Source organism: Silene latifolia, chromosome 9 (genome assembly GCF_048544455.1).
Source record: "Silene latifolia isolate original U9 population chromosome 9, ASM4854445v1, whole genome shotgun sequence".
Classification (NCBI taxonomy): domain Eukaryota; kingdom Viridiplantae; phylum Streptophyta; class Magnoliopsida; order Caryophyllales; family Caryophyllaceae; genus Silene; species Silene latifolia.
Genome location: NC_133534.1, coordinates 48281560 through 48353648, shown reverse-complemented (window position 1 = coordinate 48353648; position 72089 = coordinate 48281560). Strand labels below are relative to the sequence as shown.

The 72089-nt window shown below is 40.5% G+C and overlaps 2 protein-coding genes and 1 long non-coding RNA gene across 9 annotated transcripts; 2 read left to right on the top strand and 1 right to left on the bottom strand.

Moving 5' to 3' along the window:
• The first annotated feature begins 12158 nt into the window (after positions 1-12158).
• On the top strand, positions 12159-15667 carry LOC141601008 (uncharacterized). Its single transcript, XM_074421268.1, has 3 exons — positions 12159-12324; positions 14762-14960; positions 15148-15667. The coding sequence occupies exons 1-3, from the start codon at positions 12159-12161 to the stop codon at positions 15665-15667; spliced, it is 885 nt and encodes a 294-aa protein (XP_074277369.1).
• Positions 15668-39714: 24047 nt separating this feature from the next.
• Positions 39715-42943, top strand: LOC141599715 (uncharacterized). Of its 7 annotated transcripts, none has more exons than XM_074419817.1 (6): positions 39715-39921; positions 40021-40106; positions 40881-41134; positions 41472-41562; positions 42368-42434; positions 42539-42943. In XM_074419817.1, exons 2-6 carry the CDS (start codon positions 40102-40104, stop codon positions 42590-42592), a joined length of 471 nt encoding a protein of 156 aa, XP_074275918.1. In that variant the 5' UTR covers positions 39715-39921; positions 40021-40101; the 3' UTR covers positions 42593-42943. The 7 variants fall into 7 exon arrangements, with proteins under 7 accessions (XP_074275918.1, XP_074275921.1, XP_074275919.1 ...); XM_074419820.1 differs by having other exon boundaries at positions 39716-39921; positions 40876-41134; XM_074419818.1 differs by having other exon boundaries at positions 39716-39921; positions 40876-41134; positions 42326-42434.
• Positions 42944-43612: 669 nt separating this feature from the next.
• Positions 43613-44758, bottom strand: LOC141602666 (uncharacterized). The gene is made up of 2 exons (XR_012524592.1): positions 44338-44758; positions 43613-44124 (listed from the first exon to the last, which is right to left on the bottom strand). It is a non-coding gene; the product is annotated as an uncharacterized LOC141602666 (long non-coding RNA).
• Between the last annotated feature and the right edge of the window lie 27331 nt (positions 44759-72089).

Below are 72089 nucleotides of genomic sequence, written 5' to 3'. Positions count from 1 at the left end.
CCTCATTGAGGCAGCATGACGTCACCTAGCCATTACAAAAGGAATTTTCTACGACGATAACAAAAAAATGTCAAAGTCACCTCCCTCCCCCACTCGTCATCTCCTTCTCCCTCTGCTTCTTCTTTTGATCTGATAATCCATACTATAAACTTAAAATGGAGAAAGTGACTTACACATCTTTGGCTACAATCCCGAAGACTAAAAAAGTAAAACATGTCCCCTTGTGAGCATAAATTAGAATGAAATAATAGAACTAAACAGAAGCACCAAAAACGCGAAATAATAACAATTGGCGAAAACGGAGAACGTCAATAGACCTAACCGGGCTTACTTTTACGGAGTTATCATATTAAAAGAAATGCAAAGCAAATAATAAATTCCTAGTATGGCCTTCCTAAAAATAGAAAATCAAATAATCTATTACAAATTCGGAAACCAACTCCTTTGGCTCCTTGAATCTTCAAGTGGCACGCCTCCCAAGAACATCGTCTTTGTCGGAACGCCTTTCCGAATGGCACCGTCTTGAAGGAACTCCGGAATTAGAAATAATAATAAAATACATAGCTATTCCTATTATACATTTGTAATATGAAAAACTAGTAAAAATTAAAAGTGATACGAAATCACATTAAATTACAACTGAATCAATATCCCCTTACATTACGGGAAATATCGATTAAAACTAAGGTCAAACTAAGATAAAATTACATAATTCAAAATTACATAAATAAAATATGACATTCATCAATGAAATATGCAGCATTATAATATGTATCTATCATGCCAAGTTATGTGCCAAATCGCCCTATTTAAACATATATCGTACATATAACCCGGTTTTATGAAAATTCACGATTTTTAACTTATTAAAATCGCAAAATAATACTAAAATCTAATTATAGCCCAAGTTAATTATCCTAACTGTCTTAGGACTCAAAAATTAGTCATCACTCAATTTTTTACAATAATTCAACTTAATATAATATTTATGCTCATATTTGACCCTAAAATCATAACTTTTATGAAATAAATCCAAATTAAATTACAATAATTTCAAAATTTGAATTTTAAATTTTTGAGCATTTTGGAATATATCCATGACACTCATAATATCAAAAATCAGGTTAAAATGTTTGAATTTATTTCACGAAAAATATAGTTGCGATTTATCAATTTTATCAAATAAAACATCTAAAGCATATGAAAATTAAACTAATAAATGTTCCAGTTTTAGATATGATAAGTGAGATATAAATACAACCTAAAATCATTTTCTCATGCCATGTAATTCCATTTAGCTATTTTTGCTAAAATAGTCACTATTTATGTCATTTTTAAACTAAAAATTCATAAATCATGCAAAATGAATCAAGTTCATCTTAAATTTTACACACAATGAGTAAAATGTGCATTTGACAACATATTAAAATTTCATGGCCTCTTTCAAAATTTAACTATTTTTAACTATTTTACCTCAATTTATTCCATTTTTATCTCATAAAAATCATAAATCATGCAAAATAAATCAAATTTATACAAAATTTTATATACAATAAGTAAAATATGCATGTGAGTTCATATAAAAATTTCAGGGTCAGAAACTAAGTCTAAATATTTTTAGTATTTTAAATACCATTTTACCCATTAAAATGTAATAAAATCACTAAAAATTATTAAAATAAGCAATAAAATACCATAGATTATCAAAATGACCTAAATACATTTTAGGACTAGAATATACAAGATGCAATATGATTTCGTGATATTATCTAATAAATCACAAATTTTTAGTTTTATTTAAGTTACTAATAACTCGAAAAAACTATAAATCAATTATGCATGCAATATCCTATGCTTTGATACCAATTGTTAGGTTCAAATACTTATTATTAGACATTTCTTATAGTGATATAATTAACATTTTAACTTAGTCATTGAAGATCTAGTGCATGCATAACAAAAGAATAAGAAAAACCGTTTCCTTACATTGAGAAAGGCACGAAATGGGCACAAGTAATGTCTCCTACCTTCACTTGTTCTTGAGCTATAATGCAAGTGGATGATCCTTCAACAAATCTCAATTGTAGAGATCCTCCTCAATGTTGCGCCCAAGACAAAAACCCCTTAATACTACTAATATAATTAACTAGATTATACTAGTAGTAATCCTTAAAATATATTCTATATTTTTATTACTACTTCTAGTAATATTGTATGTAATATATGAATGAACAAATTTTATGTCTAAAACAATTTTAGAGAGATGGAGGAGAAAAGAGTAAGTTGTAATTATGCATGAGATTAGATTGAAAAAATAAGAGCCAAGCTCTTATTTTTGGCCAAGGGAGGCCGGGTAGAGGAGAGGAAAAGGGGCCAATGCATGGCCTTTGTCTTATCCATAAAACTAGGTTTCCATGGCTAGTAATGTAGGGTAATCATGATGTTTATTTTATATTTAAAATAAACCATCCACTAACTCATTAATCCTCCCATTTTTTTCGGCCTCAATAGATAAAAATGGACTCTATTTTAAGTTTGTGTTTTGTCAAATGTAAATAGGTAGGTCATGTGTCACACACCATGCCCATATGTATTCAAATGCATATTTAACCCCTTAAATATCATTTTATAACAAATAAATTATATGTGACAATTTAACTAGTAATACATGATTACATGTATTTAAAATGGGTCATATAAATATAATTCACAACATTTTGTAATTATAATTAATCAATCATTCTTATTTTAATTATTTCATAAACAATAATCAATTTTAGTAATAAAACATTTAATTACTAAAATGAATCTTATTTAATCAAATTACAATAAGATACTTACTCTTACTCATAAAATAAATTGTTCAATTTTAAGGAATTAATTAATCTGTATCGTCATACAATTAATTAATTAATCTATTAAGGGAATGGTCCTACAGGTGTGATCTTAATGGATCAACTGATCACCACCGTCAAATGACAGTAATGTCAAACTTTAGTTAGCCAATCATTACTGATTAATGTTGATCAGTTGACAATATAATTTGAATCATCCCTTCCGTATTCTTATTATAAGATTTAATAATGTGATCGCACTATTGTTGAGGACACTTACTCCAACACTTATCAGCTACAAATTGTCCACCCAAGCCAATTTAATGCAACAACCAACAAAGTGGCAAATGGCAAGTGCAAACGAGTTAAATCAATGCTTTAAACTATTGAACCATCGGCCTTGCAAGACTCAAATATATCGGACTCTCACGGGTCGCTTATCGCACAAATTAAGCACAAGGTGAGTGTAATTGTATGAGATAGAAAGAAGTAGAGACGCTCACCGAACTCGACCTATAAGAACATGCATGCAGCTAACATGAAACCGATTTTCACTGACCGTACATATGCATTCCAACCAATCAGGACCAAGACACACGCCGAGGACTTACATATAATGTGAGGTGAGGCAATTGGGTAAGAAGGGGCAAAATATATTTGGATAAGTGGAGGTAAGCCAAGCTAGTACAACCAAAACCAAATAATCAACACATTCCGTTTCACTACTCAATACGAAATGCAAAACCGTGCCATTGTGCTAAATCATCACTCACATCAACAAAAGACTCCCCATCAGAAATCATGATAAGCATGGGAGTATTATTCAACGATCTTTTTCCATATGTTTTTTTTCTTTTTCTTTCTTTTTCATTCTTTCAATTTTTTTTTTTCATTTCTTTCTCATTTCACTTTTCTTCTTTTTCATTCACTACCAACTTCAAATCTTTCGAGGCAAACCAAATCTGACATGGGTAATAGCATACCCACAACAACCACGCAACTAGCTTGATAAGGCAGGCTAAATTTGGATGTAGTTAGGGGGTCAAAAGGCAAATACGGCTAATGTGAAGTTAATGGGTAGTAATGAAAGAAGGATTGTAAGTTACCTCTCCACGTGTGTCACCGCCGCACACCGAATGCAAACAGGTACCGAGAAAAGAACGTCATGCATGTGCAAATTAATGTTACATGTCCTATGGAGAGTACTACTCACATCCTAAATGAAACCGGTCATGAATGTCACTAGTTTATCAAGCTCTAAATCTTAGAAAGTATATGTAGCTTGCCAACAAGAGAGTTAAGACTATTCGTTTAGATAAGTTTAAACCAAAAACTCGTAGATTATGCACATTACTATGCCAACAAAAATGTTAAGAATGTGCAAGGCAAGGGTAAAAGAATCAAAGTAGCATAAAAGTTCCACCATTCCGACTCAGCCTAAATGCAAAAGTAAACGTGAAATTTTTCAAATTTTGAAATTTTTATAGCATTTTTGTAATTAAAGTATACAATGCATGCGAAAATAAACGTGCAGACTGAAATGCAATAAAAACAATATGTAGACACAGATATGGATGCATACCCTCCCCAAACCAAACCGTACAATGCCCTCATTGTACCAAAAATAGGGAAATGAAATGCAAACTGAAGAAAAAAGAAGAGTGTAAGCTCGGAAAACTTACAAGATGACACGAATTAACGACCTCCCCAAACCAGCCAGCCACATGGGAGGTCGTAAACAGCCATGTAATAACCTCACAAAACACGAGGCAAAGCAGCAGAACTCGATCGAGGAATAAGGCATTCGATCGAGTTGATTGGGCTTGAGAAAGTGCTCGATCGAAGAAGCGAGGCTCTCGATCGAGATTTCCCCTTTTTCTAGTACTCGATCGAAGAAGGGAGGTGTTCGATCGAGAAGAGTTGGCAGCAAAAGTGTTCGATCGTGAGCACAGAGTAGTCGATCGAAAAATCTTCATGAGAGTCCTGCAAAAACGCAGTAAACGTTCTACGGGACTAACAAAATAGCTCAAATGTTCAGCCTATTGTTTGCAAAAGACTAGTATCTAAAGCACACAAAAGACGAAAGAAATGTTTTAACAAAAGTACAACAAATTACAAGACGGGTTGCCTCCCGGATAGTGCAGGTTTAAGATGTCCCGCACGACCTTTTGACTTCAATTATCTGGTTCATCTGGATTGTCAAAGTAGAAAACTTCGACCTTGCCAACCAAGTCATTTTCTCCATAGTAATGCTTCACATATTGGCCATTCACTTTAAATCTTTCACCATCGGAATTTTCTAATTCAACGGACCCATATTTGGTGACAGCAGTCACTGTGTAGGGGCCACTCCAACTGGACTTCAGCTTACCAGGAAATAAGCGCAGTCGGGCATTAAACATCAACACCTTCTGTCCGACTTGGAATTCTCGAGGTATAATCCGTTTGTCGTGCCATATCTTCGTTTTCTCTTTGTAAATACGCGAGCTATCATAAGCATTTAGCCTAAACTCTTCCAGCTCATCTAGCTGCAACAAATGATTCTCACCACACAACTTAGTATTATAATTTAATTCACGAATGGCCCACCAAGCCTTACACTCTAGTTCAACACGTAAATGACAAGACTTCCCATAAACCAGCCGATATAGTGATGCACCAATCGGTGTTTTAAAGGCAGTCCGACATGCCCATAATGTGTCATCTAATTTAAAACTCCAATCCTTCCGTGATTTAGAGACAATTTTAGCTAAAATCTATTTAATTTCCCGATTATAGACATCAACCTGCCCACTAGTTTGGGGATGATACCCCAAACCGCGACGATGTTGGACACCGACTTTAGATAGTATAGCTGTAAGTTTCATTTCTTTAAAGTGCATTCTCCCATCACTAATGACGACGCTAGGGACACCAAATCGAGGAAAAATAATCTTTTTAAACATTTAAATCACGGTCTTGGCATCACAGTTAGGCGAAGCAATAGCCTCCACATATTTAGACACATAATCCACAGCTACCAATATATACCTGTTACCTTTACTAGATGGGAATGGTCCTTGGAAATCAACGCCCCAGATATCAAAAACCTCGACCTCTAGAATGCCGTTTTGAGGCATCTCATGTCTCTTAGAGATGTTTCCCGATTGCTGGCAAGCATCACAAGCGGCAACGAACATTTTAGCATCTGCAAACAAAGTAGGCCAGAAAAAACCAGATTGAAGTACCTTAGCCACGGTGCGCAACGGACCGTGGTGACCGCCATAAGAGGAAGAATGACATACTTCTAGGATTGCTTTGGTCTCCTACTGTGGAATACACCGTCTACACACTCCTTAAATAAATAAGGATCATCCCAGAAATATCGCTTTGCGTCATGAAGAAATCGCTTCCTCTGCTGATAAGACAGGTCGGGTGGCAGCTCACCAGTGACAACGTAGTTAGCCAAATATGCATACCATACATCATGGTTAGTGTTAGCAAAAACTGCAAATAATGAATCATCAGGGAAGGAATCATTAATAGGTAAAGGATCCTCTCCCTCCTGCTGCGTTAACCGCGACAGGTGATCAACTACTACATTCTCCGTGCCCGTTTTATCTTTGATCGTCAGATCAAATTCCTGGAGAAGGAGTATCCACCTCAACAAACATGGCTTAGCTTCCTTCTTAGCAAGAAGGTGTCTCAGTGCTGCATGGTCAGTAAAAACAGTAACTTCTGACCCTATCAAATAAGAGCGAAACTTCTCCAGCGCATAAACCACAGCTAACAGCTCCTTCTCAGTAGTAGTAGTAAACTTCACTTGAGCCTCATCCAGAGTTCGGCTTGCATAGTAAATCACATTCAAAGCTTTGTCTTTCTGCTGGCCTAACACTACTCCTAGTGCATAATCACTAGCATCACACATAATCTCAAATGGCAGCTCCCAGTTTGGAGGCTGGATAATCGGTGCTGAAATCAAGGACTGCTTCAACCTGTTAAAAGCAGAAAGACATTCATCAGTAAATACAAAGGGGGCATCCTTAAGTAACAACTGTGTAAGTGGTTTAGCAATTTTTGAAAAATCCTTGATGAACTGGCGATAAAAGCCAGCATGACCAAGGAAACTCCTCACTCCTTTAACATTAACAGGAGGAGACAATTGCTGAATCACTTGCACTTTTGCATTATCAACCTCAATGCCCCTATGAGAAACTAAGTACCCTAAGACAACTCCCTCGTTGACCATAAAGTGGCACTTCTCCCAGTTAAGCACAAGATTAACCTTAATGCAGCGCTGCAACACTTTATCAAGGTTAGACAAACAGTTATCAAAATCACTTCCATAGACACTAAAATCGTCCATAAAGACCTCCATAATAGACTCTATATACTCAGAAAATAACCCCATCATGCACCTTTGAAAGGTGGCATGGGCATTACACAAACCAAAAGGCATTCTACGATAAGCAAAAACACCTTGAGGACAAGTGAAAGTAGTCTTTTCCTGGTCATCCGGATGAATAGGGCTTTAAAAGAACCCTGGGTACCCATCTAAATAGCAGAAAAACTTATGAGAGGCTAACCTTTCTACCATATGATCAATGAAAGGAGGGGGAAAATGATCTTTCTTTGTGGTGGCATTCAGCTGTCTATAGTCTATGCACATCCGCCAACCAGTCACAACTCTAGTAGGTATCAATTTATTTTTATCATTATTAACCACAGTAGTTCCTCCTTTCTTAGGAACCACCTGAACTTGACTCACCCATTTAGAATGACCAACAGAGTAGATAATACTTGCATCAAGTAGCTTCATTACCTCAGCCATCACAACATACTGCATCTTCTGATTCAATCTACGCTGACCCTGCCTGCAAGGTTTGTGATCTTCTTCTAGCTCAATCCTATGCATACAAATATCGGGACTAATGCCCTTAATGTCATCCAATGAATAACCCATTGCTTTCCTGTTTTTCTTAAGAATAGCTAACAAAGCGGTTAGCTGCTTATCATCCAATTTAGCACTAACAATGACTAGATACTGCTCTGTATCATCTAGGAAAGCATATTTAAGATGAGAAGGAAGAGTCTTACGCTCAGGTACCTTTACCTCCATAGCGCAAAGAGTATTTACCAATTATTCTACCCTCTCTCCTTCAGTGTCGGTGAGTTCACGCTCATCTATTGTAGCTTCAAGCAAATCCAAAACAACGTCATTGTTTCCTGGGTTATCTGCATACTTGTCTAACAACATCAAAGCTTCCAGCGGATCCTTAATCAAGGAATCCGACCAGAACTCATAAACAGACTCATCATCGATATCAACTGAATACCAAGTATATATCCTCTATTATTGGTCGAGGAAGTGTACCAGGCAAACTGAAAGTGATAGCGTCATCCCCCACTGCAAGAGTCAAACACCCTTGTTTGACATCAATAATAGCCCCAACTGTACATAAGAATAGTCTTCCTAGTATAATTGGGGTCCGGGTATCCTCAGCTATGTCTAAGACAATGAAATCTACTGGTATAAAGAACTTGCCTACTTTAACATGCACGTCTTCTAGGATACCGAGGGGTCGTCTAACCGATCAATCAGCCATCTAGAGGGTGATATTAGTCATTTTGAGATGACCCATATTAAGTTTCTTGTAGATAGAGTAAGGCATGACGCTGACACTGGCTCCTAAGTCACAGAGAGCCTTATCTATCACTTCATTTCCTGTGGTACAGGTAATAGAGAAACTACCCGGGTCTTTCATTTTAGGTGGAGCTTTATTGAGAATCAAGTTACTAGACTCTTCCATAAATGCAACAGTCTCAAACTCACTCAGCTCTCTCTTACGCGTCAAAATATCTTTCACAAATTTTGCATAACAAGGTAACTGGGTAATTAGCTCGGTAAAAGGAACGATCACCTGAAGATTCTTGACCACATCCACGAATTTACCGTACTGTCGCTCGACCTTAGCATCTTTCAGACGTCCCGGATAAGGAATTCTAGTAACAATAAGTGGGTCTACGACTTTTTCTTTACCTTTGTCTAAACTTGGCATCTCCGCAGCAGGGGAAGATGACACAGTAACATGTTTAGACTTCAAAACAATATCCTCGCCCCTGCAGGTACTCGATCGAGGAGTATTAACACTCGACCAAGTGCTTTTCTCTTGTGATTGGCTCGATCGAGGAACAACACCCTCTCGATCGAGGTCTCCTATTTCGGCCTCTCTCGATTGAGTATGAGCTCCACTCGATCGAGAGCTTTTTTCATAGGAACCACTCGATTGAGGAACATTAACATCTCGATCGAGGTCATCGCTTTTGGCAATTTTTGATCGAGAACTATTATCATTCAATCGAAGAATCTGAACAACAGAAGTACTCGATCGAGTGTCTAACTCACTCAATCGAGGCCTTTGACGAGGATCAGCAGCGTCTTCGTCCATTTGCTCTTCTAAATCAGTTTTCTGACTTTTATCAACAGATAAATCAGCACTTTCCGGTATTTTTAGTCCATCATATGTAAGACCACTACGGAGATTAATTGCATTAATCATGTTGCAAGGAGGTGATCGACTCGCTTGATTTATTTGCTCAGATGCAAGTTGTGCGACTTGGTCTTTCAACTTCTCTATAGAATTCTCAGCTTTGTCCGAATTTCTCTCGAGTTGAAGTGCTAAAGATAGCACCAAGGATTTCAACTTTGCAATCTCTGTATTTGTATAAGATGAATTAACTTGTTGTGGCATTGGATTGGGAGGACTAGAGGTACTTGGCATGGTTAAATCTTCATAAAGTTTAGAGAACGGAACTCCTTGCTTATATTGTTGGTAAGCATGGACTCGCTCTACGTCCGCCATACAAGTAATAGGATCATGTCCCTCCGTACCACATCTACCACAGGTCACCTCTTGCTCAGTCATAGCATGGACCTGCTCATGTTCACCTGTAATTTTTAGAATCTCCGGATTGACACACCTCTCATTAGGAACTTCCATTTCAGCTACAAAAGATTCACCGGCTCTTTCATCCACTCGTCTACCTCCTCTGGGATTTTCATACTCAGCTACATCAATGGCCATATCTTCAATAATATGCCATCCTTTATCATCTTCCAACATTTTTCTGAAATCTCCCCTTAGCTGCATTATCCAATATGGCTCTTTGATCAGCATACAACCCATTGTAAATTTGGGTGCATAAGAACCACCGTTGGAAACCATGATGAGGTACAGAACGAACAAGCTTCTTGAACCTAGCCAAGCTCTATTTAGATCTTCGGTAGGCAATTGTGTGAATGTAGTGATTTGGCCTCTTAATGCATTAGTGCGCTGTGGTGGAAAATACCTTCTGTAAAAGGCCAAGGCTAGGAAATTCCAGTCAGTAACACCAGCAGCTTCCCTATCCAAATCTCTCAACCATTCCTGGGCGTCATCAGTCAAAGAAAAAGGAAAAATAACTCTCTTGACTCTATCCTGTGTCACTCCAGTAGCTAAGGGAATGGTGGAACAATACTCAGTAAACAACTCCATATGCTTACATGGATCCTCGCCAGCTACTCCCTTGAAGAGATTCCTCTCAACCAAATGAATGTAGGCTGGATGAATTCCAAAGGTGCCCGAATCTGTAGTAGGTAGCAAGAAACCTTTGGGCAGAGAATCTACCATAGGTTCTAAGTGACTGGCGATGTTCGGCATTTTAGTAAGCGAAGTTATAAGGAAAGAGAGCGGAGATGGCAAAATGTATGCTAAACTAAGTCTGTCTAAGTAACCGTTTCTTGGGGTTTTGATTGTTTTAGTTCTAAACTACGAAGTTATAAGGAAAGAGAGCGGAGAAGAGACAAGGATTAAACTTGAGAGAAATTGGCAGATAAAGAAAGATAGCCAGGACAGACGGTTCACCATGGTTTTCTAGGAATCCAATTTAGGGTCACAGGTCAGCATAAATTCGGTCTGCAGGGTGATGAAAAAGTCCTCTCGGTCCGTTATTCGCCTTAAAACATTACTAGCTTAGCTTTCACCCTCACTAGCATGCTCTAATGTTCATTGCAGATCTTACCCTTTCCAATCTCTCGATCTAGGTCAAGGTGTACCAATTCAATTAGTTAAATGCATCGACTCAAGTAACTAATCACTACTAAATGCAATGATTAACAACACAGACCTAAATTGCACCAAGCCCTAATCACCTATTCATAAATCCCCTAATTACCATGGCTCCCCTATGTCCTAGCATAGAAGAATTAGCTATGCATAATAATTAAGGAACTAACGATAACAAATAAGACAAACAAATTCAACATGATGATAGATTGCTAAACGAATCAAGGGAAAGAATAATAAAGAGAAACTAAAAAGAACAAGAATAAGAATTACAATAACGAATAATTGAAATAAAGATTAGAAATACCGAAAACAATAGAGATCCAAGCAATGGAGTATTTAAGTTTCAAGAGTAGAGTTCTAAGAGAAGGAATGAGAGAGAGACGAAGAATTCTATGACTGCCGTCCTTTTCCTATTTATTCTCAATTACAAATTAGGATATCCGCAAATTAACTAAGGATTGCATATCAGACTAAACCTCTCGATCGAGTAGAATCAAACTACTCGATCGAAGATAATAGATGGCAAACATCTCGATCGAGACAACTAGGTGCTCGATCGAGGAACTCAAAATATACCCATCTCGATCGAGTAAGCTAAGTACTCGATCGAGTTCTTTCTTCGTCCAAAGGAGTTCGATTGAATGGTTTAGGCAACCAATCTAGTAAATCGAGGGCAACAACACCATATAAGCATAGGTGCACTCGAAGCATCTTCCGTAACCACTTCACGCATCCCTAGGTAACAATATTCGGGCTCCGATTCTTCTTTCTCTGAAATGCATGCAAACGGGGCAAGTTTAGGCTCGATTATGCTCCTTCCGGCTCATTCCTGTAATTAACACGGTCTATACCAAAGTAGACTATTCGGGGAATATTTGTAGCTAGATGCCATAGAAATGCGTGTAAATATAGGGTAAATACCTTATATAAAATTCACGCATCAGGGATGCTATAAGAAGGTACTAAAATGCAGAGCTAGCCCCCAAACATAGCAATTACAGAAGCAGCACGTCTAGGACGAGGACATCGAGCCCCCAGCCGAGGAGCTGGATCAAATCAACTTGGACAGACTGCACCCGGAAAGAACAGTGCTAATAGGGGCAGAGTGCACAAGTGACCTCAGGCAGCACCTAATCAAGTTCTTGCAAGCCAACATGGATTGTTTCGCATGGTCCCATGACGACATGGTAGGGATAGTCCCGTCTATCATAACGCACAAGCTGAGTGTAGATCCAGGATGCAAGCCTATCCAGCACAGACGAAGAAAGTTCGCGGCCGAAAGAAACAAGGTAATCAACCAGGAGGTGGACAACCTGCTAGCATCAAACAAAATAAGAGAGGTAAAGTATTCATAGTGGCTGTCAAATGTAGTGGTAGTGCCCAAAAAGAATGGGAAGTGGAGAGTATGCGTGGACTTCACCGATCGCAACAAGGCATGCCCAAAAGATCCATTCCCGCTGCCGCATATTGATGCTATGGTTGACGCCACAGCTGGACACGAGATGCTAACATTCTTGGACGCCTGGATGGTTACAACCAAATCAAGATGGACCCAGCCGACCAAGAGAAGACAACATTCATGTGAGAGAGAGGGATATACTATTACAACGTTATGCCTTTCGGCCTGAAGAATGTAGGATCTACCTTTCAAAGGTTGGTTAATCGAATGTTCAAAGAGCACATAGGAGATACTATGAAAGTATATATCGATGATATGGTAGTAAAGTTAAGGAAAGTCGGGGATCATATGTAACATCTGGCAGAAACCTTCGACACACTCAGAGAGTAAAAAATGAAGCTGAACCGTTCCAAATATACTTTTGGAGTCTCATCCGGGAATTTTTTAGGCTACATAGTAATCCAAAGGGGAATAAAAGCCAACACAGAACATATAAAGGTGGTGCTATAGCTGGAGTCACCAGAAAAGCTAAAAAATGTGCTGCGACTAGCAGGAAAGATGGCAGCTCTCAGCAGGTTCATTTCGATATCGTCATACAGATGCAGGCTATTCTATGACATATTAAGGAAGAGTCAAAGATTCGAATGGACCAAAGAGCATGATACGAGTACGGATACGAGTCGATGCAGGGACGAATTCATTGAAAGTCGGAGATCAGTTTAATGCATTCCTGATGATTATTTGGGGATGTTGAATCTCGGGATGATTAATTGTATCTCGAGCTTTCGTTGAATTCGTTGGACTTATTCATGTGATGATCACGCTCGTTTAATCGGTCAACATGGTTCAACAACATGATTAATTTAGGAATAAATAGGGACTTAATGGAGCAATTAAATTAACTTTATTAGCTATCTTAATTGGTTCATTATGGCTATCATTATGTGTCATAATAACTATTTTTAATAGCTAGTCTTTTAACTTTCCCTTTACTATTTGTAAGGCTATATATAGCCATCCTAATCTCTTGTAGAAACACACAAGATTTTGAATAAAAAAAAGAAAACCCTAATGTTTTACAAGTTTGTAATTCATGATCGATGCGTTCGATCCAAAAATCGTTAGAGTTTGACGCGATCAAGCTTTAGCCGGAGTAATATTCAATAGGTCTTGAGTATTCTCACCCATTACTCGTGTTATAGGGCTAGCACCGAGTAAATATCCTATTGACTTGAATTCGACACATGAATTCAAGGCAAATATCCCTTTTGTTTTATTTTTCTAATATTCTGCTGCCATTTCGCATCATATGGTATCAGAGCTTCGACTCTTGATTTTACTAAATCTAGACGGTCCTACACGTGTCAAAGCCAACTTTTTAGTTGAATTTCCGATTGCGATTGGAGTTCAAAGGTTAAACTTGAACAGGTAGTTCGAGGGTTAATCGGTTTTGTATTTCGGGGGCGAGTTTCTAGTGATTTTACTTCAAGCGAAAAAAAAAAAATACTGTTCACGGGTGTGGTACTGTTCATCCGAAAAAAAAAATAAAAACAAAAAAAAATTGGTCCCTAACGGTGTTAAGGCGTGTCAAAGTCAAGATGTTGGTTGATTTTCCGATTGCGATTGGAATTCAAAGGTTAAACTCGAGCAAGGTAGTTCGAGGGTTGATCGGCTTTTCATAACCTATAGCAAAGGTTCAAGAATTGGGATGATTCTTTTTGAAGAAAAGGCGGATGATACGAGTACGGATACGAGTCAATGGAGGGACGAATTCATTGAAAGTCGGAGATCAGTGTAATGCATTCTCGATGATTATTTGGGGATGTTGAATCTCAGGATGATTAAATGTATCTCGAGCTTTCGTTGAATTCGTTGGACTGATTCATGTGATGATCACGCTCGTTTAATCGGTCAACATGGTTCAACAACATGATTAATTTAGGAATAAATAGGGGCTTAATTGAGCAATTAAATTAACTTTATTAGTTATCTTAATTGGTTCATTATGGCTATCATTATGTGTCATAATAACTATTTTTAATAGCTAGTCTTTTAGCTTTCCCTTTACTATTTTGTAAGGCTATCATCCTAATCTCTTGTAGAAACACACAAGATTTTGAATAAAAAAAGAAAACCCTAATGTTTTACAAGTTTGTAATTCATGATCGATGCGTTCGATCCAAAAATTGTTAGAGTTTGACGCGATCAAGCTTAAGCCCGAGTAATATTCAATAGGTCTTGAGTATTCTCACCCATTACTCGTGTTATAGGTCTAGCACCGAGTAAATATCACATTGGTTCGATTTCACATAATTCGAACCAAATATCCTTTATTTCTTGTTTCATTTACATATAAAAAAACACATAAAAACGGTATATTCGTAATTACTTCCAGTAAAACTGTTCAAATCAGGTCTTATTCTGTTGCCATTTCGCATCAGAGTACGAACAAGCGTTCAGGGAGCTGAAGCACTATCTCAGCACCCCATCGCTGCTATCAAAACCAGAGCAAGGAGAACCTTTGTTCCTGTATGTAGCCGTTACAGAGGTAGCAGTAAGCGCAAACCTAGTCAGGGAGCAGGATAAGGAGCAGCGACCAGTCTATTATGTAAGCAAGTCTCTGTTACCGGCAGAGACCAGGTACACATCCCTCGAAAATAGGCTTAGTACTTGCACTTATAATTGCATCCTACAAACTACGCCCTTATTTCGAACCACATGCCATACATGTTGTGACTAATTATCCCCTAAAGTCTGTGATGAGGAAGCCTGAATTATCAGGCAGAATGTCGAAATGGTCCGTACACCTTAGTGGATATGACATTAGGTATGAGCCAAGGACGGCGATAAAGTCACATGCATTGGAAGATTTCGTTTCAGACTTCAGCCTAGCTATCCAAAATCCGACTGATAAAGAGATCTTGACCCTTAAAGGGGACAAGGACATAAAAGTCTGGCAGATGCACATTGACGGCGCCTCCAATCAAAGGAGGGCAGGTGTAGGCCTAATCTTGCGATATCTACACGAGGATCTGATAGCACAAGCAGTCCGCTGTGAGTTTAAGGCTACTAACAATGAAACAGAATATGAAGCCTTAATACTGGGGATGCAGCTAGCTCTAGAGTTGGCAATCAGAAACCTACAGGTATACAGTGAGTCCTTGCTCATAGTTAATCATATAAATGATGAATATGTAGCCAAGGATTTAAAGATGATAGCCTACTTAAAAGTAGCAAATGAGCTAAAGCAAAAATTCAAAGACTGTAAGCTTAAGCAGGTTCCCAGAGACCAGAATGTGGAAGCAGATGCCCTGGAAACCCCAGGGGCAACCTTCAAACCAACATAGCTGGCCAACATACCCATCGCGCACGTGTTGGAACCATCAATCCAAAAGGCGGAGGAAATAGACAGAGGAGAGCTGGAAGACCAACAGGACGTGAAGAATGGAGAAGCAGTTCTGTCAAACACAGACAACCGGTCAGCTGATCCAGACTAGTGCACGCCTTACTTAGATTGGCTGAAGGATGGCAAACTACCAGCTGACAAAAAAGAGGTAAGGGGCTTCAAAATGAAAGCCACCAGATTTGTACTGATTGACGATGTGCTTTTCAGAAAATCACTGGCAGGACCTTACTTACGGTTCCTGAGTAAGCAAGAGGCACAAACTGTATTACATGCCCTCCATAGTGGCGAATGTGGAAACCATGCATGGGGCAGGAGTCTGTCAAACAAAGCTCTCAGGCAAGGTAACTTCTGGCCCACAATGAAGGCAGACTCAGTAGAATACGCTCGAAAGTGTGACGCCTGCTAGAGGTCAGCACCAATGATCCACCAGCTAGCAGAACCTTTGCACCTAATCATCTCTCCATGGCATTAATGACATGGGGAATGGACATCGTTGGCCCTATGCCTAGGGCACCGGGAAACAGACTATGAATGCTAGCAATGACAGACTATTTTTCTAAATGGATAGAGGTAGAAGCATTCACTGAAGTAAAAGATAAGCAAGTCATTTGTTTTATCAATCGTAACATCCTCTGCAGGTTTGGTATCCCATCAGAAATTATATGTAAACGGATCACAATTCGTGTCAAACGACGTGGAAAGATACTGTGCTAGGTGGAACATATCACTGAAAAAGTCAACGCCTAGCACTCCAAAGTCCAATGGGCAAGTTGAATCCAGCAATAAAATCATTATGGAATATTTGAGGAGGAGGTTTCAGGAGTTAGGAGGAAAGTGAGCAGTTGAATTGCCACTAGTACTGTGACACCAAAGACGGCGACAGGCCAAACACCCTTCAGTCTGGTGTTTGGAGCAGAGGCGGTGATTCCATCAGAGGTTCTAGCTCCAACTCATAGGTATGGATGCATGACAGGGGAACTGAACAGTGCAGAGATGATCAGGAACTTGGATACGATAGACAGCTGCGAGCAAGCACGAAGATACGTCCGGCTGCCTACAAGCAGTCAGTCGCCAAGAGCTATAACAAGAACGTAAATATCAGGCTCCTAGAGGTAGGAGACCTGGTTCTCCGTGAAGTATTCCAAAACACCAAAAACCACAAGGCAGACAAATTCGCCTATAAATGGGAAGGACCATACCAGGTTGAAGGCGTTGTTGGTCATGGGGCGTATAGATTAATGACTATGGATGGTCAATTAATACACAAACCATGGAACATACTTCACCTAAAGAGGTATCACTTTTGATAACAAGTAGAATTTAGTGTACAAAGTTTGTATTCAAGAAACCCTAAAAAAAAAAAGATAGTAGGCATACTATCTGTTTTCTATTGTACTTCTCTTTATTTACATTTCCTTAAGCTTGAAACCACTATTGGAGCTGTGTGGTCTGTAGCTTCCTTGGTCCATGGTTGCTCTGGAACCCCATGAGATAGCGCCAGGTACTTCATATTGCTTTGACAGATTTTTTGACTTTTTTTATTTTGGGTGCTTTGAAATACCACTTTACACTCTAACGTCTATGGTATGGTGAAAGTGTTGCCAGCAGGACTGTCAACTGTGAACGCGGGGTGACAAGGCACATGGCACTCCAACATACCTAACCTAATTCTCCAGTAAGAGCACCCTTGCCAGACGACTTGTGGAACATACGAAGGGGGCTTGGCCGACAGCTTAAAGCTCACGCAGCTACCTCAGATACTACCCCTAAAGGTAGCTATCGACACTGAGTACTCGACGTAGTCAAGGCCCCAGCATGCATGCAAAAACATTAGGAGCGCAGGGATTTCTAAGCAACCAAGATCCTGCAATGTTCCTTTTTTTTGGAAAAATGTAAGCTTCATTAAAATCATACGCCAAACATATAAACTTAAGGAATAACTACAATGCAGCTATTCCTTTGTGACACATAATACGGTCAATCCATGTTCCTACTCCTCTACTAGAACACTTTATAGTACAACTTTTGACTCTATTTCTTACATTAATTTGAACCCTCTTAAGTAAACTTTCAGGTTTAATCAGGAACTTGTCCACTATACTGGTATTGCGTGCTGCCCAAATGTGATAGATTAGTGCAGCCAAAACAATTCCCATGATCTTCTTCTTTGCCTGAGATCTGAATCTTTGTTTTGTCCACCAAATGCAACAATCTTGATCTGGTACCTGCTTATTACACCATTCTGAAACCAACTTACTACATTTGCAGCTATATTCACATCTGAAGTATAAGTGGGAATGCTCCTCAGGTTCTAGTCCACATAAGTAACAGGTATTAACTTGAACAATGTTCATCCTAAGTAATTTATCCTGCATCATCAAACGATGATGTCCAGACAACCAGCTTATGAACCCATGTTTGGGCACTAGCCAACTATTCATAATCCAGGGAGCCCAATCCATCTGCTCATAGTCAGGTTGCAACCAACAGTAGCCCTATCTTACAGTATAGCCACCCTACAAACCAGAACCAGACTGCAAAAGTGACAAAAATCTCTCTTTAACTTGACACAGTTTTCTCCAAGATCCTGCAATGTTCCACTGGTCCTAGAATGACGATAAACTTGCCTAAAGTACGCCCCTGTTGGCTTTAAACATGATAAACACACCTTGTGTCATGAACAAGGTTAAGTAGTCAAATGTGGCGTTAAGTCTAAATCAGCCCCCTGGGTTGACACGACACCTAGCTAAGTCTAAATCAGCCCCCTGGGTCAACCCATGTATTCTTTGTCATCCTGTAAGGGCTTATCGAACACGTTATCTTCATCAAAAATAACATCAATACTTTCTTCAGTATAAAGTGTTCTTTTATTGAAGACCTTGTAAGCCTTGCTATGATTCGAATACCCTATAAAAATAGTCTCATCACTTCTAGGGTCGAACTTACTTAACCTATTTTTACCATTGTTGTGAACAAAGCACTTACTTCCAAAGCAACAAATATGGGAGATATTAGGTTTGTGACCTCTTAGAAGTTCATAAGGGGTTTTCTTAAGGATATTTCTTATCATAGCACGATTATGGATGTAACATGAAGTACTAATAGCTTCAGCCCAAAAGTTACGAGGTAGACCACTACATAAAAGCATTGTACGAGCCATATCTTTTAGTGTTCTATTCATACGTTCAACGACACCGTTTTGTTGAGGAGTTCTTGGTGCATAAAAGTTATGTCCTACACCATTAACTCTACAATATTCTATAAAGGTTTGATTATCAAATTCAGTGTCATGATCCGTACGAATAGACACAAGGTTAGTCTTGTTTTTATTTTGAACAAGTTTCATAAGACAATCAAATTCATCAAAAGTCTCATTTTTTGAATGAAGAAAGATAGGCCATACATACCTTGAGTAGTCATCTACGAGGACAAAGACATGCCCTGGATCCTCCTCGACTTCTTACCTTCATAGGACCGCATAAGTCCATGTACAACAATTCCAACGCTTGATTCGTGCTTACCACTCTTTTAGGTTTGAACGATGATCTCACATGTTTGCACCTAGCACACGTGTCACACATCTTTTCTTGGTCGAACTTGATTTTAGGTAGTGCTTCAACCAAGTCCCAAATCTTGAGTTTGTTCAAGGTTAGTGAGCTAATGTGACCAAAACGTTTGTGCCATAGACAAGGATCATCAAGTGTAACTTTCATGCATGTAAAAGATTTAGTAGGCACAGCATTTAAATCTACCATATACACGTTCCTTTTCCTATGTCCTTCAAGAATAACATTGCTTATACCTTCAATTATAATGCGGCAACCATTAGTATGAAAAACAACCTTGTTACCTTTGTCGCATAATTGGGATATGGTAAGCAGATTGTGCTTGAGACCATCCACTAAATAAACATCACTGATTGCGTGTGATTTAGAAATTACAACTTTGCCCACACTAATCACTTTACCCTTCTTGTTGTCCCCAAATGTCACCTTTCCTCCATTGAAAGGTTTGCGTGAAAGAAACAAATTCTTATCTCCAGTCATGTGTCTTGAGCATCCACTGTCAAGATACCATTGATTGTTTTCTTTCAATTTGATCTCATTATCGTCGTCTTCATCTGATTCTCCTAGAAAGCAATAGTTTGATTGAGAGTTCGTGCTATCGTTATCGCTGCTAGAGATTAGGTCAAGACTGACGCAGCTGAGATAAAGATTGGCTACTTCATCATCTTCGGATCCTTCATCATCTTCTGAGTCAAGATCTCCCCAACACAAAGCCATCATTACTTGCTTGAACTCCTTCTTTGTCTTCTCGCGTTTTGCCTTGTCTTTAATCTTCTCCCATGTTGGACAATCCTTGATTATGTGATCAACTTCTCCACACTTGAAGCAACCTCTGTTAGCAAAAGAAGATTTTGATTCTGTTATTTTCTTGTTAAAGGACCTGTTGTTGTTAGAAGAATATTTTGCTTGCTTGTTTCGAAAGATTCTATTTTTAAAACGACGTGCAAACAAAATGGTTTCATCTTCTATGTCGGAGTTAACATCTTCGCTTTTCAAGGACATATTTTTACCTCTACTCGGTTCTGCTTCATCAGCATTTAGAGTGATTTCGTGGGCCATGAGAGCACCAATGAGTTCTTGGTAGGATAGATTCTCAAGATCTCGCGATTCCTCCATTGCTGTGACCTTGGCACGCCACTTTTTAGTTAGGCTCCTAATAACCTTCCTTGCAATGTCCTCGGTATTGAACTTTCTTCCTAGGTTTTTTAATTCGTTTATGATGCTTGATAAACGTGCGGACATACTATCCAAGGACTCATTAGGCTCCATACTGAATAGCTCATATTTCTGCATTAGCGGATCTATGCGGTGCTTCCTAACAATGGAAGTACCCTCACAAGCTAGTTCCAGGCCATCCTGTATCTCCTTGGCCGTTGAGCACGAAGAGAACCGATCGAATTCATTAGTAGTCATGCCATTCTACAATAGACTTATAGCTTTAGAATTCTTTTCAGCCGTCTTGTAGTCAGCCTCGATATAGTCCTCTAACTTCTTCTCGTAAGTAGTGCCTTCAGTGGAAGCAACCAAGATTTTAACTGGTCCGTTTTGGATAATCTTCCAGCACTCCCAATCATGACCTTTCACATAGTGAGTCATCATGTTTTTCCATAACCCATAATTCTTCCCATCAAAGACAGGACACTTGAGGTATTTGGAATCCAAATATCACGTGATAGGCAGCGGAATATAAAACGATAAGATAAATAAAGATATACAGATCAACCTTTTGCGGTTAGGCAGTCAAGAGCATGAGGCTTTGATACCAATTGAAGAGTCTATCGATCCGAAATACTCAAGAGGGGGGGAGTGAATTGAGGATTAAAACTTTTACCTACTTTTTCGATTGTATATGTATAATTAATTATTTAAAGTCTATTGATTAAACTTTAACTAATTAACTAATTAACGAATAAGAACGAAATAAACAAACGAACGAAAGAGAGAGACGCACGGTTTTTGAAGTGGTTCAGTTTCACAAATCGAAACCTACGTCCACTATTCTCGATTAATAAATTTAGTACCTTTCTACGGATTAAAAATTTACTAACCCAACTCGTACAACTAACCCTAGTTGTAACTCAAGTGAGTACCGTTAAATACTTGAGTGACTAACTTACGCTAATAAGAAAGCACTAATGATTCTAGTAAAAGTTCACGTTAATGAACGAGTAAGAAATCAATTAAGCACTATTATCTTATAACGATAACTAAAGAACGAATGCAAAGTTTATAAACACACGACCTTTTTCGAAAACAACAAAACGGTTTTCTTGTTTTGAAACACACGGTTTTTGCTCTAAAAAATAAAATCAATTTTATGCTTGAAGGTCTTACATTTAAATGTTGTAAAAGCAAAGTATTTATAGGTAAGAAAGGAGCATGGCACCAGGTTTCACAAGAAACCCTAAAGGCCGAAATATGACATATGCAAACAATCATATCTTTGTTATTTCTTTCCTTAAAACCCTAAGAGATAATAGAAAATATTCCAAAGGATAATTTATAAGATATTCTCCTATTATTCTTTCCTTAAATCTTAAGATATGATAAAATTTTCCATATCAAGAATATCTTTATCATAAATAAAGATATCAAGCTAAATATAAAAGATATGTTAAGATAATTCTAGAGAAAAAAATCTTAACAATAATAATCTTTTATCCATTAGGTTTACACGAAATAACCACGGCCCATATGCCTAGTTTTTCGTGAAAACCCCTAGCTTAAAGTTAGGTTAGATTTTAGGGTTTAAGAGTATGCTTTGATAAAACCCTAATTAGTAATATGCCTCAACTCATAAGTTTATCCAACATAATTACTAATTATAAGTTTAAAGCAAAACCACACTCGAATGAATTATGAGCTTCCTTATTAAATAAATACTTTTGCTAGAACATTTAAAATAAACAAAAACATTTTTCAAAACAATTTGAAAACTTCTTGAGTCGTGTGTAATATAAACTCAGCAACTCAATGGTATAGTAGAAGAGCTATAACATTGAGCTCTTACATAAGTAATGTTATAGCTATCAAGCTATAACTTTACCAATATAATAAATTCATTCTTATGTTACCATTACGAGATAATCACCTACGCTATTCTAATCTTCTTAGGAGATCTTCGAGTGTAGGCTACTTCATCATTCAAGCTTGATCAATCTTTAAATGAGCTTTATCTTCTCATGAATGCTTGAATAATTCTTTCACAATCTTGCAAAATCTTGATCCGTAATTGAGGGCTTGATCATAATATAGTCTTGTATACTTTCATCACAATTTTTTAAGCTTGGCAAATAGTAAGTCTAATCTGAAGGGACTAAACAATCAATTACGCGCAACGAGTATATAAAAAATAAAGCACTCTTGACATCATCAAAACATAAACATATATTCTATATGGTTCAACAAGATCATTACCATGATACTTCAAGACGACCATTTTAAGCCTACAGCACTGATCACTGACACCAACTCAAATCAGCAGGAAGGATGGAGAAAGTCGATCAAATGGACCAACAATCAAGGAAAGATCTTTAAGGTCACTACTGGAGAGGGAGAGATCACCTAATAACAGTATCTTGGGGAATGTCACTCTCCACCCCTCTGTTTCGCCTAGCATAACATCACCTAATAACAGTATCTTGGGGAATGTCCCAGCAACTGTCCCTTTGCCGCCACTGACTACTGCGCAGATGGCTTCTTTGTTTCAGTTGTTTTTAAACTTTAATATGAATAAATCTGATTCTGCTTACTCCTTGTGTTATTCTGAATGCAATTCTGTTTACGATGATAATGAGGATGATCCTGACCCAGACTCAATCGAATTACCTCCCTATATAATCAAAGAAATACTAGAAGAGGGGGAAGGGGCACCAGTCATAGAAAACACCGAACCTATAAACATAGGAACGGCATTAGAACCCCAAGAACTTAGGATAGGGATGACCCTAGACCCAACTGAAAAGGCCAATTTCATCGACATCCTACACGAGTTCAAAGACGTCTTCGCTTGGTTTTACAAGGACATGCCAGGGATCGACAGGGATATTGCAGAGCATTGCATTCCAATCAAGCCGGGTTTCAAACCTGTGAAACAGAAGCTTCGTCGGATGAGGACAGGGTGGCCTCTTAAGATTAAAGAAGAAGTCGATAAGCAATTCAAAGCCGAATTCATTAAAGTTTCCGAGTATTCAGACTGGGTGGCTAACATAGTCCCCCTACCCAAAAAAGATGGGCGAATCCGGGTTTGTGTTGATTTCAGAGACTTGAAGAAGGCGAGTCCTAAGGACGACTTCCCTCTACCACTCATCGATATGTTGGTAGATAACACAGCCGATCACGCGTTGTTATCCTTCATGGACGGGTATGCAGGGTATAACCAAATCAAAATGGTCGTGGAAGATATGCACAAGACAGCCTTCGTCACTCAGTGGGGCACATACTGTTATACTGTTATGCCATTTAGGCTAATCAATGCTGGGGCTACATACCAATGCACTGCGACTACTTTGCTACATGGCATGATGCATAAAGAGGTGGAGGTGTACATGGATGATATGATTGTCAAATCCAAGGATAAGAAAGGGCACATCGATAACCTTCGCAAATTCTTCCTCAGAGTGCGCAAGTACATATGAGGCTCAATCCTAAGAAATGTGCATTCGGAGTAACGTCAGGCAAGCTTCTGGGGTACGTCGTCAGCCAGAGGGGAATAGAAATCGATCCATCCAAGATCAAGGCCTTAATCAAAATGCCACAACCCCAAACAGAAAAGGAGGTCAGAGGACTCTTGGGCAAAGTGCAATACATAAGTCGATTCTTATCGAAACTCACTATGATTTGCGAGCCTATCTTAATAAAAAGCTCCATAAAACGGACCATACAATATGGGACGAAGACTGTCAATAGGCATTTGACAGGATAACGGAGATACTGGCTAAGCCACCCGTGCTAATGCCTCCCCAACGAGATCAACCTCATGGTTTATATCTCACAGTCACCGAAACAGCCATGGGGGCTATGCTCGTACAGACTGTTGGAAAGGAAGAAAGAGTTATCTACTACCTTAGTAATAAGTTCTTAGAGTACGATAGTAAGTATACACCTCTCGAGAAGACATGCCTCGCTCTTGTGTGGGCAACAAAGAAGCTACGCCATTACATGCTTAGCTAATCTGTCAAGGTGTATTCTAAAATGGATCCCATCAAATACCTCTTCGAGAAACCCGTTCTCAACGGACGCTTAGCAAGATGGACCTTAATGCTCTCAGAGTTCGATCTTAAATATGTACCCTTGAAAGTCATAAAGGGAAATTCTTAGGATCAACTTTACGCAAGCAATAGACACGTGGTCGTTTCCAGATGAGGATATTCTACCAACCAGTATGGATTCTTAGGATCTTTACTTTGATGGGACATCCAATTTGAGAGGATTCGGAATAGGAGTATTGTTCATTTCTCCTGAAGGCGAGCATACACCGCTTTCTATCAAACTCGACTTCGAGGTGACAAATAATGCAACAGAGTATGAGGCCTGTCTCATTGGTCTACAAGCAGCAGTGAGTTTGGGGATCAAGCACCTTCGAGTTCACGGGGACTCGTTTTTAATCATCAATCAAATCACTGGATCTTGGAAAATCCGAAGTGAAAGTTTAGCACCCTATTAGGCCAGGATAATCAAGTTGCTCCATTTTTCGATCAGGTTACTTATATACACCTGCCTCGAGAAGAAAATCAATTTGTAGACACTCTTGCAAAACTTGCATCCTTGATTAATATGCCAGACGACATGGTTGAAATGCCCTTGTGCATCGAATGGCGATCAGAGTTAGCCTATGTACACTTCCTTACAGATGAAGAAGAAAACCCAGAGGAACCTTGGTTCCAGGCTATTCTCAATTTCAAGCTCAATGGTACATATTCCTCAGATATGGATAAGAGGGGACAACGCGCCATACGCCTACTTGCCTATCAATACCTCCTCATGCAGGGAGAGTTGTACAAAAGTACACCTTTTGGTGTCGTCTTGCGTTGCCTTGATCATTTACAGGCACGGAAAATAATGGAAGAAGTTCACGATGGAGAATGTGGTCCTCACATGAGTGGACCTATGATGGCAAAGAAGATTACGCGTCAAGGGTATTATTGGACGACAATGGAGTCATATTGCATCAAATATGTTAGGCATTGCCATAACTGCCAGATCTTTTGGAATGTGCAACATGTTTCTCCCTCAATGCTATATACCATGACATCTCCTTGGCCATTTTCTGCTTGGGGAATAGACATCATCGAGAAAATCACTCCAGCTGGGACAGGAGGTCACTGTTTTATTTTAGTAGCCATAGATTATTTTACTAAATAGGTCGAAGCAGCATCTTACACCAGCCTTACAGCCAAACATGTGGCAAAGTTCATACAAACCAATCTCATCTGTCGATATGGTTGCCCACATGAAATCATCAGTGACAATGGATCACATTTTCAGGCCGAAGCTGCACAATTGGTAGCCAAATATAAGATCAAGCATCACCATTCCTCACCGTATAGACCTCTAACTAATGGCGCGGTAGAGGCAACCAACAAGAATGTCGTCACAATCCTCAAGAAAATGATCGACAATTATCGTGATTGGCCCAGCAAATACCCTTTGCATTATGGGGATATCGCACGTCAGTTAGGACGCCCATCGGGCTACTCCTTTCCATTTGACTTACGGCATGGAAGCTGTACAACCAATGGAGCTAGAGATCCCATCTCTGCGCATTCTACTCGAAAGTCAAATTCCAGAAGCTGATTGGAAAAGGGATAGGTATGACGAACTCGTCCTCTTGGACGAACGAAGGCTACGCGCATTATATAATGTGTAGACATACCAAGCACGTATCAAACGAGCCTTTAACAAAAGGGTCAAACCCAGAAATATCAAGGAAGGAGATTTACTACTCAAGTCAGCCAGAGCTCTCTTACCTATCGATCCACGGGGTAAATTTAAACCTAACTGGGCAGGGAAATTTTTGGTCAAGTCCATACTTTCAGGGGGTGTGGTTAAGATCACAGACCTAGACCAGAATGAGATTTCTAACCCAACCAACCTAGACCAATTGAAACGGTACTACCCTTAGGAATAGGATAAAACGCCCCTCGCGTGACCTACGTGCCGCTCGTGCGACATGAAATAAAACCGGACCTTGGCCCGCTAAAAGCTCATGACACTTCGCTCTTGCGTTTTGACATTTTGACTTCTTCATATCATCAAATAAATTGAATCGTATTTCCTTAGGAGTAAGTAAAGCACATGCTTATTTTCTAAGTTCATTACAAGCTCTTGCTTCGAACATTTATTCTTTTATATTTTCTCGAACTACGCACAGGGTTTGATTTCATTTTTTCTAATGAATATGTAGGCAATCCTTCACCAGATACAACCCGTCATTTCAAGATGTAAATAGAGGGACATTTGCATTCGCATTTGAAATTCGACAAGAATAAAGAAAGGAAATTTTAAAAAAGTTTCTTAACTAATAAATCTTTTATTCATTGTTCCATAAATAATAATAATACGCCGAATACATATAAATTTAAATTCTGAAATTTAAAATGCTAGGCTAGGATTCTAAAAACCCCGCCGCTTATTACAATTCAAATAATAATAAATAATACTATTATAAAAAGACTAAGGCTACTCTTCCATTTTCCCCTTGACTTTGTCACCTTTGTCATATTTCTTGTCTCGACCACGAGCGGGGCGCTCTTGCGTTATTTCCGACCTAATCACCAACGGTCGTTCTCGCGGTCTAGCATTCCTATTTCGATCCACCACTATCTTCTCAGAAGGAGCATTCTTTGGTTTCTTCGACGGACGAATAACCCGATATCCGGCCTCTTCTTCTTCCTCAGTCAAGTACCTTTGGTTCTCCTTCGCCACTTCGCGGATTTTGTAGTCTATAGGCCCGTGCTTCCTTAGCTTCTCACGCTCCTTGGGAGTGCTAGCTTTCCTCCACTGAAGATATGAGTCAGATACCCATAATGAGCCAACCGGGACAGGTATGAACCACATATTCCTTTGGGCCCAACGAATAGCCCACTCCCGACAAGACTCCATAGTATGCGCTAAGGCAATTTGAGGGACAGTGTCTAGCTTCGGGATTTTCTGTCTTAAGCCCACTTGCCTCATCAATCACTCCGTAAAAGTATGGACCATGAATTCCAAGCCAGGAACGCGAATTGATCGTGTCGGATCCAAGGATGATACTCCAGTCACCGATCTGAGATGCCAACATGGCACTATCCACCTGATCAAAGGCCCACCTTCACTCTTCAGTTTATTTTCCCAATAATCGCATACTCGAGCGAGGTCCACCATGTATAGCCTCGTTCTCATCGCAATTGACCGAGAGCGGTATCCCGCCACATCAACTGGGGGCTCGATCAGATACAGTCTCTCCATCAGCCAAATCTGTAAAGAAAAGGAGACGAGAGTCAATCCCAACACCGGCAAAAAAAAAAAGAAAAAAAAAAAGAAAATAATAAAAACGGCCAAACAGGACAAAAGATGGGTTCTTACCTGTAAAATGATAGGACTCCCAAGATAGGGTTGCTCGCGGTCCGCCTTCCTATTATCCAATCCTAGGATAGTCTCCCCTAGAATCAAGCACGCTGGGCTCTTGCGCAGTTCCATTTGCTCCACAATGCCTAGAAATCGAGGGTCACCCCTCATCTCTTGGTCAACATGCCCTCAAAGGACGTAGCAATGAAGAAGGCGAAATTCATAAGCTCGGCGCCTCGCCACATAAGAAATAGTGGGGTCCTCCCTATTTATAAATCGATCAACAAATTCAAACATGCGGACGCCTTTTGAGGTCACGGTCTACCTTAGCCTTAGTCAATCCAAGCAAATCCCTAAATTTGTTTTTATATCCTTGAGAGCTAGGAGGTATAGCCGGAACACTTTCTGTGTCCCATCCTCCAACCGCAGCAATTTCTTCAGGAAAAGGACAAATTTTGCCTCCCGGAAAGGCAAATACATGGAAGTTCGGGTCCCAATACTCAAGCCAAGCATCCAAGAAGGGCCTCACTACTTTCACTAGCTTCAAGCTTATGATTGATCCCAAATTGAAAGCACCCATGTCGTGTTTCTCCATATTTATGAATTCATTCGTCCACTCCTTAATACGATTTTCAAAGGCATCCATGTTTTGTTGGAAATTTTGAGAAGATTTATAAGAGATTTTATGTAATAGACGAAGTTGAGAAAGAAAGAATTGTGAGAATAGAAGCTCAACCGAGGTTTCCATTTATACTATTCGTTGTTTCCTAATTTCAGCTGAGGACGGACAAGCTAGAGAGAAGACGCAGCAGTTGCTGCGCCTCTTCGAAGAATCGCAGCTCCTGCTGCGCCTCTTCCCTAGGTCCTTTCCCTCGTTTGACGGCCGTGGATCTTTCCTAATTCCGTTTTAGTTAAAATTTCCTATTCCTATAAGGACTTAATTCGGTAATTCCATGTAATTGCCAAATTAGTGTTTTCTAATCGCTATGGGTTCGCTTTTCGAGGCAAAATCAACATTTTTGCCATATACGCACACTTACTCATTTTTTTTCTTTTTTTTTTCTTTTCGGGGAATCATTTCACTCCCTCTTTTCAAAATATTTCTAATACACTTAGACATTTATTTTAATATCTTTTTTTAGGGGGTAGCCCTCCCTACCGTCCGGTCGCGTCATTTTTGTCCATTTTCGGGCACTTTTTTTTTCATTTTGTCCATTTTCGGGCACTTTTCTGTCATTTTCGCGCTTATTTAGGTCATCCATCTAAATTAATTCTTCTTATTATATGTTTCGCTTTGTGATTTTTCTACGTTAATGTCGGCAGTATGACGGCGTAAACGTCACATGCCAAACCGTTTTTTTTTAAGCTAACCTGCAGATACAGCCAACACCCAGCAGCAAAGGCGCACAAGCCATCATATATACAGTAAAAAAAAAAACAAAATGTACATCAAAACACGGGCTCCTGCTCAAAGTGACATCAAAAGAAAATGTACAAACAACCAACAAACTAGTCCTGGCGACCCCTCAGCTCAGCTACTATCGCCTCAAGAGCAGCGTCTCTAGCCTCGAGCTCTCGCAACAAGTGAGCCGTCTCCTCCTGGGACTGCGCTAGCTCACGCTCCAAGGCACACTCCCTCTACATAGAAGAAAAGAAGCAATATTTTACATCTTTTCACAAAATTGGAAATAATAAAAATAAGAAGTAAAGAACGGGTATGGAAGGTTCATACCTGCCTCCTGGAGCCACCTACAAGGGCCTCAATGGTTGTAGCTCGTAGCCGGTTGGCCATCCTCCACAGCTCCACGTGCCTGGACGGTGCCACCTTCATTGAAATACATAAAAGGGTCAAGAAAATGCATTCATATATAATAAGTACAAAATACAAAAGACAGCCAAAGGTAGGGGCTTACCCTCCTCACGATGTGCTGCCACTCGTCCAGGCCAGCGTCGGTCACCGCCTCGCTGAACTTCTGGATCTCCGAGATCGTCGTCATGCCCGCCGAGTCAGTGTACTTCAGTGTCTTTGGAAAAGCTGGAGGCTCGACGCCCGCTACCTCGATCTCCTGCAAAACTCAAAACGATTCATTATTTTGGTGATCATTCATCATTTATCAGTTTTATCAAAAACAACAAGTAAGTATGCTTACCACGATCGACCAGTACGCTAGCCTCCGGCGAACAAACTCGGCGTACTCCTCACCTACCACTCGCACCGGCCAGGTCATTCGTCCTCTTAGCCTCCGAAGGCTCCCTAAACATCGTCCGTGGAGGATCGATGAGAACCGTAAAAGTGTCACGGAAGCACTACCAAGCCAAACGCTCACCCAAGTACCACACATGCCCCATGGGCGTCGTCAACAGCAATCGGCTCGAACTCCGAGGATGGAGAACCTCAGTCACGAAAGCAGAAGCTCGGTGTAGCTCTCCCAAGGCCTAGACACCCACTAAGGCAGAGAACGGAGGGGCATTCCTATGATCGTCTCTAAGCAAAGAAAAGATATAAAATGAAAATCAAAGATACTTACGCTGTCTAAGCTCAGGGCGTTCATGTCCCTCCGACAAATGTCATAGGAAGACCGTTGACTCTTCCGACGGCACACGATCTAGTCCCTCATGACAGGGTACTCCCTCGGTACGTCCGCCGCCCTCGTGGGCGCAAAACTAGGAAAGTAGGAGTACACCCACGCCTGCAGACGAATAATAGTGGTTACAGCTCATTCTCTATAAAAATGATCTTTCATGTTTTCAAAAAGAGAAGAATAATGACAAAATGATCTTTCATGTTTCCAAAAAGAGAATAATAATGACAAAATGATCTTTCATATTTGTAAGGAAGGTTCGTATTTCCAACAGAAGTCCAGGACCGACAGTGGCAGGAGAAGTCTCCTTCTCCATCAACTCCGGACGAACCATGGCCCTTATGTAGCGTGTGAGGACCGCAAAGCTAGGAGTAACCCAGTCCCAACGACCTAGGCTACTCAAGTCAGCAAGAAACGGAAGAAGCTTCGTCGACAGTCTTTCCCCCTTGTTCCCAGGGTAAATCGAAGACAAGAACCACCACAGCCATATGCGAGCCCTTTTGCTCAGCAGTACATGGTGGTGGAGGCATCATGCATCCATCCATCTTCACCCTCACCGGAACCCTGCCGCCAAATTAGTTTCTCACGTAGGTACTCGGCACTAAACCATGAACGTGGGCCGCACTCATAGCCAAGTTCCAGCCAATCAGACTCCTCGCCGCGGCCGAGTCTACTCTCATGGCCGTCGATGGCCATACCACCGGCTCCTCTCCACACGGTAGGCCCGAGATCATGCCGTAATCCTCCAAGGTGACCCCTATCTCTCCAAAAGGCATATGGAAAGTCGAGGACGTGTCCCAGAACCGATCAAGAAAGGCTCGAATCAGGCAAAGGTTAGTTCGAATCTTCCTTTCCTTGATCTCTCTCCAACCTTTCACCAAGGCGTCGAAAACTCCCTGCTCGATGATGGCCTGCTCCTCCTCCATCAGCTTCCTGAAGGCATCCATCATCGTCATGTAACCAGAGAAGGACCTCATGTTCCCAGCCTCATGCGTCAATTCAAAAGAAAGTTTTCTTAAGCATAGCAAATGACAAGAAATGATGAGAAGTGAATAAATAAGGAAATGTGCAATAAATGAATAAAAGAAATGATAAGTTGAAGGCTTACCATACTCCTTACCGTCCTATACGATAAGTGGCTCTCCGCTGCCCAAATGAGATGTCTGCCATCCCATTTCTCGGCCCACTCAGGCGCTCCTGCGAGCTGGTGGCCGCCTCGTCCCACATTAGCCCTCCGTGGGGCCTCCTCCTTCTCTAGGTTCTCCTCCATCTCTTGAACGGTATAAGGCTCAACGTCGGTCTCCATGAAGTCTCTCCTCGACGTAAAAGGAATATCCTCTGGAATCAAAGCAAATAAAGCAATGCTAAGCGTGTTTTCAAGCGTATAAAGCGGCATTTTCGGCCATCTTTGGCCACGCTTTCCAAGTCCAACCACACATGTGGTAGTATGAGTCAAGAAGAGTCTAAGTTCGAGCCTAATTGTGGGTTCGAGCCAAAAATTCGGCAGCATTTCGCTACAATGTCAATTACGCCATATAAAAGTATTCCGGAGGAGCTGTAACGATTCAAAAATCCGGCATGATAGCAAGTTTACCCATTACTCAAGGGTTCCAAAACACCAATTTTCATCAAAAATGAACTAGTATAGGGCCATTTTCGAAGGGTTTTACGGTTTAGCAGAGAAACCGTCACATTTCGTCCTCAAATCCTTAATACTTGACGAAAATTCGAAAGGGATATATGGTTGTGTTCCTAGCATAGCCAATTACTCATTTATAATGTCAATTTCATGAGGCAAATTTATTTGGGACGAAAGCCCCATATTTTCGACATAAATGGGAATAAAAACCCTAATTTTCGACCCAAAATCAAGCTCAAATGCGAATTAAAGCAAGTACAAGACACATACCTTGATTAGTGATGGTTAATGGCGAGATTTGATCAAATGCTTGACGGAATTTGGTTGAATTTTTATGAAGAAACGAAGTATTTGTGTTTTGAAATGAAAATAAAACACGACTTAAGTTGGATTTTTACCCAGACATGGACGAGCTTTGGAAAGGACGCAACACTAGTTGTGCCTCTTCCAAAGGTCGCAACTTTTCCTCAATAAGCTTCCTCAAAATTCGTTGAAACTCGTTATAAGTTCGTTATTTGTGGGCCCAGGCTTCATGCGCCTTTTCCTCAACATATGGCTCCGTTTTGGCGTTCTCTTCGTCCGGATCAGCATTTTTCTTCAACAGACTACAGACAACCACAACATTTTGTTTCCCGAGAGAATTCATGATCACTAAATACAGTTCATTGGCTTCTCCTCTGTATCAGAATTTCGCTTGTAACAACCCGAGTGGATTTTCTCCTCAGCGGTGCCAAGGGTGTGCCGTTGTCGATTAAACCCTTTTCCTCAGCGATGCCAAGGGCCCGTCGTTTTCGATACCTTTATTTTCCTCAGCGATGCTAAGGACGCGTCGTTGTCGATTTCCTCCTCAGCGGTGCCAAGGGGGCGCCGTTGTCGATCTATACCTTAATTTTCCTCAGCGATGCCAAGGGCGCGTCGTTGTCGATACCTTTATTTTCCTCAGCGATTCTAAGGACGCATCGTTGTCGATTTCCTCCTCAGCGGTGCCAAGGGCGTGCCGTTGTTGATTTACACCTTAATTTTCCTCAACGATGCCAAGGGCGTGTCGTTGTCGATCTGTTATTTCTTTCTCAACAATGCCAACGGCACATTGTTGTCGAATCATTTATTATCTTTCTCCCCAGCGGTGCCAAGGGTGCGCCGTTGTCGACCCAACGTATGATTCTTCCCCGGCAGAGTCATCAATATGTTCCCCAGCGAGCGTTCGTTGCCGCTCATAGCCCACGTACTTCTCAAAAACAGAGTTTGCTTGAGATTGACACAAGCAGATTCCCTAGGTATGGTTTCTTCTTATGGCTGTAACACTCTACGGTAATTGAAGAGGTCCAGTGATAGGCTTAAATGACTAGTGCTTAAAGGGATTGAAAGTACTACTCATATCAACAAAGTGCACTTTCTTTTATGGTCATCCATGCGAAAGAACTCCAAAGTTAAGCGTGCTTGACTAGGAGTAGTCTTAGGATGGGTGACCTCCTGGGAAGGTTTCCGGGATGCGCATGAGTGAGGACAAAATGCGCTATAAAGGACCCGTGTTGATCTGTGGGCCATGCACACAGCTTGGTGAGCTATCATAAGTATCCGCTCCCGACCCGGTTTGGGCCGGGGTGTTACAAGTGGTATCAGAGAAACCCTGCGACCGTGTGGTGATCAGAGGTAGTTGTTATAAGCTCCTGGAGACAGTGGTTATACGCTCCATTGTGATCACACACCTAGCGGGGGAGGATTCTGGGTTAGCGGTTATGCTCCCAGGCGCAACGAGGACGTTGCGTTCTTCAAGTGGGGGTGACTGTAACACCCTACGGTAATTGAAGAGGTCCAGTGATAGGCTTAAATGACTAGTGCTTAAAGGGATTGGAAGTACTACTCATATCAACAAAGTGCACTTTCTTTTATGCTTATCCATGCGAAAGAACTCCAAAGTTAAGCGTGCTTGACTGGGAGTAGTCTTAGGATGGGTGACCTTCTGGGAAGGCTTCCGGGATGCGCATGAGTGAGGACAAAATGTGCTATAAAGGACTCGTGTTGATCTGTGGGCCATGTACACAGCCTGGTGAGCTATCATAAGTAACCGCTCCCGATCCGGTTTAGGCCAGGGTGTTACAATGGCTGGCGAGCTTCCTTACGTAGTCTAATGGACTTTAAACGACCCTCCCCGATAGTTGACAGTCTCTAAAATGTTCCCGACGACATGTCCTTGGCTCAGACTCCTTGAGCCGCCTCTCGTCGCCATAGTCGTCAGGTTGTAATCTTCGATTGACCTGATGGCTATACTTTGACTTTCGCCTTGTCCAACCCTCAGTCAAAGTGGGGGCTCTGTAGATACCTCATTTCTGCACCTCCGCCAACCACCCAGTGATGATTGGGCCGCATATTTGATACGCGGAACGATTTTATGACAGTTCGTAAGTTCATCGACAAGTGATAGTTCAAACACTCGAGTCAACCTCATGGTCATCATCTACGTGCCGATATGGTCATTTTGATAGTAATTAGAGTTCATTTGGAGTCCGGGTCAAAAACCGCTTCATTTTCTTAAAACCGTTTAAATGCCAAGTCGAAATGTTCCGGAATGTTCTAGAATTCTATGGATATTTATTCCTAATTAAATTTAATATTTTTAAGGAAATATCTTCCATATATTGTGTTTCACGGAATAAGGAAGTGCATATCTACCGAAATTCCATAAAAAACGCGGAAATCTTTCTTGTTGAGGAGGAAACCTCTGGGGAAATGAAGCAGCAGGTGCTGCGCCTCTTCCAAGGGTCGCAGTGGCTGCTGCGCCTCTTCCAAGGGTCGCAGTGGCTGCTGCGCCTCTTCCCCAGCCCTATTTCCATGCTTTCCAGAATATTTCCGTGATTTGTTTCCGTATCCGTGTCATTCCTAAACTCTTTCGTGTGTTTAGTATAAATAGAGACCTTAGGTCTCCATATTTGGCACGCGAGTGTACGCCCTTCTCTTCTCCCTTTGCATTCTAAGACCACGCTATTGCCTTTCGATGCCTACATGCTTGATCAATCGATCATGTAAGCTTAGATCATTCTGAGTACCAGTCACGTTTGCATGACCGACCAATTTGACCACTACACAATCAATTAATCAATCTTTTAATTCCTTTTTCAAGGGCACTTTCATATTTGCATAGATCGAGTCGAGTTACCACTAAAAACCGATTTAGTTAAATCTCGCGACGCTAACATGTAAGTCTGAGGGTGTAAAATCCCAATTTTATTTAATGTATTTTATTTTATTGTAATTAATGTACGGGTTTATATCATAAGTACGTCTAAAACCGTCTTCAAAAACATATTTTAAAACCCTTTGACGGAAACAGCAGAGAAACGACGTGGGGAAGAACCACATCAACTGATGCGCCTTCTAGAAAAGACGCATCATCTACTGCGCCTCTTCCAGAGGCTGCCTTCAGTTGCTGCACTTCTTCTTCTTCCTCGGGTTTTTGTTCCTTTCGTCTTTTATTTTTCTTTCTTCGTTCTTTCCCTTATTTCACCTAATAATTTTCAAATTAGTTTTTATAAATCTTTTTCAACCTTTTTCGGCTTGAATCCCTTATAATTCGATATTTGCGGGTTTTCGTCATCTTATTCAAACCCGGATTTAAGAGGCTCGATTCGTTCATATCAAGTCCCTTCAATTCGTCTTTGATATATGTTTTAATTATGTTTTCTTCATCAATTCTTAATCTTTAATTTCCGGCTCTTACTTCAAGTTTGTATATAAACTCGTTTTCAACATCGTAAATGATATCTAACCTGTAATAGTTCGTTTCAATCCATTTTTATCATTTTATGACAGTTCGTGATGCATATAATCTGACTAAATCACCTTCATTCGAGTTATATATCAATAATCTATCCTAATCAAACAACCAACGATAACAATTAACGAGTATGACTTTCACAGTCAGACACCAACTCAAGAACAGTCGCATGAACTGATGCGCCTCTTCTAAGGGACGCAGCAGATGTTGCGCCTGTTCTGAGGTGATTTCTGCCTCTGAACTCGTCTTTTTTTGACGTAGGCATTCTAATTAGGTTTTAATCGACTATTATCCTTATTATCACTACTAATTCGACATAGTTTCATATTTCAATTCTTTCAATTCCTTAAATTCTTTTATTTCTTTTCTTTTATTTTCAAATCCCTTTTTCAAGCGTACTTGTGACGTAAATTAAATTATCCATTGTAATTTATTATAGTTTATTTGTTTATGTATGATTTAATTGTATGGCACTCACATATAATTAATCTAACTTCCAACTTCGACTCACATTGTTTGCTAAAACACGAGTTCACCGACATAGTCTAATTTCACATGCTAGGATTAATCCATCTTTATTGCATTGCATGCATTACATCGACGACATATCAAATATGAACAATTTCTGTAATCATTAGTAGAGGCCGCTATCGAGGCGGGCGGGATTAGGTGTTCGAATTAAAGAGGTTCCTAATATGTACCCTCACCCCTTACTCCAGTTATCTCTGGACATCCATGTCCATTGGCATCTTCGAGAGTCATTCTAGACATAGAATGCTAAGGGTAACGAGTTCTAGTGTTCATGTCATTACTTTGTATCTTGACATGACGCGAAGTATTCGAACGGTTTCCAATTTTCCATAAAAATTGGTGGCGACTCCACAAATGCATGCTTATTCAACCTTTCACCGGTTTCAATGTCTCACCAATCGGTAACGGCCCATGACGTACTTTGGCAAACCAATGTTCCGTGGAGAAGTCTCGCCGCCTCGAAACCATCGCGCGGGTGCGCGCGGCGCGGGTGGCCCATGTCCACACCTTCAGCTCCGCTACACGCTGCCTTAACTCAAGACGTTGCTGCTCCAAATCAGCGATAGTCCTTATGAGCTTTTGATTCCTGGCATTGGTTGCTCTGCTTGCAGTCTGAACCACATCAATCATCTTCCTATTATACAGAGCTGACTGGAAGGCCTGTCACCAGAAAGCAAGGTTAGCAGATTCAACGGAAAAGGGGCTCGGAACGAATAAAGGCAGCAGAAGGGGCAAACTTACCATGAAGGCGTTGTGCACGTCATTTTCAGCCATCTCCTCGGGAGAGAACTGCTTGAAAGTTTCCACCAGTGGTAGAAACAGAAGCTGATCCATAGCAGGCCAATAAGAAACCTGGTCCACGTTCCCAAATCCTTCAGGAAATGGGTAGTGATACCCCCGCCAGCAGCAGCAGGGCTCGACGGAGGAGTAGGAGGATGGCGTGACAAGGGACTGACTTCCAAAGGCTCATGGGCAGATCGAGAAGTACTAGAGCGAGCAGGAGGCGACTGGAAGGAAGCAGCGGGAGCACTCCTCTTGGAGGCAGAAGGGGTATCAGGGCTCCCAGCAGCCCTCTTCCTCCTTGCACTCTAGAGGATGGCCTCTAAGGGATCAATTCTGGCACCGGCTATAGGAAAGAGATCATGTGTCAGGGAGTACCAGGTATACAAAATAAAATATCAAGCATCAAAGTCGTGAGGACTTACAAGAAGACATGCTGTGTGACGATTGTTGGGGATTAGAGGAGGAAGCATGAGAGAAACCAAGAATCAGGTCAGGAAACTTTCTGTCAGAGCGAGTATGCAGAACAACTTGTTGCGGGCAGGTGCAAGGTCTCCCAGGCAGATCAGATTGCGAGGACCTTCACATAAATAGAAAGTAAGCCAGTGAGCACGTGGAAATTAACAAGACAACAAGAAAGCTGCTTACTCGAAGTCATGACCCAGTCCTCGAAGATGTAGTCAGCAGGGGGCCGGGCTGAATAGAGTTATTCCTTTTATAGAAGAACTCTTCAAACCACTTCTTGTCCTTCGACTTCGACACATGCCTGAAGGGGGTCTCACCATGGCGAATGAAAACCGGCCTCTCCCCAGTGACCGGATCTCAAACATGTGTGCAAGCTCACCAAGACTAATAACATTGCTCGTATTCCGGCTGGCAGTAAGAGAATAGAGGAGAACCCTCCATATATGTGCAGCGATTTGAACCATGGCAAAGCCATTAGTTCGGAGGAAGTCCCGAACCAACTTAGGGAACGGGAAACGAAGGCCATACTTGAAGGGGTAGAGGTAAAGACAGATCCATCCCTCTCGGGACGTGTCCGCCTTCTGTCCAGGGCCAGGAATGACAATATCCAGCCCGTCACCGAGCCCTAACAATTCCTTGATTTGAGAAATGTCGGCAGTCGTCAAGGAGGAGTCGCAATTATGGGGGTGGGTGAAGAGGTCACGAGAGGGGAAAAAGGGGTGAGGCAACGGAGTGACCGAGGTAGAAGACGAAGGGGCGTGGCGAAATTTACCCATGGTAATACAAGAAAAAGATTGGAAAGATGGAGGTAATACCTAATGAAGCGGAAATGGAGCTCCGGCGAAAATGTTGAAAGTTCCGGCAAAGAAAGCGAAAGGAAGGGGAAGGGTTTTAGAGAGAAGAAAGGGTTTTGAAGTTGTTGGGAATTGATTGTGGTAAAGCGAATATGGGGCGATTGGAGTTATAAGGGAGAGAATTGAGGGGGCGAAAAACGAGGAGGCATGGGATAATGATGAGTGTATGGGAAGATTGAGCGAAAGACTGCGTAAGGAACAACTAAAAATTTCCCGCTCGTCAGTTCGAGACGTGTCTCGCAAGAAATTAGGGGCAAATTGTTTGGGCCAAAATCTGCATATTAGGCCACAGAGATAATTGATCCAACAAGAGGATTAGGAAGGACGAGTTGGGCCGGATAGATTGGCAGCCTTAAGAAGCTCGTAAGCATGGGGCAACCAGGTGGGCTTCAAGTAGATTGAAGAGCGTTGGGCCTCAGCTAGTAAGCTATTACCCGGCAGCAGGAGAAGCCCAACGATAGTATGATTTGGCTGACTTATCATGCAAGCAACCTAAACCCTATTAGGGTTTGGGTCCTATATATATGGCAAAAGAAGGGGAGAAAGGACATTCATTCATACACATACAAACCTTAGACATTGTACTAGCAAGATAACCGTGCCATACTCATTGTATTCGTCCTCCATATTACAAAGCTAGTGCAATCCTTGGAAGGGTATCGTCCCCTTTCCGCGGTTGTTTCCCACATTGGGTTTTCTGTGTCACTAAAGCTCTCGTGTCAATCACTTAAGTTACTTCTTTGTTTGTTTACGTATTGCCCATACATCGCTAACCTTACAAATAACGCATACGACCACTTTGACCTAATTTAACCTAATTCGGTAGAAAAATACCAAAACACTGTAACAACATACTGACGGATCAAACATACTAAAGCATAAATGTCTTCAATATACTAACAATACATCAATCATTTATTACCGAACTCTCCTCTATCTCAACTTTACCGACGAAATTATTAGAGGTAACCTAAAATAATGTGACATGACAATTTTAATATGACATAACAATTTTGAATGTGATATGCCAAATTAATATGACATAAATTGTCAATTTATTATAATTACCTGACATTGATTTAATTCACGTATTTAATAAAAAAAAAAAATAAGCAAACCTTTTCAATCTAATTTCTTTTTGCTCTATATTTATGTCTATATTAAATTCAATCTCGAAACGAACCCGACTCAAAACATCCATGCGGATCCGACATGGACACCGTAAAATTGCAAATCCATACCCAATCCCTGTCCCCTTTCCCACTTTCCCTCTCTCTCTCTCTCCAACAATATTTTTGGGAGAAAAAGCGGAATACAAGGCAACACAAACAAAGAAGCCTTGACATTTCACCATCTAAATCATCATCTTCTTCTTCTTCTTCTTTTGATCGTGCCAATTCACAAGTAGATTTCAAGAAAGGCTTTCCTTCTGATCCCCGATTCCTCCTTTACCCAGGTCTAAATCCCTCTTTTTTTTGTGATTTCTTATTTAATTAATTATGTTTTTGCATTTTTTTTTTAACTTAATTTGGTGAGATGGGTTTTGTGATTTCAGGAATTTGTGATCTGGGAGCCTTTCTTGGAATGGAAGTTGTCATTTATTGGAATTTGTAGCAGCAACCATCAGCTTGTTTGAATGGGGTAATTTTTTTTATTTATTTTTATTTCTTTTTGGGTAGTGCATTGTATTTTTGTTTGTTTGGATGCTATGATGTTATTGGTGATTTAGTTTGGATTGTTCTGAATTGGTTTGTTTTTTGGATGTATTGATGTGATACCATGAATTTTTAAGATTTAGATTGCATGCGGAACTCATTTATGTTAATCCATATTTGAATGGGTTAGGATTATTCTGTTGGGGGTCTCAAAGAGGGAAAAGCGACACTATTTCGGACCCTATCCACGAATTCGGCTCTTACTGTCGTCATTTTCGACTTCTAAGCTTTAATAATGGGGTTATATGAACTTCTGGCTTCATTCAAGTCATTGCCTTCTAGCATTACATTAAACTTATTATGTCATTGACGTAATTAGATCATCTCAAGTGAGACGGAAAAAGAAATTGAAATATCGTCTTTTCTTTTCAAATCTTTCCTGCATTTGAAGGATTCTAATTTGACTTGCAGTAGAGGAATAATACAGTTTCTGTGTGGATTCAATTTATTAACCCAAACAGGGGGAAATTTTCCTTCCTTTCCCTCCAAGTCCGTCCCTCTAAACAAGGTGTAAATGTTGGAGTTGGCCGGATAATATTCGCCCTTTTCCAGAGGAAGGGAGCTTTAATGTGTCATATAATGGATCGTTCCAATTAGAACATATTTTTTTGAATTTGCAATATGGAGTTGACCTTAGGCACCCTTGATTTGTGATCATTTTGTTGAAGATTGCCTTATAAGTAAGCCTTCCACAGAGCAGTGCCTGTCTTGCATGTTGTATTAAGCCTGACTCAATAGCATCCGTGAAAGCTTTACCCAAGAAGAGAACGGGTCAAAGTCAAACAAAAAAGACATCTAGCATTTCGAGGAGTTCTTGGACAAGCGTATGTGAGATGGATAACACTACAGTACAGTCACAAGGAAGCTTATCATCGATCAATACATCAAGCCGAGCCCTTGATATGCATGCTGGTGTTAGCAGCTCTAGTTCTCCTTCAGAATTTGTAAATCACGGTATATTGCAAATTCTACAGAAACTCTTCTTTTACTACATACTTAGTTCTATTGTGTTTCCGTTGTAACATAACCTCTTTAAAGGTAAAGTTTTCAGAAGTTTTGTTTCTGATTTATCATTCGTTGTCGATATGATAACATTTTGTACTCAGAATTCAAAATAGCTGACCTATATTATGAAATTGTTAGTCTCTCTTTTGTTATTTCCATTACGGCTCAGACTACCTCGTAAACTCTATCTTGCTTCTGAACTGTGGTTGCTAATTAAGGGTTTTTACCTTTGTACTTTGTTTTTACTGGATATTTGTCTCATCCTTGAAAAATTTGTTGGTTGAAGGTCTTAATCTCTGGAACCAGACTAGACAACGCTGGGTAGGTAGTAAGAAACCAACTAGCAAAGGACAGCTGGCTCGAGATCCAAAATTAAGGTTGGCAATCGTCTTTACTCGCATTCATCTATCATTACACTGATTTCATTAATCTTAAGGAACCCTCGAAGCCACGAGTCACAAGTGATAAGTCACAAGTCACATTATACCAGAGCCTTGTTTTTTACTCTAAGTGGGATGTTTTGTGTAATTAGCTTATGTTATCCTTCATATAAGAAACCATTTTGAAATGATTTGTCTAATTTTACCAAGCATATATATAATCAAAGCCTTGGTTTCAACCTCGTGTCTCAGCAAAATCAGTTGCTTTACAGTATTTTCGCTCATGTTTAATTTCAGAATCGGGACCTTTAGGTCTATACACGATGCACATATATTATTAAAACTTATATGAGATAATCACATGAGAGATGAGACAATGGGCGTAACCATGCCTAGCTCAAGCTCGGGTGAAAGCTCCCACCCGTCGAGCCTAAAAAATTGGAGCTTGAGTTTGGCTTGGAGGAGCTTGGTTCGTCATTATATTCTTTTCGTTTTCGGACTTTTTAAATACGAGTATATAACTAAAAGTAAATATTTATAAAAACAAATACAATTGTAAATACTGAAATGACATATATGTGTGACCACCATATAATTAAATGAGAAATACATGTATTTAGGCTAGTGCGAAACGTTTCACATAAAACTCACAACTCTCTGTTGCGCTCACATTTGCGTATGTGCTTCTCACTTATATCAATATAACTTTTTTGAGCAATTTTTCTTTTTTCTTTGTTTTTTTACTCCTTGATCTTCTCAGCGATAATGGTTTCTGCATAGTTGATTCATTCTGGCCTTGCAGTTGGAATACGACATATGAAAGCTTACTTGGAAGCAACAAGCCGTTCTCCCAGCCTGTACCTCTTGCCGTAAGCCCTTTCTTCATATATGCTTCATATTTCAATAAAGTTTGGTTTATTAGCGTAAAGCTTTTTTTTACTAACTGAAATTATGGGAATGTTTATATTTTCAGGAAATGGTAGATTTTCTTGTTGATATTTGGGAGCAGGAAGGAATGTATGACTGAAGAGCATCAGGAAGGCGATATAGGCTTCTTCACCATTTAGTCACAAGTGACAGCCTCTTTTGCTGCCTTACAATTCAGTGTCCATCGTTTGAGAAGAGAGGGTAAGAGAAAATTTATTTGTAATGACGAAGTTAGAAAAGACGCTTTCGAAATCTTCTGAAGGCAATTTTCTAGAAGTTGTCTATTTTCTTGAATGAAAATTTGGGAGTTTTCAAGTTTCTTTCTGTGATGCAGTAGCTAAGTCGCAACACCATATTGCAACTGAGTTGAGTTGTACGTACATCTATTGTTATCACAAACTAATTTGAGTTGGTATAGACGGTATTAGTGGCGCAACGCGGCAATGACCAAGATCATAGCACAATGACTGGTTTTGAGTTGGGAGATTTAATATCATGTAGGCTTTTCTTGTTTATTATTTTACTTGGAGCTCGTGATCTTAAATTTAGGCCCGAGTTGCCATCACAATTGGTATACAACTGCTTCAAAGGTCTCATTGTGATTACTTGTAGTATATTTTTAAGATGCTATGTCTAAGATTTGACCATGATTGCGGTCTGCGGATACTGGAATCAACTCTCAAACTTATATTTAATACCAAGAAATTGTCGGTCCATTGTGCGAGCATAAATTTTGAATAATTACTTTTTTTTTTTTTTTTTTTTTTTAATTCTTTGGCAGCCGTAAAAATAACATTGGACACAAAACTCAGGTAGTTTTGCTTAAGACAGTAAGATCCCGTTTTATTGGTAAAATGAACCTAAATACCACCAATTATTTGGACTTGTTTTACCATTAAAACGAATATTGTGGTTTTAAACAAGAATTTGTATGGGGCAAAATTGTTTTATTGCGATCAAGTGTTCCGTGGAATATGAGTCAGTTATTCTGACAATGCGGAAGGCTCTGTATTTGTAAAAGCAGCCTTTACAGAGTAGGGTCCATGTTTCAGATGCAAATGAAGGTCGTCAAATGTTATTTACAGTCACATGTTTGAATTTTAGAGGGACAAAACAGTAATGAAGACCAAGCACAAAACATGGCTTATAAGTTATAACTAGGGAGTAATTAATTACAAGACTACCAATTACATACTCCGTATCAGTTAACTTAGCTGGTAAAATCGTGAAAGAGTATCCACATTGGACCAATTTGTTTAAGACACAGAAATTGGACAAAGGATTCGAACTAGACTTATATAGACATGATTATTATTGGCAAAGTCAATTAATAAGATTAAATAAGAAATACTAGTTGATATAATAATGGCAATAATTTAAGCAAGGTAGAAGAAGATAATAAGTTGGATCATGGTGGAAAGAATTTAGTTCCACATTTGCATTTCCATGAAAGAAGATAGTAGCTATCATGATTGTTGTCTCCATAATCGTTTGAAGTGATTTCACGAGTCTGATGTTGACGGTGTGTATGAACAACAAGCGTTGCGACGCATGGTTTGCAACTCATGCACCTCTTCACACATGTAGGCGGCCTCGAACCAAGCACCTTTTTTCTGCTCTTCATCTCATCGTCTACCAAGTATACATACATACATACATTCATGGAAACTAATTAAGATCATTAATAAATGGAATAACTAGAAAACGTTCAAATCTCTTACATGCATGCAATTAGACGATCTTACTTACAAAAATGTTGTATGCGACATAAGTTAACATGATATTTCATATTTGTAATAATGTATATTTGTTATAATGTCGAATGCAATAAGTAGGTAGGTTTACCTGAAACAGAAAGTGTAAGTAAGAAAGAAATGATGAGGATACAAGTGATGATAGCCATTTTGATGAATTGATGTTGATATCTTGTTAATGAAGCCATATTATGATGAGTACAAACTCCGGATTATTATTATTATTATTATTATTATTATGCAACATAAGTAGTATTATTAGTGAAAGAGGATAGAGTTGGGATTGAAGAGGCTTGAAAAATGGGATAGATTTCATATATTTATGGAGTAGATAGAAAACAAGGGTGAATTTTAGAGAAGGGTTTAAGGCTGTTTCCTTTAGAAGAGACATGGTACTCATATCAACGACTCATTTTCTTCTATACTCATTTCTCATTGCATCATACATTCATACACCCACTCACCATTATCTTTCCTGTCTTTGACTTATTCTCTCTATTCTCTGTTTTTTTTTTTTTTTGGGAATTGTTTCTTAGAAAGTTTCCGATCTTATTGTTTTGTACAACATATTTGACTAACCATAAGTCTCTCTTGTGATGGGTATATCCGTTACAAGCTTGTGACGGGTCAAATATCACTCATTTGAGTAAATAAGATAAAAGTAAGAGTGTCTAGGGAATCACAAATAGTTTGTCTTTATCTACCAAAATGGGTATTATTTGACCCGTTACAAGCTTCTGACGGATATCGCCCGTCACAAATGAGAATTTGTATTTGACTAATGAGTTGGTATTTGTTGTATTTGGAATATTAAAATGGTTACCATTTATTATAAAGTGGTCATTGTTTATCTGTCGTACTATACGAACGTCTTTTAATATAATTTGTGTTTGAAATATTGTTTCAGGTAATTGGTACAATTGTAGAAACCAATTTTATCCACTAATATGGTTATGTTTGAATTATTTTTCTTTTGTGCGCATGTAAGACCACCTTATCCAAAACTAACTAATGTAAAATATATACTTCCTCCGTCCCGTTCAATTTTTGTCCTTTTGTTTTGGCACAAAGACAAAGGAATGAGGAAAAAGCCAATAACTAAATGACAAGTGGAACAAATTGAATGAGAATGATCAAATTACTCATCAAGTTCATTCTTAAAATAGAAAGGACAACAAATGACTGAGACACCCCAAAATAGAAAAGGACAACAAATGACCGAGATAGAGGAGTATATATATATATATATATATATATATATATATATATATATATATATATATATATATATATAGAGGTAAGATCTAATGAGTCCCTTACCTCATTTAAGTCCTTAAGTCCCTCTAAGGGCCATTGGATGGACTAAATGGAAGGTTGAGATGAATTTGATTAAAGGCCATTAAAAAGAAAAGGAAAAAAATGTGGATGGTTGGATTGAGATGGATGGTTGAGATTGAAAATTACCAAAAAACAATTACCACTAATCAAATTTCTACACACTAATTAATTTTTCTTTCTCTCTCTAGCCCCTAATTAATCAGTTTTGAGTTTTAGATTTCAGAAGTGTAAATGTAATGTTGTATGAGTTTTACAAGTGTAAATGTGACGGAAATATAATTTTAACATTTTACAAGTGTAAATGTGAGGTTTTACGAGTGTAAATGTAACATTTTAAGAGTGAAAATTTGATTTTTTTGTGACGGAAATTTTGAATTTATATAATTTTAACATTTTACAAGTGTAAATGTGAGGTTTTACGAGTGTAAATGTAACATTTTAAGAGTGTAAATTTGATTTTTTTGTGACGGAAATTTTGAACTTATATAATTTTAACATTTTACAAGTGTAAATGTGAGGTTTTACGAGTGTAAATGTAATATTTTAAGAGTGTAAATTTGATTTTTTTGTGACGGAAATTTTGAATTTATATAATTTTAACATTTTACAAGTGTAAATGTGAGGTTTTACGAGTGTAAATGTAACATTTTAAGAGTGTAAATTTGATTTTTTTGTGACGGAAATTTTGAATTTATATAATTTTAACATTTTACAAGTGTAAATGTGAGGTTTTACGAGTGTAAATGTAACATTTTAAGGGTGTAAATTTGATTTTAAGAGTGTAAATTTGGTCCTTTGAGTGTGACTTTGGTCCTTTATAAGTGTAACTTTGGTCCTTTTACGATTATAACTTTAGTCCGGCTCCCAACAAACACCACCAACGCCGTCCTCCACCACCAACTCATATCCACGAAAATAGGAGTGCAAATATATATAAATTTAACGAGTGTAAATGTTCAGATATAGGAGTGTAAATGTAAATAAATATAAGTGTAAATGTTAAGAAAATTGAGTGTAAATGTACACAAATACAAGTGTAAATGTTAAGATTTACGAGTGTAAATGAAAAGAAATATGAGTGTAAATGTTAAGAAATATGAGTGTAAATGTACACAAATACAAGTGTAAATGTTAAGATTTACGAGTGTAAATGTAAAGAAATATGAGTGTAAATGTGAGGAAATACGAGTGTAAATGTAATGATTTACGAGTGTAAATGTAAAGAATTTTGAATAAATGAGTGTAATTTTAATAGAGTACAAGTGTAAATCTAAAAAATGAATGTAAATCTAATAAAATAATAGAGTAAAAGTGTAAATCTGAAAAAAAAAAGTATATAAAATAAAATCTAAATAACAATAATAACCCACCAACAATATAGATCTAATATTAAATGTGAGGAAATAAAAGTGTAAATTTAAAGAAATATGGGTGTAAATGTGAGGAAATAAAAGTGTAAGTGTAAATGTGAGGAAATAAAAGTGTAAATTTAAAGAAATATGGGTGTAAATGTGAGGAAATAAAAGTGTAAGTGTAAATGTGAGGAAATAACAATAATAACCCACCAACAATATAGATCTAATAAAAAGAGATTGAAAAAAAAAATATCTTACAAAAATATAGCACTAATAATAATAATAATAATAATAATAAAAAAAACACAAAAAAAAAGGAACGATTGAGGTTACTCAACTCTTGTATTTCCAACAAAAAACATTTAAAAAACAATAACAAAAAACATATAAAAGAAAAACAAAAAAACAAAAAACAAAAAGAACAAAAAACACAAACAAGTCAGAACCAACAAAACAGATAAGAAAAACAAATGGAGGATGAAGAAAACAAAACAAAAGATGAAGAAAAAGAAAAGATGAACCAACAAAACAGAAAAACAAAAGGAAAACGAGAAAGAGATGGTGGAGGGTGCGTGTTATGTTGGGTTGTGGTGGATGGTTGTCGAGTTGAGGTCGTGTGTTGCAGATCTGGCGTGGTTGAGGTGGTGGTGATGTCGGGTCATGGGAGGTGTCGAGGGTGGTGGCCGGTGGGTGTTGAAGAGAAAGGGGAGGATGCACGAGGGTGGCGCGTGAGGGTGATGGAGGGGTGATGCGTGGTGGGTCGTGGGTTGCGGTGGTGGTAACGGACATGAGAGGTGCGGCCAGTTGAGGGAGGTCGGGGATGTTTTCGGTGGTGGAGGTTGTGGGGCCGGTTGGTGGTGGTTTCAGATCTGGGGTGAAGGGGGATATGCGGCGTTGTGGGAGTCGGGTGAGTGAAGGAGGTTTTTGTGGGGGGTGTGGGGTGGTTGTCGGTGTGGGTGGTGGCGGGCTTGGGGTGTGGCTCATATTTGGAGTGGTGAGGGTGGTGGGTCGGTGGTGGTGAGGATGAGAGGAGGGTGGTGGTGCGGGTGGTGGTGCGGTTGGTGGAGGTGGAGGTGTCGTGGGGTCGGGTAGGTGAGGAAGAGCAAGAGGAAGGGGGGAAATTTTTTTTTTTTGAATTATTTGGTTTTAGAATTTTGTTGGATTTTTGAGATGAATTGAGTTTTTCTAATTTTTAGAGAGATGAGGAGGAGGATAATTGTGAGATGAGAGAGAAGTGAGTGGAAAAAGAAGGGTTTTATAGTGGAATTAGGGCTTGATTAGGGATAGTAGTGAGGGAAAGTGATTAATTAGGATTGAACCCCTAATTTTAGCACTAATCCTCCCTTTTTCCCTTTCAATCTCCACCCTCCATCCCATCTTTTTAAGGGCTCTAAATGGGACTTATGGACTCAATGATAAGGGGTGGACTCACTTGATCCTTACTCTCTATATATATATATATATATATATATATATATATAGAGAGAGAGAGAGAGAGAGAGAGATATTGGATTTGGTGATTTTGGTTCTTATGTTGAGTTGTGAGTTGGGTGAATCTCAACCACTAGATTATATTAGAGATGAGTGACCAAGATCAAATCTTACATGTCATATAAAACCATTGTCATTTACTTATTTTCTCTTTTTTCTAATGTTACTTTTTTTTTAATTTTAATTTTTTTCTCTTTTTTTTTTTATCTCGTGTTATTATGCTTTTTTTTTACCCCTTTGATTTTTGTTTTCTCTTATGTTTTTCTTTAATTTACTCATTATGTTACCTTTTTTTTCTTTTTTCTTTTTGTACCGGATTTTTTTTTACTTGAAATTTTTTTTACTCTTATTTTTTTACCTCGTGTTATTATGCTATTATTGTACTTTTTTTACCTGGATTTTTTTTACGACTTTGATTTTTTTTCTTTTTTTTTACCACATGTTATTGTGCTGTTATTGTTATTCCGCTGTTATTGTGATGTTATTCTGCTGTTACTTTGATTTTTTTTACGATTTTGATTTTTTTTTCTCTTTTTTTACCATATGTTATTGTGCTGTTATTGTTATTCCGCTATTATTGTGATGTTATTCTGCTGTTACTGTGAATTTTTTTACGACTTTGATTTTTTTTCTTTTTTTTTTACCATGTGTTATTGTGCTGTTATTCTAATGTTATTCTGCTGTTATTGTGATGTTATTCTGCTGTCACTTTGATTTTTTTACGACTTTGATTTTGTTTTTTCCACGTGTTATTGTGCGTTATTCTACTGTTATTCTGCTATTATTGTGATGTTATTCCGGTTTCACTTTTGATTTTTTTTTACTACTTTGATTTTTTTACTCTTTTTTACCGCATGTTATTGTTACTCCGCTGTTATTGTGATATTATTCTGCTGTCACTTTGATTTTTTTTCTTGATTGCCTGGCTAAGGCGGAAAATAGAAATCTGTATGCACTAGCCTTGGACTGGTATAACTTTGAGTTCAATAGTATACATGATTTACACGTACACAGAAATTTGAAGAAGTAAAACTAATTGGAAAAGCTTCAGATAAGTCAGAGGACAAACGAGAACTTGAGTTTCCCTCCAACCTCGAAAAGCTAGAATTTGTAGCTAAGGGCTCCGTTAAACTATTACCACCGAAGCAGCAGCTCCGTTCTGCTCAGCCGTACCACCACTCGACGGCAATCGGTCCCCAAAGAAACCAAGTTCGCTCTCTTCGCACCACGGACACCCACCGCAACAAGAAGCAATCATCCAATGCTCAATTCGTAACCAACGCGAAACAAGCCTGGCCAGACCACCAGCCAACCGGAGACCCGAGATCCACCACTTCCATATCCTCCACCTCCACCACCGCAACCTGTCACTGCCTCCTTCGTCACGACGACCTCCATAATCTCCACCGCCATATCCTCGGCTTCCTCCTCCGTTAGCCACACAGATGCTCTGACTCTCACAGAAGCTAACATCAATTTCGCAAATTGTATCAGGGTTTGTATTTTCAGTTAGATAACAAATAAAAATTAAATTAAAAATTGTACCTTTCAAAATCTTCAATCTATTTGACCGTCAGGACGAGTGAAATGCATAATTCCGGTGATCACTGAAAATGAAAATAATCGGCGCCATAAGGGCTTCGAATCAGCAAGAGACAATCTTCTGAATGCGATAAAAATGGCGTAATCTTCCTGCAAGAGGAAATACTTGATATCAGTAGACAAATTAATCAACTAATCCGGGAATTAATTGGAACTGGAACTGGAAGTTTGAGTATAAAACTTTCTTGATTGAACCGAGCAAACTTTAGAAAGTTGAATTTAAAGGCCAATTTTGAAGTTCAAGACAATTTGTTGAATATGAAAATCGATCAAACGGGGCTAATAAAATGAAAAGGTGGAGTAGAAACTAAAATAGAAGATAAAGGTTGTAGAGAGGCGACATACCTGATTGGTACTAATCAGGTACAAATGGAATGCTGTAAGCCCACCAACAAACCAAAGACCGATGAATGTATAAATAATAAGAACCATGGAGGCTGGGGTCTTAACCATGGCTTTCCAAATAGAAATATCTTCTGCATTCTTAATCCTCGTGATGTACGTGTCAATGGAGAGAAAATTATTGTTGTTTAATGAATGGAGAAGAGGACGACCACGATTTTTAATGTCAGCTTTGTTTTTTTTTCTTTTAATTTCATCTCAGCCCTTGGTTTCTTTTGATCAAGTGGTTGAGATTTTCCAAACTCACAACTCACCATAAGAAGCAAACTCACGAGATCTCGCCTCTCTCTCTCTCTCTCTCTCTCTCTCTCTCTATATATATATATATATATATATATATATATATATATATATATATATATATATATATATATATATATATATATATATATATATATATAATTAGGTTCAAACGAGTCCTCTTAGATTAGGTGAGTCTATGAGTCCTCATCCTAACAATTAGATTAAGAGAATGGATGGTCAAGATTAAAACAAATCAAGAGCCAAGATTAGATCTGAAAACATAAAACCCTAATTCACACACATCCACTCATTCATTCACTCATCACTCTCCCTCTCTAACTCTCTCTTCTCTCTCTACCTCCCTCCTCCTCTCTTCGTCCTGCTGCCACCACGCACAGAAATCGCTGCCACCATGCACCACCAACAGCCACTCCTTCGTTTTCTCCCTTCTCTCATCTTCTGTCTCTCTCGGCCACCACCCGACACCACGACAACAACAACAACAACAACAACAACAACCACAAGCCGACAACAACCACCACTGACACGACAAACCCCACTGCCGCCACCACCAGCATGCGCATCCCACCACTCGTCGCCTCCCTCTGTTCCTCTTCTGAAATCCCGCCACTCTTATTTTCGAATTTTGAATTTAGAAATCCCGCCTCTTTTGTTGTCATTGTGTTTTTTAGGCCGCGGTGGTTGTTTGTCGTGTTGTTGTGTTGTTGGTGGTAGTGGTAGCAGCGGGACATGGTAATGGCGTGGTGGTTGTGTGTGGAGTCGGTTGTGGTGGTCGTGGGTCCTTTTTTTTTTTTTTTTTTTTCAGATTTGGGTGGTATATGTTCCGGTGGTGGTGGTCGTGTGTCCTCTTTTTTTTTTCAGATTTGGTTGGTGACGAAAGGGGAGAGAAGGTGGTGGCCGTGGTGGTGTTGATATATGGTGACCTTTGCCTTTTTATTTTTCCAGATTTGGTCGGGTGCCTGGTGGTTGTTGCAACGAGGTCGTGTTGGTGGTTGTTGGTGGTTGGTGAAGGTAATGGTGGGGCAGGTGTGCGACAAATGAGGTGGTTGTTATTAATTGGTGGCGGTGGTGGTTATCAGTGTCGATGACGTTGGATCGATTAAAATGACTCGTCAAGAATTAAAGTTCCACTCGCATACAATTAAAGTTTCACTCGTATATAATTAAAGTTTTATTCATAAATCGGTAAATTTACACAAGTCTACATAATTACCTGATGCAAATGACCTAAAGAAATTAAAAGTTACACTTATAAGCATTAAAATTACATCGTATATGATTAAAGTTTCACTCGTAAAACATTAAAGTTTCAGTCAAAAATTGGTGATATTACATAAATTTTAATCAAAATTACACTATTACATAAATTCAAATTTTTATATTTTAAAATGACTTAAAAAGATTAAAGTTTCACTTTTAAGCATTAAAGTTCCACTCGTAAAATATTAAAGTTTCAGTCAAAAATTGGTGAAGTTATATAAATTTTAATTAAAACTACATTGTTACATAAATTCAATTTTTTATATTTAAAAATGACTTTAAAAAAATTAAAGTTTCACTTTTAAGTATTAAAGTTTCACTCGTAAAATATTAAAGTTGCATTCATAAATCAGTGAAATTAAATAAATATTAGTTACAATTACATAAATTCAATTTTTTATATTATAAATAGCCTAATTAAAGTTATTGATGGGGCATATTCTGCACCCGCTGACCGAGTCAACATATTAAGCAAGGTCAAAGATATCCAAAGCAAGTCAACACCTTGGACAGCCTAGCCGACGCCACCTGTCGGCCTGTCACTTGGGTCTCGGCCAGGCAACTAGCCAGCCGGGGCACGTATCCGCGTACTCACATCCAAGACCCCTCGGCCGACCTGACATGGGTCCATCGGCCGAGGGTAGAACGGTCTTTCCACCTGCTAGCCACTTGGCCACTACGTGACAAAAGGTGAAAGTCTATAAATACTCCTCAACCCTCATTGAGGAAAGGATCCAAGAACTGAACCTAATACACTATTCATCTGGTAATATCTCCCTTATCTCTCCACAATACATATCTAGCCAAGTAACAGAGCTTAATCCTTTAAGTTTACTGACTTGAGCGTCGGAGTGAGTACGCTTGGCACAAAGCCAAGCCCTCAGTTCGTTCATTGTTGCAGGAGAGGCCGAGAGAGAGACGATAGAAGCAAGAAGGGTTCAACTCAAGACATTATTCTACAAGCCACGGGTGGTAACGATACTTGCTCTGGAATTACACCCGGAACAATTGGCGCCGTCTGTGGGAAAGACACTAGAAGCTAGTCACATTCATTCCCAAAAAAAAAAAAAAAAAAAAAAAAAAAAAAAAAAAAAAAAAATCAACAAAAACCCACCCAAAAAGCTAAGGAAATGTCGAAACAACAAGACGCAGTCGTGACCGACGAAACCGCGTTCTACCAAGATGATGCTTTCAACAACTCTGGAGTCGTGCAGCCCTCCACCGGCGGAGTAATCCAACCAGAGTTCGGAATGCCAATAATACCCGACACGCCGCCCCCCAACCAGTCACCATCATGGGACGGGTGGTTGACGTAGCGAAACCGAAAATGCTCCCGGACCTAATCGCATACGCCCGCTCACACCGTCACGCCGACAAGAGCGGCGGAAACTGTCCCGAGACTAGGGCCCTAAACGTGACTCCAAGAAATTTGAACGGAGCACTAGGAGAAGCCGACCCGTCAAGACACCGGGAGCCCAAAGTGGGCGCGGCGACCTAAGTCCTCCCGCACTCGTGGGAGGACAGCGTCCCCGCCACACGAACGAGGCTCACCCCGAAGGAGCCGTAGGAGTCCGACTCGGCGAGTTGGAGAAGAAGTCCGAGTCGAAGAAGGAGCCCCTCCCGCTACGGGGGGAGGAGCCAGGTTAGGAATGCGAGGAGCCGATCGCCGCGTGTCGTTCGACACGTGGTTAGGCAGCCCCTCAACGCCTACGTCCTAGAAGTCCCGGTGCCAACTAAGCTCAAGTTGCCACCTATTTCATACAAAGGAGACAGTGATCCATCCGACCACGCCGAGGCTTTCGAGTCTTACATGTCGGTATGGGAACAACTGATGAGGTCCGTGCCGAGTTTTCCCAACAACTTTGCATGGGATGGCTCAGAGCTGGTATAAAGGGCTTCCAGACGGCTCGGTGTACTATTACGCCGACCTGAAGGACGCCTTTCTAGCCCAGTACTCCTGCAATAAGAGAAGGGCCGTAGAGACATCTGACCTCCTAACTATCAGACAGGAGGGGGGCGAGTCTCTCCGGAGCTATGTGAAGAGGTTCGATGGAAAGGTCCAGCAGATTCGAGAAATTAATCCCGAGCTGGCGGCCTTCGCGCTGATGAAGGGCCTCCCAAGGGGAGCCTTAAAAAACGAGCTCATCAAGAGCGGAGGCCTGGGCTTGGGCGCCGCCAGGAAGTTGGCCGACCAAGCCATCAAGGTGGAAGACTATCACAAGACCTGGGTAGATCCCAGCGAAGCCGAGCACTCAGAAAAGAAGAGTCACAGCGGGACGATCGGACGAAGGACGCCGCGACAACAACGGTTCGCGGTCCGATGGAAGACGCCGTGAGAATAATAGATCACGGTCGGACGATCCGACCGGAAGCAAGACTCGGCGGGCGCCGGTGGAATTCAGAACGTACCACCGGGCGGTATAGTGAAAAACCCCTCTCGTCGTATCGCCCGCCGAGGTCTTCGCCCGAGCAAAACGAGGGCCGAAGTGGGAGAGACCCCCAAGCCAAAAAGTGACGGTGACACGAGCCGATCGTGAGTACCACGGCCACACCGGCCATTTAACCAACGACTGCCGCCATCTGAAGAATGCCATAGAGGAACTGATCCGGAAGGGAAGCCTCGGCAAGTACGTTGCAAAAGGCCAAAAGACTGACGCCGGCAGTTCAGATAAGAAGTCCGTCTTCGAGCGGATAGGAGTGATTCATGTTGTCATCGGGGGCAACGAGAACGGAGGGTCCGCTCATGGGCACAAACGACACCTAAACGAGCTATATCAGGCCATCAACTTTGTGCCCAACTCAGGGATCCCCTCTGCAAACATCCCCGATATGACTATTGGAAGAAAGGACTACGAAGGGGTCATCGCCCCTCACAGCGACCCGCTTGTAGTCAATTTGGACATATCCAACCACCTGGTCAAGAGGTGCCTGATTGACACAGGCGCGTACACGAACATCATGTTTAGAGAGTGCTTTCTCGGCCTCGGCCTGAAGATCAAGGACTTGAGCCCCTGCACCAACCCCCTATACAGCTTCTCTGGGGCCGGCCTAGTGCCGCTGGGATCAATCAGACTCACGGTGACGTTCGGCGAAAAGAACGCGGCTAAAAACGTCCTAGCTGAGTTCGTGGTCATTGACGGCTCGTCCGCCTACAACGTTCTCATTGGCCGAGTCACCCTGAGCGAGGCCGACGCAGTGATGTCCATCCGGGCCCTAACACTGATGTATGTCTCGGACCGGAGGGAAGCGCATAAGCTCGTCTCCAAAAACGAGAAGGATGAGGTGGTCAACGTCCAGATAGCTGCCCGAGGATGCAACATGCAATCCCTCAAAGAGGCGAAGAAGTCCGAAAAAGGAAAAAGCCCGTCCTTACAGCAGGAGGGCAACCTCATGGATACAACTAGTGGCTGACTGGGGAGGTGTGCCTGTGATGAGCCATTAGGGCATTGGTAATCTCGTAAAAATTTATGTAGGCATGAGGTGTCCAAAATAGTCCGTGGACACCCCAACGCATGTTTTTACCTAATGAAAAACCATCCAAGCCTTCCATCAAAGCAAAATTTTCCCATCGCTTATCTATCAAGAAACAGTACGCTCACACTGTCATACCGACAAGAGCGGCAGTCTCCATCAAGAAATTAGCGCCGTCGCAGTCACCCCAAGTAGTAGACGCCACGGCAGTCACCCGAAGAGGTAGACGCCGTCGCAGTCACTCCAAGTGGTAGACGCCACGTAACACGCTATCGAGAAACAGACGCCGGCTCACACTGTCATACCGACAAGAGCGGCAGTCTCCATCAAGAAATTAGCGCCGTCGCAGTCACCCCAAGTAGTAGACGCCACGGCAGTCACCCGAAGAGGTAGACGCCGTCGCAGTCACTCCAAGTGGTAGACGCCACGTAACACGCTATCGAGAAACAGACGCCGGCTCACACTGTCATACCGACAAGAGCGGCAGTCTCCATCAAGAAATTAGCGCCGTCGCAGTCACCCCAAGTAGTAGACGCCACGGCAGTCACCCGAAGAGGTAGACGCCGTCGCAGTCACTCCAAGTGGTAGACGCCACGTAACACGCTATCGAGAAATGTACGCCGCTCACACCGTCATACCGACAAGAGCGGCAGCTCCATCAAGAAATTAGCGCTCGCGCAGTCACCCCAAGTAGTAGACGCCACGGCGCCACCCGAAGAGGTAGACGCCGTCGCAGCTACCCAAGTGGTAGACGCCACGTAACACGCTATCGAGAAATAGACGCCGGCTCACACTGTCATACCGACAAGAGCGGCAGTCTCCATCAAGAAATTAGCGCCGTCGCATTCACCCCAAGTAGTAGACGCCACGGCAGTCACCCGAAGAGGTAGACGCCGTCGCAGTCACTCCAAGTGGTAGACGCCACGTAACACGCTATCGAGAAATGACGCCGCTCACACCGTCATACCGACAAGAGCGGCAGCCCATCAAGAAATTAGCGCTGTCGCAGCACCCCAAGTAGTAGACGCCACGGCAGCCACCCGAAGAGGTAGACGCCGTCGCAAATACCCAAGTGGTAGACGCCACGTAACACGCTATCGAGAAACGTACGCCGCTCACACCGTCATACCGACAAGAGCGGCAGTCTCCATCAAGAAATTAGCGCCGTCGCAGTCACCCCCAGTAGTAGACGCCACGGCAGTCACCCGAAGAGGTAGACGCCGTCGCAGTCACTCCAAGTGGTAGACGCCACGTAACACGCTATCGAGAAATGTACGCCGCTCACACCGTCATACCGACAAGAGCGGCAGTCTCCATCAAGAAATTAGCGCCGTCGCAGTCACCCCAAGTAGTAGACGCCACGGCAGTCACCCGAAGAGGTAGACGCCGTCGCAGTCACTCCAAGTGGTAGACGCCACGTAACACGCTATCGAGAAACAGACGCCGGCTCACACTGTCATACCGACAAGAGCGGCAGTCTCCATCAAGAAATTAGCGCCGTCGCAGTCACCCCAAGTAGTAGACGCCACGGCAGTCACCCGAAGAGGTAGACGCCGTCGCAGTCACTCCAAGTGGTAGACGCCACGTAACACGCTATCAAGAAACAGACGCCGGCTCCCACGGTCAATCCGACAAGAACGGCAATCACCCTCGTAAGGCGGATACCGCGACAGTAACGGCCATCGCACACTACACTCGCAAAAACAATCGAAGTGTCTTGGAAGCGTTGAAACACAGTTGAGATACGCACTCTAAAACGGCCCCGGCCAAGCCGAGGCGGAAACAAAAGGGGCGCTCAATTAGGAATACAGGAAGACAACTCTGACAAAAATGAGATAAAGACCCCGGCCAAGCCGGAGGCAAAATAAACAAGCTTTATTAAAAATGATCGCAGAATATACGCTCAACACACATCGGAGCCCATACCACGGCATAGACTACGCTGGGGGCAAATTGATGGGGCATATTCTGCACCCGCTGACCGAGTCAACATATTAAGAAAGGTCAAAGATATCCAAAGCAAGTCAACACCTTGGACAGCCTAGCCGACGCCACCTGTCGGCCTGTCACTTGGGTCTCGGCCAGGCAACTAGCCAGCCGGGGCACGTATCCGCGTACTCACATCCAAGACCCCTCGGCCGGCCTGACATGGGTCCATCGGCCGAGGGTAGAACGGTCTTTCCACCTGCTAGCCACTTGGCCACTACGTGACAAAAGGTGAAAGTCTATAAATACTCCTCAACCCTCATTGAGGAAAGGATCCAAGAACTTAACCTAAATACACTATTCATCTGGTAATATCTCCCTTATCTCTCTACAATACATATCTAGCCAAGTAACACAGCTTAAGCCTTTAAGTTTACTGACTTGAGCGTCGGAGTGAGTACGCTTGGCACAAAGCCAAGCCCTCAGTTCGTTCATTGTTGCAGGAGAGGCCGAGAGGGACGATAGAAGCAAGAAGGGTTCAACTCAAGACATTATTCTACAAGCCACGGGTGGTAACGATACTTGCTCTGGAATTACACCCGGAACAGTTATATTCAAAAATCAAATAAATTTACAAAATCATCTTAAATAGTAAAGTTACAATTTTAAAGAACTAAAGTTACAATCATAGATTAAGGTTACAATCTTAAATGATCCAATGGCTAGGAATATGACTCATGGACTCACCAATTTAGGTGGACTCATTTGAACTTGCATATATATATATATATATATATATATATATATATATATATATATATAGGGTCGGGATCCGGTGAGAACCACTAATATAATGAGAACCTTGAGAACCCTTACTAAATCATCATCAAATCTTGTTCCGGAAGTTTTGATGGATCATTTACCCTTAGTTTAGTCTATTCTAACACATTTTTAGTATAGCAAAACAAAATTTTTTGATTTTATTAACAAAATATAAACTTAATGTAAAAAAATACAATTAGGTATACTAAAATGGCCATAGATGCACGAAAATCAATACTAGGTGCATGAAAATTGCTACATGCATGAAAATGATTACTAGGAGCATAAAAATATCAGGCTCTATGTAACACTACGGATTTTATAGGCTGGTACTCGACCGAGTATGGCCTACTCGGTCGAGTAAAGTGTGCTGGGTATTCTGTTTGGCTACTGCCCAGGAATACTCGGCCGAGTATGGGTAATACTCGACCGAGTAGATGATACTCGGCCGAGTATACTCTATACTCGACCGAGTATCCGGTCTGACGGGTAATATTTTCCGCGGTTGATTTAGAAAGGATTAGAGTTATATTGAGACGCATTTTACAGTTTCTAAACATTTTACAAAACCTAAACTACACAACGTAACTCTAATCCTCTCCAAATCTCCCTCTAATTTGCGTGGATTGTTCGTGAGTCTAACGAATCTTGCCTTGCATCGATTATGTCGGTAAGTCTCTGATTTCATGAGTCTCATTAAGTTGGCTTTTAGGGTTTTGCTCTAATTATTGTTTTGGGTTAATTTGGGGGTTTAGGGTTTGGTCATTATACGTGTGTTGATTGTTGATTATAATTGTTGTAGGTGACGATGTGGTAATTGCTATGCATATTGTATGATTGATTAGAGCATATCGGATTGCGAAAAGGTAGGGTTTCCCTACTCGATTCATCGTTAATTGATTTAAGACTCGTGCTTGTGTTGTAATTGTTATTATATCTCTGCGATCATCGGAGTATGGGTGATGTGATGACGGTGGTGATGTGGTTGTGTTGTGACGGTAGTGGTGTTGTGACAGTTGAGATGCTGTGGTGTTGTGTGATTGTGGTGGAGTCACTTGCGGGAGTGGCTTCACACCCTAGTTCGCCCTCCGTGGAACCCGTCACGGGAGGGGATGTGCACATTAAGGGACAGGGATTGTTAGTCGCTCGTTGATGAGCTGGACTAGGTGGGGATGGGCTGCGGTCACCAACTGGCGGCGAGGATTAACTATTGCGATGGGTAATCTGGCAGGGCTATACACTTCGGTGTGTAGTCGGTTACTGTGTGTGAAATCGATGATCAGCTGGTTTTATTGTTTGCTGTCTTATATTGATTGAGTAGTACTGACCCCGTGTTGTTGTTTTGTAAAACCTGCGGTGATCCATTCGGGGATGGTGAGCAGATTGTGACAGGCAATACATTTATTGAGCTTGGGGCAGTTATGGGAGAGTCACCACGCTGGATTAGATGACACCACCACGAGACTTAGTTATTGTTTTGGTAGTTGTTGCCATTTGGATAATTCGCTTATTAGATTTTGGAGACTATGTAACTTTTATAACTACCGTACATTAATAAATGTGTTTGGACTGTTGCTTTTGATATATACTAACCTCGGGCAACCGAGATGGTAACAACCTTTCATGCTGGGGTAGTTCTGGTAAGGTACCTTGGTATGAGGGGGTGTTACAAGTGGTATCAGAGCCGACGATTCCGGCACCTAAAACAAATAAACCCAATGAACTTAGGGAGTCTAAATAAAATGAACCCGAGGAGAGTTGTTTGGAGCTGCCGCAAAGACTTGGGAGACGTCCCGAAGTCGCATTAAGGCCCTTACGATCTCAAGCCGGTCACATGGGGAGAAACTGTTGTATGTTTGAGTCATGTGAGTTTGATATATATAGTTTGAATCTTGTGCATGGTTGGGTGAAATGATGAAATAAGTGGAATGTGATAGTTGTTGAAATATGCATCGAGGATTGTTCATGTTAAACTTTGGGAAGGAATATGTTGGCATGTTAAGTGTTGGAACATGGTAAAATAGGAAAGGTGAATTGTGAATCTGTATCTGATTGATATTGAGTATGAAGAATGTGATCATGTTATCTGTTTAATACAATGTTGAGCATGAGGTATGGTAGTGGTACATGTGCATATGAACATGATGATTTTAATGCTTGATTGTTGGTAGAAGCATGTGATTAAGGTCATGCGTCCATATATGTAAATGTCGTGTTTAATTTTAATGTGAGTATGATAAATGTTCAACTATGTACTGGTTTTTAGAGGTATTGAATTGTTATTGTTGCCTTATGTATGTTCAGGTTGTTTTGGCTTAGGAAACTTGATTTGTATAAAGAACGATTAGGGAAGGGTTGTCTTAAAACTGACATAAGTTGAGTTCTAGAAATGATATTGCTGTAATTCCAAGTTGAGGTGATAGCTTGTCTTTTTACGATTCTAACGATAGGTCATACGCCCAAAATGACCAAGTAACGAGTGAGATACGGCTGTTTTACGAAAACTGGATGGTGTTGAGAACTGCGCCGATACTCGACCGAGTAGTCCCTACTCGGCCGAGTATCTTTTATACTCGACCGAGTATTCCATATTCAGCCGAGTAATCTCTCTGTGATAATATTGTTTAGCGTCTGGAGTCGTGAACTCGGCCGAGTAGTCTCATACTCGACCGAGTAAGGTCTACTCGGCCGAGTATTCCCAATACTCGACCGAGTAATCCTTCTGCGACAATTGAGTTTGCTTCTGGAGTCGAAAAATCGACCGAGTAATATAGTTACTCTACCGAGTGACTTGTACTCGACCTAGTATGTTATGTACTCGACCGAGTACCTCATTGGGCGGCCACTTTGAGTCGGTGGCTATGTTCTTACTTTTGTTTTGAGTCGGTGGCTATGCTCTTACTTTTGTTTTGAGCCGGTGGCTATGTTTTTACATTGTTTTGAGTCGTAGGGTATATACACATGTATGTTTTGAGTCTTAACGCATTCTTTTATATGTGAGACGGTCTTGATACGTAAGTTATCGGAAGTTATGACATGGAGAATGACGGCATATGAGGGACATGTGTTGGGTAAGGAAGACATGTGTTAATGTGGTTGTGAAGGATAGTGGAAAAAGAAAAGGGAAGAATGATGAGCTAATCGAGGTAAAGAGCATGTTTTGTGAGATATGATGAGTGATATAGTCGTGTGCTGAGTAGTATAAAAGTAAGTGTATATGGGCAAGGGTGATGTAAGTGTAAAGAAGCATGAGAATGAAAGATTGAGATAAAGGATACGAATAGTGGCATATTTGGATGTGTAAGGATTTATGGAGGAAGACAGCTAGGATAGAGTTGCTTAAGGATATATGTAATGGAAGGTTTTTGTAAGAAGATAGGAAAGAGAGGTATACAGTGAACTTAAAGGAAGTTATGTCGCGATGTGGATTTGTAGATAGTGGCTAAGTTTGGGAAGTTGGAATATCAAAGGGGTGAGCCTAGTGTGTAAGTCTTTGGACAAACGGTATGAAGTGAATTTTGGTTTCTAGAGATGCGAAAGGGAGATACGGCTAATTGAAGAGTAACTGTTAGTGTGTGGACTTGATGGTGACAAGGGTGAGTGTGAAGCAAGATGAGAGATGATAAATGATAAGAAGAATGATAAGATATTGATATGAATTAATGGAATTAGAGTTGTGGAGCTATGGAAAATAAACAAATGACTAAAGAGTTAGGTAGAAAAAGAAAGGAGATGACTTATTAATTAGCATTATTGAGTAAAAGGAGGGAAAGAGGGATGGAAGTAAGTTGAGAGAACGTTGACCGGAGTTAAGGAGCATGGAGGTAGGAAATTATGAAATGTACGATATCCCCACTAGAGGGTGTGAGTTAATGGTTATATAGGAGAGCAGGACGACGTGTTAGCCGTGAATTTCGAGGTATTAAGGGAATAAGGAGCTTGTAGAGTGTTTGCACGATCTGAGATTTTGGTGGAGAGTTAGGTAGCGATATGATAAAGGATAGAATTGGGAATAATGTTGAGGTATGTTTTGTTGATGGGTTGGATGTTCGTATTTGGGATGATAACCAAAGAGAGGAAACAGATTGTTATATTAAGAAGTGATAGTAAGAGAGTAGTCACATGAAGGATGTTGGTGTCATAGTAGTGTCACTAGTGGCTGAGGGTGATGTTACTTTAGGGAAGTTAGTTGTCCTAATGAGGTTTATTTTGTAGAGACCAGATAGATATGTATGATTGTGAGAGAGTATAAGATGTGGGTATATGAGGCGGTTGTTAGTAGTTGAGTATTAATGGTATGGTTACATTTGACAGGGGGTGATGGTTATACGAATGGGAGAATATGTTATGAGGGGTGTACGAGTTAAACTCGGGTGAGAGGTAACTTTTAACAGGTGGTAACTTACGTGATAAGGATTGACTAGTTAGATGTGATTATGGGTCTATGATGTGTATACATGTTTGTGTGAGGTTCTGACCTCACGAGAAGCGGTAGGGTGTGATAGTCATAAAGTTGTTATATGAATGTTTGTGATATATGTTGGGTACGACAATCTATTGGAATAAGGTTCAAAAGGTAATAATTTGATTGATCTGGCTTGGATAGTTAAAATCGTATGTGTATTGATGATACATGTTTATTCCGGGAAAAGGTATGGATGCTATGCAAGAGATTCTTGTATGTTTATTCCGTATAAAATGTTGTGTTATGGTCGAGCAAAGCCGTTTTGTGTAAGTTTTCTTGTCCGGAGAGTTATACTGAGTCAGTGTTTGTGGGAATTATATGTGGGCGTGATGTTTATCGATGTGGTTGTTGTGCCTCGGGTGGTGATCCGGGCACGGTACTTCGTGTTGTGATGCGGGCATTTTCGCGCTGCGGTGCGGCTGTTGGTGGCGGTGTTGCGATGCCGTCACCGGTTGTGGTGGAGTATACGGGGTGGTTACGATTTGAGTTTCGAAAGTACTGGACCGATTATGCACAGATTGTTGTTTTGTTGCTGTTGTTTCTTGTGAGTTTTGGTTAGACATGTAGACTGTTGTTTGTTTTTTGATGTTTCTTACCAGTTTCAGTTTGGGAATGAGGGTAGAGTATGATGTGAAAGAGAGTTGTATATGTTTTCGTTGTTGTCATGGTATAGTGATATTTTGTTGATGGGACACAGTTGAGATATGTTGTTACAGTAATTTTGATCTTGTTCTAGATGAGACTTTGGTAGACATGTTAATGGCAAGTGATTTGTAGAACATGTGTGGTAATGATCTGATATATGCAGGTGGTTCATAATCCTTTGTTGAGACAGTGAGTGTAGGGTGTTGGGTAATTAGTGTCGTGTTAAGTTATGTATGAGTCTTGCGGTAATGAAAGAAAGGAACTTGAGGATCGAGTGTGAGTGTACGTAACAAGTGTGGATCGTGAGTTATGCTTTTGGCGATAAGAGTTTTATATAGTTTATATAGAGAGGTATGTCATGTCGCAGTAATGTGGAAGAGTTAGAGTGTTTGTTATGATCAGGATTGTGTGGTTTTGGTTAGCTGGAGTGCAGAATGGGTCGAGGTATGAAAACTGTTTAAGTAAGAGAGCCTTGGATATAGGAATAGTAAGTGTTTAGATTATAGGCGGGTATCTTTCACATGTGGTGGTGATGAAGATAATGAGAGGTATAGCTAAGGATCTAGTATTAGTGAGTTACAAGGACGTAACATGTGTCTTAAGAGGAGTAGGATGCGGCAAAGAGCGTTTGAGGGTTGTGCATGTCGTAATATTATTGGACGTAGAGTGTTGGTGTAGCATAAGGAATGGATAGGTACATATAGTGGTTGATAGTGTTAAAAGGCAATGGATGTGCTTGTAGTAGTTCGATGTTTAGGAGTGTGAGAATTTTTTTTCGATAGTGTTGATAAAAGTGGATGATGATATTTATGAGTTCGAGAGTTTTGGCAGCTGGATGATGATGTTGATGAGTGTGAGTAAACTTCGAGGACGAAGTTCCTTTTTAAGGGTAGTAGAATGTAACATTCCGTTTTGATGGTTGATCTTTTATGTGGATTATCTTGGTATTGAGTGCTATTGGGTGTTATGGAAGTGAGACAAGATTGGCAACATTATTTTGTGGTTATTCGATAATATTATGGAGTCAATATCGAGAGGATATGTTATCTAGTAAGCGTGGTTAGTGGAGCTGGTGTTAGGTGTCCATGTGTTATAGGTTGGGTTGGAACTTCGGGGACGAAGTTCTTTTTAAGGGAAGAAGATTGTAACACTACGGATTTTATAGGCTGGTACTCGACCGAGTATGGCCTACTCGGTCGAGTAAAGTGTGCTGGTTATTCTGTTTGGCTACTGCCCAGGAATACTCGGCCGAGTATGGGTAATACTCGACCGAGTAAATGATACTCGGCCGAGTATACTCTATACTCGACCGAGTATCCGGTCTGACGGGTAATATTTTCCGCGGTTTATTTAGAAAAGATTAGAGTTATATTGAGATGCATTTTACAGTTTCTAAACATTTTACAAAACCTAAACTACACAACGTAACTCTAATACTCTCCAAATCTCCCTCTCATTTGCGTGGATTGTTCGTGAGTCTAACGAATCTTGTCTTGCGTCGATTATGTCGGTAAGTCTCTGATTTCATGAGTCTTATTAAGTTGGCTTTTAGGGTTTTGCTCTAATTATTGTTTTGGGTTAATTTGGGGGTTTAGGGTTTGGTCATTATATGTGTGTTGATTGTTGATTATAATTGTATTAGGTGACGATGTGGTAATTGCTACGCATATTGTATGATTGATTAGAGCATATCGGATTGCGAAAAGGTAGGGTTTCCCTACTCAGTTACTGTTAATTGATTTAAGACTGTGCTTGTGTTGTAATTGTTATTATCTCACGATCATCGGAGTATGGGTGATGTGATGACGGTGGTGATGTGGTTGTGTTGTGTTGTGACGGTAGTGGTGTTGTGACATTGAGATGTTTGTGGTGTTGTGTGATTGTGGTGGAGTCACTTGCGGGAGTGGCTTCACACCCTAGTTCGCCCTCCGTGGAACCCGTCACGGGAGGGGATGTGCACATTAAGGGACAGGGATTGTTAGTCGCTCGTTGATGAGCTGGACTAGGTGGGGATGGGCTGCGGTCACCCATCGGCGGCGAGGATTACCTATTGCGATGGGTAATGCGCGGGGCTACACACTTCGGTGTGTAGTCGGTTCTTGTGTGTGAAATCGATGATCACCGTTGGTTGTATTGTTTGCTTTGTCTTATATTGATTGAGTAGTACTGACCCCGTGTTGTTGTTTTGTAAAACCTGCGGTGATCCATTCGGGGATGGTGAGCAGATTGTGACAGGCGATACATTTATTAAGCTTGGGGCAGTTATGGGAGAGTCACCACGCTGGATTAGATGACACCACCACGAGACTTAGTTATTGTTTTGGTAGTTGTTGCCATTTGGATAATTCGTTTATTAGATTTTGGAGACTATGTAACTTTTATAACTACCGTACATTAATAAATGTGTTTGGACTGTTGCTTTTGATATATACTAACCTCGGGCAACCGAGATGGTAACAACCTTTCATGCTGGGGTAGTCTTGGTAAGGTACCTTGGTATGAGGGGGTGTTACAAGTGGTATCAGAGCCAACGATTCCGGCACCTAAAACAAATGAACCCAATGAACTTAGGGAGTCTAAATAAAATGAACCCGAGGAGAGTTGTTTGGAGCTGCCGCAAAGACTTGGGAGACGTCCCGAAGTCGCATTAAGGCCCTTACGATCTCAAGCCGGTCACATGGGGAGAAACTGTTGTATGTTTGAGTCATGTGAGTTTGATATCTATAGTTTGAATCTTGTGCATGGTTGGGTGAAATGATGAAATAAGTGGAATGTGATAGTTGTTGAAATATGCATCGAGGATTGTTCATGTTAAACTTTGGGAAGGAATATGTTGGCATGTTAAGTGTTGGAACATGGTAAAATAGGAAAGGTGAATTGTGAATCTGTATCGGATTGATATTGAGTATGAAGAATGTGATCATGTTATCTGTTTAATACAATGTTGAGCATGAGGTATGGTAGTGGTACATGTGCATATAAACATGATGATTTTAATGCTTGATTGTTGGTAGAAGCATGTGATTAAGGTCATGCGTCCATATATGTAAATGTCGTGTTTAATTTTAATGTGAGTATGATAAATGTTCAAATATGTACTGGTTTTTAGAGGTATTGAATTGTTATTGTTGCCTTATGTATGTTCAAGTTGTTTTGGCTTAGGAAACTTGATTTCTATAAAGAACGATTAGGGAAAGGTTGTCTTAAAACTGACATAAGTCGAGTTCTAGAAATGATATTGCTGTAATTCCAAGTTGAGGTGATAGCTTGTCTTTTTACGATTCTAACGATAGGTCACACGCCCAAAATGACCAAGTAACGAGTGAGATACGACTGTTTTACGAAAACTGGATGGTGCTGAGAACTGCGCCGATACTCGACCGAGTAGTCCCTACTCGTCCGAGTATCTTTTATACTCGACCGAGTATTCCATATTCAGCCGAGTAATCTCTCTGTGATAATATTGTTTAGCGTCTGGAGTCGTGAACTCGGCCGAGTAGTCTCATACTCGACCGAGTAAGGTCTACTCGGCCGAGTATTCCCAATACTCGACCGAGTAATCCTTCTGCGACAATTGAGTTTGCTTCTGGAGTCGAAAACTCGACCGAGTAATATAGTTACTCTACCGAGTGACTTGTACTCGACCTAGTATGTTATGTACTCGACCGAGTACCTCATTGGGCGGCCACTTTGAGTCGGTGGCTATGTTCTTACTTTTGTTTTGAGTCGGTGGCTATGCTCTTACTTTTGTTTTGAGCCGGTGGCTATGTTTTTACATTGTTTTGAGTCGTAGGGTATATACACATGTATGTTTTGAGTCTTAACGCATTCTTTTATATGTGAGACGGTCTTGATACGTAAGTTATCGGAAGTTATGACATGGAGAATGACGGCATATGAGGGACATGTGTTGGGTAAGGAAGACATGTGTTAATGTGGTTGTGAAGGATAGTGGAAAAAGAAAAGGGAAGAATGATGAGCTAATCGAGGTAAAGAGCATGTTTTGTGAGATATGATGAGTGATATAGTCGTGTGTTGAGTAGTATAAAAGTAAGTGTATATGGGCAAGGGTGATGTAAGTGTAAAGAAGCATGAGAATGAAAGATTGAGATAAAGGATACGAATAGTGGCATATTTGGATGTGTAAGGATTTATGGAGGAAGACAAAATAGGATAGAGTTGCTTAAGGATATATGTAATGGAAGGTTGTTGTAAGAAGATAGGAAAGAGAGGTATACAGTGAACTTAAAGGAAGTTATGTCGCGATGTGGATTTGTAGATAGTGGCTAAGTTTGGGAAGTTGGAATATCAAAGGGGTGAGCCTAGTGTGTAAGTCTTTGGACAAACGGTATGAAGTGAATTTTGGTTTCTAGAGATGCGAAAGGGAGATACGGCTAATTGAAGAGTAACTGTTAGTGTGTGGACTTGATGGTGACAAGGGTGAGTGTGAAGCAAGATGAGAGATGATAAATGATAAGAATAATGATAAGATATTGATATGAATTAATGGAATTAGAGTTGTGGAGCTATGGAAAATAAACAAATGACTAAAGAGTTAGGTAGAAAGAGAAAGGAGATGACTTATTAATTGGCATTATTGAGTAAAAGGAGGGAAAGAGGGATGGAAGTAAGTTGAGAGAACGTTGACCGGAGTTAAGGAGCATGGAGGTAGGAAATTATGAAATGTACGATATCCCCACTAGAGGGTGTGAGTTAATGGTTATATAGGAGAGCAGGACGACGTGTTAGCCGTGAGTTTCGAGGTATTAAGGGAATAAGGAGCTTGTAGAGTGTTTGCACGATCTGAGATTTTGGTGGAGAGTTAGGTAGCGATATGATAAAGGATAGAATTGGGAATAATGTTGAGGTATGTTTTGTTGATGGGTTGGATGTTCGTATTTGGGATGATAACCAAAAAGAGGAAACAGATTGTTATATTAAGAAGTGATAGTAAGAGAGTAGTCACATGAAGGATGTTGGTGTCATAGTAGTGTCACTAGTGGCTGAGGGTGATGTTACTTTAGGGAAGTTAGTTGTCCTAATGAGGTTTATTTTGTAGAGACCAGATAGATATGTATGATTGTGAGAGAGTATAAGATGTGGGTATATGAGGCGGTTGTTAGTAGTTGAGTATTAATGGTATGGTTTTATTTGACAGGGGGTGATGGTTATGCGAATGGGAGAATATGTTATGAGGGGTGTACGAGTTAAACTCGGGTGAGAGGTAACTTTTAACAGGTGGTAACTTACGTGATCAGGATTGACTAGTTAGATGTGATTATGGGTCTATGATGTGTATACATGTTTGTGTGAGGTTCTGACCTCACGAGAAGCGGTAGGGTGTGATAGTCATAAAGTTGTTATATGAATGTTTGTGATATATGTTGGGTACGACAATCTATTGGAATAAGGTTCAAAAGGTAATAATTTGATTGATCTGACTTGGATAGTTAAAATCGTATGTGTATTGATGATACATGTTTATTCCGGGAAAAGGTATGGATGCTATGCAAGAGATTCTTGTATGTTTATTCCGTATAAAATGTTGTGTTATGGTCGAGCAAAGCCGTTTTGAGTAAGTTTTCTTGTCCGGAGAGTTATACTGAGTCAGTGTTTGTGGGAATTATATGTGGGCGTGATGTTTATCGATGTGGTTGTTGTGCCTCGGGTGGTGATCCGGGCACGGTACTTCGTGTTGTGATGCGGGCATTTTCGCGCTGCGGTGCGGCTGTTGGTGGCGGTGTTGCGATGCCGTCACCGGTTGTGGTGGAGTATACGGGGTGGTTACGATTTGAGTTTCGAAAGTACAGACCAGTTATGCACAGATTGTTGTTTTGGTTCTGTTGTTTCTTGTGAGTTTTGGTTAGACATGTAGACTGTTGTTTGTTTGTTGATGTTTCTTACCAGTTTCAGTTTGGGAATGAGGGTAGAGTATGATGTGAAAGAGAGTTGTATATGTTTTCGTTGTTGTCATGGTATAGTGATATTTTGTTGATGGGACACGGTTGGGATATGTTGTTACAGTAATTTTGATCTTGTTCTAGATGAGACTTTGGTAGACATGTTAATGGCAAGTGATTTGTAGAACATGTGTGGTAATGATCTGATATATGCAGGTGGTTCATAATCCTTTGTTGAGACAGTGAGTGTAGGGTGTTGGGTAATTAGTGTCGTGTTAAGTTATGTATGAGTCTTGCGGTAATGAAAGAAAGGAACTTGAGGATCGAGTGTGAGTGTACGTAACAAGTGTGGATCGTGAGTTATGCTTTTGGCGATAAGAGTTTTATATAGTTTATATAGAGAGGTATGTCATGTCGCGGTAATGTGGAAGAGTTAGAGTGTTTGTTATGATCGGGATTGTGTGGTTTTGGTTAGCTGGAGTGCAGAATGAGTCGAGGTATGAAAACTGTTTAAGTAAGAGAGCCTTGGATATAGGAATAGTAAGTGTTTAGATTATAGGCGGGTATCTTTCACATGTGGTGGTGATGAAGATAATGAGAGGTATAGCTAAGGATCTAGTATTAGTGAGTTACGAGGACGTAACATGTGTCTTAAGAGGAGTAGGATGCGGCAAAGAGCGTTTGAGGGTTGTGCATGTCGTAATATTATTGGACGTAGAGTGTTGGTGTAGCATAAGGAATGGATAGGTACATATAGTGGTTGATAGTGTTAAAAGGCCATGGCTGTGCTTGTAGTAGTTCGATGTTTAGGAGTGTGAGAATTTTTTTTCGATAGTGTTGATAAAAGTGGATGATGATATTTATGAGTTCGAGAGTTTTGGCAGCTGGATGATGATGTTGATGAGTGTGAGTAAACTTCGAGGACGAAGTTCCTTTTTAAGGGTAGTAGAATGTAACATTCCGTTTTGATGGTTGATCTTTTATGTGGATTGTCTTGGTATTGAGTGCTATTGGGTGTTATGGAAGTGAGACAATATTGGCAACATTATTTTGTGGTTATTCGATAATATTATGGAGTCAATATCGAGAGGATACGTTATCTAGTAAGCGTGGTTAGTGGAGCTGGTGTTAGGTGTCCATGTGTTATAGGTTGGGTTGGAACTTCGGGGACGAAGTTCTTTTTAAGGGAGGAAGATTGTAACACTACGGATTTTATAGGCTGGTACTCGACTTAGTATGGCCTACTCGGTCGAGTAAAGTGTGCTGGGTATTCTGTTTGGCTACTGCCTAGGAATACTCGGCCGAGTATGGGTAATACTCGACCGAGTAGATGATACTCGGCCGAGTATACTCTATACTCGACCGAGTATCCGGTCTGACGGGTAATATTTTCCGCGGTTGATTTAGAAAGGATTAGAGTTATATTGAGATGCATTTTACAGTTTCTAAACATTTTACAAAATCTAAACTACACAACGTAACTCTAATCCTCTCCAAATCTCCCTCTCATTTGCGTGGATTGTTCGTGAGTCTAACGAATCTTGCCTTGCGTCGATTATGTCGGTAAGTCTCTGATTTCATGAGTCTCATTAAGTTGGCTTTTAGGGTTTTGCTCTAATTATTGTTTTGGGTTAATTTGGGGGTTTAGGGTTTGGTCATTATATGTGTGTTGATTATAATTGTTGTAGGTGACGATGTGGTAATTGCTATGCATATTGTATGATTGATTAGAGCATATCGGATTGCGAAAAGGTAGGGTTTCCCTACTCAGTTACTGTTAATTGATTTAAGACTGTGCTTGTGTTGTAATTGTTATTATCTGCTGATCATCGGAGTATGGGTGATGTGATGACGGTGGTGATGTGGTTGTGTTGTGACGGTAGTGGTGTTGTGACAGCTGAGATGCTGTGGTGTTGTGTGATTGTGGGGGAGTCACTTGCGGGAGTGGCTTCACACCCTAGTTCGCCCTCCGTAGAACCCGTCACGGGAGGGGATGTTCACATTAAGGGACAGAGATTGTTAGTCGCTCGTTGATGAGCTGGACTAGGTGGGGATGGGCTGCGGTCATCCAATGGCGGCGAGGATTACCTATTGCGATGGGTAATCTGGCAGGGCTACACTCTTCGGTGTGTAGTCGGTTACTGTGTGTGAAATCGATGATCAGATGGTTGTATTGTTTGCTGTCTTATATTGATTGAGTAGTACTGGCCCCGTGTTGTTGTTTTGTAAAACCTGCGGTGATCCATTCGGGGATGGTGAGCAGATTGTGACAGGCGATACATTTATTGAGCTTGGGGCAGTTATGGGAGAGTCACCACGCTGGATTAGATGACACCACCACGAGCCTTAGTTATTGTTTTGGTAGTTGTTGCCATTTGGATAATCCGTGTATTAGATTTTGGAGACTGTAACTTTTATAACTACCGTACATTAATAAATGTGTTTGGACTGTTGCTTTTGATATATACTAACCTCGGGCAACCGAGATGGTAACAACCTTTCATGCTGGGGTAGTCCTGGTAAGGTACCTTGGTATGAGGGGGTGTTACACTCTACATGCACGAAAACGAGTTCTAGGTGCGTGAAAATTGTTAGATATATGAAAAATGAGTACTAGGTGCATCAAAATTAATAAAATATTTGTCGTCTCGATTCCGGTCAATAATTTATACTTTTTGGACCAAAAATATGTTATCTAGACATAAAATTCTATGCTGAATCCAAATATGTCGTCATTTGTTTGAAAAAAAATCATTAAGGTGGAGTTCTCACGGTTCTCACTATGTAGATGGTTCTCACCGGATCCCAAATCTATATATATATATAGAATTGAGGACCTATGAGAACCACCAACTTAATGAAAACCGTGAGAACTCCACCTTACGGATTTTTTTTCTTAAAA

What these genes read in the sequence shown, in the direction of transcription:
- LOC141599715 (XM_074419815.1), top strand. An exon ending in TTCAGAATTTGTAAATCACG is followed by an intron (nt 41,135 to 41,471) that starts GTATATTGCAAA and finishes TGTTGGTTGAAG; the next exon opens with GTCTTAATCTCTGGAACCAG. An exon ending in GCTCGAGATCCAAAATTAAG is followed by an intron (nt 41,563 to 42,325) that starts GTTGGCAATCGT and finishes TGATCTTCTCAG; the next exon opens with CGATAATGGTTTCTGCATAG.
- LOC141601008 (XM_074421268.1), top strand. Translation starts at nt 12,159, where the DNA reads ATGCAAGCCTATCCAGCACAGACGAAGAAAGTTCGCGGCCGAAAGAAA. An exon ending in AAAAGAATGGGAAGTGGAGA is followed by an intron (nt 12,325 to 14,761) that starts GTATGCGTGGAC and finishes ATTTCGCATCAG; the next exon opens with AGTACGAACAAGCGTTCAGG. An exon ending in CTGTTACCGGCAGAGACCAG is followed by an intron (nt 14,961 to 15,147) that starts GTACACATCCCT and finishes ATATGACATTAG; the next exon opens with GTATGAGCCAAGGACGGCGA.